The 71,326-nt window shown below is 47.6% G+C and overlaps 1 protein-coding gene and 1 long non-coding RNA gene across 3 annotated transcripts; one reads left to right on the top strand and one right to left on the bottom strand.

The window, feature by feature from the left end:
• The first annotated feature begins 27,130 nt into the window (after window positions 1-27,130).
• LOC120371185 (flavin-containing monooxygenase 5-like) lies at window positions 27,131-52,924 on the top strand. 2 transcript variants are annotated; one of them, XM_039486795.1, is made up of 9 exons: window positions 27,131-27,192; window positions 33,656-33,793; window positions 38,371-38,559; window positions 40,901-41,063; window positions 42,380-42,522; window positions 44,010-44,209; window positions 46,384-46,739; window positions 48,510-48,582; window positions 52,570-52,924. In XM_039486795.1, the coding sequence occupies exons 2-9, from the start codon at window positions 33,662-33,664 to the stop codon at window positions 52,922-52,924; spliced, it is 1,611 nt and encodes a 536-aa protein (XP_039342729.1). In that variant the 5' UTR covers window positions 27,131-27,192; window positions 33,656-33,661. The 2 variants fall into 2 exon arrangements, with proteins under 2 accessions (XP_039342729.1, XP_039342727.1); XM_039486793.1 differs by lacking the exon at window positions 27,131-27,192 and adding an exon at window positions 31,449-31,467 and having other exon boundaries at window positions 33,651-33,793.
• Window positions 39,287-68,034, bottom strand: LOC120371186. Its single transcript, XR_005584187.1, has 4 exons — window positions 67,988-68,034; window positions 43,981-44,132; window positions 43,566-43,728; window positions 39,287-39,539 (listed from the first exon to the last, which is right to left on the bottom strand). It is a non-coding gene; the product is annotated as an uncharacterized LOC120371186 (long non-coding RNA).
• Window positions 68,035-71,326: the final 3,292 nt, after the last annotated feature.

The following is a 71,326-nucleotide window of genomic DNA, read 5'->3' as shown; positions in this document are numbered from 1 at the left end:
GCACTGTTGACCACGAAACGCAGGTAGCGTCGATGGGGAGGGTAGATCGCGATGTGGAAGTACGCGTCCTTCATGTCGAGGGCGGCAAACCAGTCTCCTGGATCCAGGGAGGGAATGATGGTCCCCAGGGTTACCATGCGAAATTTGAGCTTGACCAGGTACCTGTTGAGCTCCCGGAGGTCCAGTATAGGCCGGAGACCTCCTTTCGCATTGGGGATGAGAAAATAACGGGAATAGAATCCCCTGCCCCGCATATCGTGCGGCACCTCCTCTATGGCACCCAAGCTCAACAGAGTCTCGACCTCTTGTAGGAGGAATTGCTCGTGAGAGGGGTCCCTGAAGAGGGACGGGGAGGGTGGGGGCGAAATAAACTGAAGGCGGTACCCGTACTGGATAGTATGAAGTACCCAGTTGTCCGTCGTTATTTGGGACCACGCTGGGAGGAAGTGAGAAAGGCGGTTGCAAAATAAACGGGAAGGATCCGGGGAAGAGACTGATGAGCCGTCCTCAGGCGTCCCGTCAAAACGCCTGCTTGGGCCCTTGCGGGGCCTTGGACGACGCCTGGGCCTGGTTGCGCCTGTTGCCGGATGGCCTACGGCGGTTTAGGCTGTTTCGCCGACTATTATATGGCCGCGACCTGGCCTGGGTAAAAGGCTGGTAGGGCTGCTGCTGCCGGATTGACCTCCTCTGGGTAGCCGGTGTGTGCATACCCAAAGTACGAATAGCGATACAACCATCCTTGAGGGTCTGAATCCTGGAGTCCGTTTTCTCCGAGAACAGGCCGTGAGTCTCAAAGGGGAGGTCCTGAAGAGTATATTGCACCTCCAGCGGCAAGGTGGAGGATTGCAGCCAGGAGATGCGCTGCATGGTCACTCCTGAGGCCAAAGTTCTGGCCCCTGAGTCTGCCGAGTCCAGAGCAGCCTGGATGGAGGACCGGGAGGCTTTCCTGCCCTCTTCGATGAGAGCGGAGAACTCCTGTCGGGACGCCGTCGGGATCAGCTCCGAGAACTTAGTCAGAGACACGAAAATGTCGAAGGTGTAACGAGCTAGGAGGGCCAACTGGTTGGCAATCCGGAGCTGGAGACCCCCTGCCAAATACACCTTTCGGCCCAACAGGTCCGTGCTCCTGGCGTCCTTGGACTTTGGCGCCGGGGCTGGCTGTCCATGCCTCTCGCGGTCATTAACAGACTGCACTAGGAGGGAGTCTGGAGTGGGGTGGGTGTACAAATACTCATAGCCGGTGGGGAGAACCGAGTATTTTCGTTCAACACCCCGTGCGGTAGGAGGGACGGATGCCGGTGACTGCCAGATGGTAGTGGCATTCTTCTGGATAGTCCGGATGAACAGGAGGGCCACCCACAGCAGGGCCTCAGCTCCGATCATGTTGGTCACCGGGTCGTCGTCCTCCGGGACCTCCGCCACCGGGAGGTCAATAGCCTTTGTCACCCTGCGAAGAAGGTCCTGGTGGGCCCGCAAGTCAATCGGAGGGGGGTCCGCCGTAGAAGCCCCCGCCACCACCTCATCCGGTGAGGAAGATGAGGATAGAGTCTGGACCACCACATCTGCCGGTGGCTGCTCCGGAGGGTGGGAAGCCGTGTCGTGCCCCGGATGCTCTGCGGGACCAGGTGGCGACAGGGCCTCACCCGGTGGTGATGGGGGAGGCCTGCTCACTGTGGCTTCTGGCACCCTGTGTTCAGCACCCGCGGGACGCGGGGGGAAAGGGAGCCCTTGGGGCTCGTGGTAGGCCCAAGGGACCCAAAAACCCCACTGCTGTGGTCCAAGGTCCTGGTTCTGGGTGCCAGCCCGGCGATCTCTCCCGCTGCCCGCCTGAGAGGCGACTGACGGCTGACGCGAAAGCCACGGGGGGGCAGAGGCGCTGATGGAGTGCACCGTGGAAGGTGGCAGTTTGTCCCCGGACAGTGCCGAGGATCGGTGCCGACCGTCGCGGTGCCAGGATGGAGATCGGGACCGTCGATTGCCTCGGTATCGGGAGCATGACCGCGATCTCGATCGACGGTGACGGGAGCGGCTTCAGGAGTCGCGGTGCCGAGAACGGTACCGGGAGCCAGATCTCCTACGGTACCGGCGGTCCGGTGACTGGGACCAGGAGCGTCGCCGGGAGTGCGACCGGTACCGCAATGCTGAGCGGTACCGGGACTGCAACCGGTGCCGAGACGGAGAGCGGTACCGAGACGTTGATCGGTGCCGGGATCGGGATCGGCGTGACGGCGACCGTTTCCTGGATCGGGACCGGGACTGAGACTTGGAGCGCCGTCTATCCCGTCTGTCAGGGGTTGGGGGCCGCATCATCGCCGGCTTGCCCACCGATGGAACAGCCCGCACCGGTGGTGCTGGGGGCCAGAGGCTCGGTGCCTCTGTGAGCTCTATGAGCTCTCTCGCCGTCAAGAAGGTCTCGGGCGTGGACGGGAGATGCAGCTCAACCGCGGTTGGCACTGGGGAGCAGGGAGGTACAGGACTCAACGGCTCTTGAGGTGCCGGAGTCAACGGAACCGTGCACGGCTTGTGCACTACCACAGCCGGTGCCGGGGGTGCCGGTGATGGCTGGGTAAGCTGTCCCGGAGCATGAGGCTTAGAAGCCGAGAGCGCCGTCTTCCGCTTCCTCGGTGGAGAGAGGGAACGGTGCCGGGACGTCGGTGCCGGCTGCGAAGTACGAGCAGTGTCGGTGCCGGGGCGGCTCGGTGCTGCTGGTGCGCTGCGCGCCGAGGACGATTTCGGTGCCGCTGGGGACGGCGCGGGAGGTTGAAGTGCCACCTCCATAAGGAGCTGCTTCAGGCGAGAGTCCTTTCTGGTGCGCGGCTTAAACGCCGTGCAGATCGGGCACTTATCTGTTCTGTGGGATTCCCCAAGGCAGCGCAGGCAGGAGTTGTGCGGGTCCCCAGTGGGCATGTGCCGCTGGCAAGCCGCACAGGGCTTAAACCCCAGTGCCTTGGGCATGAGCCCACACCGGTTGTGGAAGAAGAGGGGCTAAACCCCCCTAATTCCCTTACTATACTATATCTAACTAAACTTATTCAACTAATCTAACAACTAAACTAAGTTAACCAACTATGTACACTGAAGAAATGGAGAAACGCTAGGGCTGTGGAGGTAAGGGAGCACTCCACTGTTCCAACTGGCCGTCACGGGCGGTAAGAAGGAACTGAGGAGCGGACGGGCTGGCTGGGGTATATATTCAGCGCCATGGCGGCGCCACTCCAGGGGCGCCCAGCCGGCCCGCCGGAGTTGCTAGGGTAAAAATGTTCTGAAGAGCCGTGCACGCACGGCGCGCACACCTAACTGGAATGCATAGGAGCAATCACTCGAAGAAGAACCTCAGGTGATTCCGCTCCCCCCCTCCCCTCCCGAAGTATCACAGAGGATCAGATCACATCCAAGGTCCTATAAACACAGTCCACTCACCTCGTAGGAACAACTGTCCTCACCCATCTGACGGTCACTTTGCTACCCTCGTTTAGCAAGTGATGTTAAACTTGGGGTGATGGCCTGTGACACTTCCCACGGCTGTAGGGCACCTCGCCACCATGTGCACCGACCATGAGGGAGTCTTGTCTGTGCCTGCTGCAGGTCAGCTCCCTGAAACCACCAGCCTCTGGCAACAGAAGTCTGACAGGCCTCCCCAGGCCTCATGCTCTCCATACAGGCTAGCTATAGGCACATGCCAGCCCGAGTCCTCCGAGCATCAGCAGGAGTGCCCAGCCCCTGACCCGCGGAACACTCCCAGAGCTCTCTGATCCACTGTTCCCAAAGGAATAGCACACACACCAGCTTACGTGATTCAGCTCGGGATCGCTGCTTCGCTTACCCTGCAGTACTTATAGGTACCGTGAAAACAATGTTTGTTCTCAAAGGACAGAGATTCAAATAAATAAGAATATTGGAAACAAAAGGTTACATATAAAACATCATAATATGCTTTCTAGAGCCTTAACCCAACTCACAAGACATTTCCCTATCTCCTACAGGCTTGCTTATCCAAGTCCTTTTCCCAGTGTTTACAACCACACTGGCTAAGATTCCACCCCTCTCACCCTCCATCATAAACTCCAACCCCCTGGTAGCTTGTCCTCACAGATTGAATGATACTTGAGGGGTTCTGCTGCACCCCAGATGTACCAGACTAGCCTTTTGATCCTCATGGCCTAGACAGCATAGCTCTTAGTGTGTATATACACCCAGCTCCTCACAAACTTTCTGTACATGCATCTCACAAGGACTATGTTGACCAGTCTCATGCGGGCTTTAGGCGGAGATGTTACATGACATTCTTTTAGTAAAACCAGGAGATCCCAAAGCCCCTGTGTCCTGTGCCAGTTGGCATCAAGAGGTCTGTGGATCATACTCTGTCAGTCAGCGTATATTAAACACAGGTCAGCTTCTTGGTAGTCATATAATGTTGTGATAACATTCATTACCCCTGCATCCAGGACTTAAGTGAATTTTAACCAAAAACAGCCAAAATCTATCACTTCGGCAAAGCAGGCCTGTCTGCTGATCATCTAGGCAAAGTAGGAGTGTCTCTGCAAATAGCCAGTCCCTGAGGTCTTTTCGCTCAGTTTATCAATAGACGGTCAGTGAGAGCTCTTTCAGACGGTTGGCTCACACCAGCATTAAGCACTGCTGTTTTCCACTCTCCATCTGTACTTTAATCCATGTTCATTCTTGGTCCAATCCTATCGACTGATTGATGATTCTCTGCCGGGAGGTGCTTATGTCCTCCAGCTCTTTAGATTTTTAGCTGATCCCATAACCTCTGAAGATGGCCGAGGGCTTTCAGCTCCTTTCATTCCTTTTCCAATTGGCCATTGGTCCTCTCTTGCCTTACAGTGTTGTTCTGCTCTTCCCTGTATCAGGGCTTGGAAACCCAGTCAGTCTCTCCCCGAGATCACTGGCCATGGCAGACTCTTGACTATCCCAGCATATAGCTGAGTTCTCTGGCCTTGGACTCCCAGCTCAACCTCTGCTGTGGGGTAGCTGTGTGTCTCCCCATCAGGAACAGCGCTATGCAAGCCACCTCCAATGCATTCCTCCCACTCTGCTGCTGTAATAATTATCTTGAAGGTATGGAGGAAGGCCACACCACGCCAAGTTCAAGCTCCCCTCTCCGTCACCAACTGCTGTAAGACAATTTGTGAGCAGCTTGGGGTGGGGGGAAGTTACTACAGCAAGGCATTGTGAGGCACCCAAGGTTGCAGGGCAGGGGTGACACAGCCCCCTACAAGTCTGGATTGTGCCCTAGGATGCCACAGGGTGGGTGGGGGTAGGTGTTCCTATCTGGTGGTGTTAACTCTGTTTAAAAGGGATGATAGGGTATGTTCTCCAGGCTGACCCTGAAGGGTTAATGAAGGTCAGAAGGGCCAATTAAACTATTAGGCTGCAAGCTGGGGGAATTAAGGCTGAGAGGAAAGCCCCAGTTAGGGGAAGCTCACCTATGCAGGAACAAGTGTGGTTTCTATAAAGCCAGGGAGCTGAGAGCAGAATAGGGCTGCAGGGAAGCAGTCTGCAGTGAATCCCTGGGGGAAGGGAAGTGTGTTTGGGGCTTGAGAAATTAGTCCTCAGTTACTCCCTGGGAGGCGGGAGTTTGGGCTGGCAAAGCCGGAGGTGGGGGGACGGGAATGTGCTGAAAAGGCTGAGAGAAAAGACAGCAAGCTTCAGGGTGATGCAGACCTTTGCTGCTGATTAGAGGGTCCCGGAGGTGGAACCCAGTGTAGAGAGTGGGGCTTGGTTCCCCTACCAGCCACTGGGGAAGTGAGGCAGTGAGTGAAAAGACTAAGACTGCTGCTAAAGGAAGTCTTTGATTCCCTGAAAGGGGGAAACACACATAGTGACCTGACAGGAAGGCCAAGTCACAAAGAAGGAGCGCCCTGGTTTGGACTGAGAGTGTGGGAGTAGGGCATGCTGTGAGCAGCTGAAGGAGCTTTCAGACCTGGAAAGTGCTGATTTCCACAAAGCAGCCAGGAGGAGGTGCCACCTAGGATGAGTGGACCCTTGACGAAGGGTCTCAGATGCCACTTCTGATCATCAATTCCCAATTCTTTAGTATCTAACTTTTATAACACTTCCAAGGATACACTTGTCTTTAAGGCACTTTTAAGATTAGAAAAGCCATCCCCTGTATTATCCCCAAATAGGATCTACCTAGGAAGCAAAGACGATAAGGAAAATGGTTCCCATCATGTGAGTTCAGCAATGGTCCAGAGTTCCTATCCCTGAGAATATAAACTAAAATGGCTAAATGAGTATTGTTAACTACCAACCCAGAATCTATGCTGCATTTTAAAAGCTGTGGCAGCTCGTCTCAGAGCCCACAGCTACAGACTCAGGCTCATGCTATGGTGCTAAAAACAGCAGTGTAAACGTTGCTGCTCAGCATCAGAAATCCATCTCCCTTCTTGGATTTCACAGCCTGGGATCCAGCCCAAGCCCAATATCTGATCAGCTATTTTCAGTGCTGTGGATCTACAGACTCCGAGATTTGCTGTTGTGGGTTTTAAACCAGTGTAGGCATATCCCAAGTTAGCAAACAAGGGTGACAGCCTGCTTTCCAATGCAAAGTAACCCATTATGTAACCTGCACAGAGAGGAAGTAAATTGATTTTTATTTACCAGTTGTGTGTTACAGAAGATGTTTATCTGACTAGCACAGAGCATGCATTCACATCCGCCTGAGAGGCTACAACTAGATTTTCTGCAGGACCTCTCTCAAGTTAAAAAATGGAACTTATAATATGATTCACTTTCTTTTCTTAGGAATCCTTTACCATACAATAGTTACTTACACACACACACAACTTGCAGTGTGAAATTTCTTTTAACTGAATAACACTCCAAAGGCAACTCATTACAACATGGCCTAGCTAGATTAACATCACTAACTAAAGAGTTGTTGTTTTCCCTTGAAACAAACAATATAACACAGGGCCTAAACCTTAACTAATATCCATATTTAAATCTCACAAAATAAGTACAGGGATCAGGACTTCTGACAATCGGAGATCATCAGCTTTCACCTAAGTTCACCCTTGGTATTGGCAATAAAACATTGAGTTGTAAAGCATAACCAATTATTTCAGTGTCCACAATGTAAAGTACATACTCAACTTCAAATAAGAGAAACTGACAATGACTGTGGCTGTTAAGCTTGTACAGTGCCTTTGGCTCACTGAATACAACTCACAGAGAGATGTTTGGGCTCCAGTCTACGATTCCTCCACTATGGTGTTTTCCTACTCTCCATCCCATTGACCTCTGTAAAATTACTGGTATTGAGATCCAACCCACAGATATAGTGTGGGTTACACCTGGCAGCTCTATCTTCTCCCTGCAGAGCTGGATCTGAGTCGGAGTAGTGCTCAAAACAGCCACCACACCAGTTTTGGACCCCGATAGAACCCCTTGTTCATTAGTCAGGAGCGTCCAGCTTCTAAGTAAGGGGGAATGTGCCCATGGAGGACTGTCTGCCCTTAATGAAGCCTTTCACACCAGCTTCGAAACAGATGCTGCACATAGTTAACAACTTCCTGCACTGCCTCCAGTGTGCTAAAATAGCAGCTACTTGTTTGCAATCACCATCCTGCCACCTTCCATATCAACCCTAGAGCAGTGGTTTTAAACCTGTGGTCCACGGACACCTGGGCTTCCCTAGACTCTCTAAGATTTCCAAATGGGGCTGCACCTCCATTTGAAACTTTTTAGGAGTCCGCAAATGAAAAGTTGCTCTAGAGGAAGTTGAAACAGCAGGTGTAATTATAGCAATAAGGCTTTTGGCTGAGCACCGGACAAAAAGAAAAGGGGGGTTGCAATTGCACATTGTAAGTGGATCTAGAGATGGGTAGGAAAGCTGCAAGTTAGTCCAACTAGATATCACTGCCTGTAAGATGGAAAGTCAAATGGGGGCAAACTATCTTTTACCCCTAGAAATCCAAACCACGTTTTCACTCCAAATCATAAACTATACACTGTTTTCCTTGTAAATCAAATATACCATGGATAATCTTTCACCCCAAATTAGAATCTGCACATTTGTTTCCCTGAGTCACATATACTGCTTTCTATATGTGGATAATGTCTCTTGTCCTATTGTAAGTCCTGAATAATATGAAATGCTTATGTACAATCAAAGAATGTACGCAGTATGTCCTCCAGATTTAGAAGATTATAAAGGATTTTGTTGGTTCTCCTCTCTTGGTTTTCACACCTCAGCTGCTAGAAGAGGGCCTCATCCTCCCTGATTGAACTAACCTCGTTATCTCTAGCCTGCTTCTTGCTTGCTTATATATACCTGCCCCTGGAAATTTCCACTACATGCATCTGATGAAGTGGGTATTGACCCACGAAAGCTCATGCTCCAAAACGTCTGTTAGTCTATAAGGTGCCACAGGACACTCTGCTGCTTTTACAGATCCACCTAACTTCCTCCTCCTCAGGGCTTCGAGGTTTCTGCAAGTAGAGTCTCAAGTTCTCCCTTATGTTCACTGACCAGAGGATCAGGCAACCTCTCTTCCTGTGTGGCCTGCTGTTCTGCAGCCAGATCCTTCTTTCTCACTGAATCAGCTGTATCTTGCATTTTCCGGCCACTAATCACTCTGGTAGTTCCCCAGTGCTCATAATGGAATGCCTGAAACAGGTGTCCTTCATTTCTCCTCCCACAGAGGACCACTGCTTTTGCCCCTTGCCTCCTATCTGAGCCCAGGCCTCCTGGTGAAGTAGTGTCTGGGTCCACATTGCACTTTGATCTGTCTGCCATCATTCTCTGGTCCCAGGGCTCTTTCTCTACCTGGAGCCAGAATCCCTTTTTGACCGGGTGTTCCATACCAAAACTGGACACTGGTCCTCCTAGCCAGGTGGTGTCAGCATCAAAGGTGAGGTTCAGTATTAAGGGGTTCCTCTTAACAATATAATATAAAAGTGGCTCGTGTGCCCACCCAGCAAACTGGGGAAACTAAAACCCACCACTGTACACGTCTAAGAGGCAATACTTCCCCATTCACATGTGGTGAGCCTGTGTATAACAAGAGAGCTTTTATTAAGAGGAAAGTGGACACAGTGACTTTGGTTCTGCTGATGGCTGAGCAGAAACAAGGATTCTCAGTTGTGTCCAATCATCTGCCTTTAAACACTGGACAAGGAGGGTGCAACACAGACATGCCTTGGCAGGGATATCCATGTCCAACCACTTTCTCAATATTCCACCAAAGGGGGTTGTGCAAAAGCTAGGGTCTAGCTAATAGTGATGGCTATTGTGAGATGTTCATAGCATGTAGGAGGACCTTGGGTTCCAGAATTGTTATGAGTGAAACCTACCTCGTGAGGAGGACAAGATGGAGCACTGACACAATCAGCATAAGAACAACAAACACCCATAGAGACAGCCTTCGTTTACTGTTGGAGTAGATGCAGGCTGGAGACTTACAAGAACAAAAGGACCCTATGAGTGTTCTCGGAAGAAGGGGCCTCTGGGCCAGGAAACAATAGTGGAGGATTGTATACAAAAGGTCGGTCCAAGTGATTTATCTGTTACGGACGGGGACTATGTCAGCTGGGGTGTCTCATGAAAAGTGGATCCCACCACAAGAAACTTCTGGAAAATACCTGACTAGACAAAGCATAGGTTGTAGGCTGTCCGTATGCTTTTCATTTACGTGTAACCTGATGTTTCCACATCCTTCTACTTGCTTTGATTAAAATCTTTACCTCACTCTCTGTTCAATAAACTTCAATTCCATTTTACTATAAACCTGACTCAGTGCTTGGTGCTAAGGAGAGTGATGCCTAGAGGTGCAGCCAATGAACTGGGGTGCACTGTCTCTGCAGAGGCAGCAGCGTTGTGGATGCCCAGAAGAGAGGGGACTGGCTGAGTGTAACAAAATGGGGTGTGCTAATTACTAGCCAGCTTTGGAGCCCAGAGCAGAGGTTGTGTTGCCAAGCAGCTGGTGGCTGGGGAGAGTTTCACCAGGTGGGCACAGAGGGCTCCCTCCCATGGCCAGCAGGGGGTGGCAATTCACCCACAGACACCTCAGGTAACACCCCCCCCAAAAGTGCCACAGAGGGTCAGATCGCATCTAAGACCCTTTAAACACAGTCCACACCACCACATGGGAACAACTGTCTTCACCCATCTGATTGTCACTTGGATATAACCCGTTTGGCAAGTGAGGTTAAACTTGGGGTGACGGCCTGTGATACTTCCCAGAGCTGTGACACTTCCCAGAGCTGTACGGCACCTTGACACCATCTGCGCTGAGTGTGTCTTGTCTGTGCCTGCTGTGGGTCAGCTCCCTGAAACCACCAGCTTCTGGCAACACAAGTCTGACAGGCCTCGCGCTCTCCATACAGACTAGCTATAGGCACATGCCAACCCGAGTCCTCCAACCGTTATCAGGAGTGCCCAGTCCCTGATCCGCTGAACACTCCCAGAGCTTTCAGATCCACTTTTCCCAAAGGAATAGCACACACACCAGCTTACATGATTCAGCATGGGATCGCTGCTCCACTTAACCTGCAGTACTTTTAGGTACAGTGAAAAAAATGTTTGTTCTCAAAGAACAGAGATTCAAATAAGTAAGAATATTGGAAACAAATGGTTACATATAAAACATCATAATATGCTTGCTAGAGCCTTAACTCAACTGAGAAGTCATTTCCCCATCTCCTACAGGCTTGCTTATCCAAGTCCTTTCCCCACTGTTTTTAACCAGACCGGCTAAGATTCCTTTATAAACTCCAACCTGCTGGTAGCTTGTCCTCATAGATTGAATGATATCTGAGGGGTTCTACACCCCCGATATACCAGACTAGCCCTTTGATGCTCAACTGAAAATCATGTTCCCTGCTCACTGTTTATCTCTTCCTGTTCATTTCCTTCTGAAGACGCTGTAAGCTCTTTGTTAGCATTTGACTCGGTATGCTAATAGACTTCTATTGCAAGACACACAATAGTCACCAGAATATCAAGTGTCTCCCACCTCCTGTTTGGAGAAGTTAGTCCCAAGATACACTGCCTTTGAGTGACCTGTCTTTAACCACATGACCTAGACAATATAGCTCTTAGTGTGTATATATACCCAACTCCTCACAAACTTTCTGTACATAGCTCTTACAAGGTCTGTGTTGATCAGTCTGACAGATGCTTTCAGCAGAGATGTTACGTGACATTCTTTTGGTGAAAGCAGGGGATCACAGTGCCAGTTGGGTCACACACTTTGGGTCTGGGCATATCAAAAACAGGCCATATGCTTTGCAGTCATACAATGAGGTATTAACATTTCATTGCCCCTGCTTCCGGGAGTTAAGGGAATTTTAACCCAAAACAGCCAAAATCTATCACTTTGGCAAAGCAGGTCTGTCTGCTGATCATCTAAGTGAAGTAGGGGTGTCTCTGGAAATAGCCTGTCCCTGAGGTCTTTTCCACCAGGTTATGAATAGATGGTCAGTGAGAGCTATTTCAGACTGTAGGTTCACACCAGCATTAAACACTGCTGTTTTCTACTCTCCACTTGCACTTTAATCAATGTTAATTCTTGTTCCCATCCTATAAATCAGTTGATTCTCTTCTTCTGGGTGGAGCTTATGTCCTCTAGCTCTTGTTGATACCTTTTTGCTGATCCCATAAGCTCTGAAGATGGTTGAGGGCTTTCAGCAACCTCCATTCCTTTTCCAATTGGCCATTGGTCCTCTCCTGCCTTAGGCAGCTGTTCTATTCTTCCCTGCATCAGGGCTTGGAAACTCAGCCAGTCTCTACCCAAGATCACTGTCCGTGGCAGATTCTTGACTACCCCAGCATGTAGCTGAGTTCTCTGACCTCAGACTTTCAGCTCAACCTCTGCCATGGGGTAGACATGCATCTCCCCATCAGAAACAGCAGGGCACCCAAGTAGATTCCTCCTATGCTACTGCTCATACCACTATCTTGAAGGTATAGAGGAAGGCCACACCAGGCCAGGGACTAGCCAGCTTGGGTTTCCCTCTCCATCACCAGCTGTTTTCCCCTGAGACCATTGGCCACAGCTTCTGCAGGCCCACCTGCTGCTGGAAGGGGGCATCTTGCCACCACTGTTGAGTAGAGAATTGTGCCTATTGTGGCTTTCCATCAACTGCAGGAGCATAGCCTGGTTCTGTAGCTGTGCTACTGCAGTGGCAGGAATAGAAGCAGTCTGCTGCTGAGTGGCCGTCTGCTGCTGCTGCACCATCGCCAATGGGCATATCGCCTCCTCCATCTTTCTTAATCCCCTGACCTTGGCGAGGTCAGTCATTATTTGGGCTTTATCCTTCTTTTTCCTTGGCACCAATGATCCTCCTCGGTCTCCCTTTGCATCAGCAGCCAGATGTCATGCCCACATTTGCCACCACATGGCACAAGGCAGGGTTTCTCCCCAGCTTGCTAAGGACTCATGGCCAAGCCTACAGTCTCTTATAGGCAGGTTTATTGCCCAGACTTAAATGAGCACAAACAGTTCCTCTGCTCACCCTTTACATTCTAGAGTCTCATTATCTCCCCTCCCAGGAGATTCTTACAATCCAGCTTCCCACAGCTTCCTAGGTCTCTGCCAGTTCCCTCTGCCTGGGCTCTCTGACTCTTTAAAGCCCTGGGTGCAGCCCCATCCCCATACGTCTCCCAACTAGGCCAATTGTTCTGGGCCTGGCCCAAGGGAGCTGGGCCTACATCAGTTACAAGTGCTGGCCACCCTGTGACAGGGAGGTCTTGGCAGCTAGGGACTGTTGGGGTTTTGATGGCTGGACAAATGTGAGAGGTGGCTTATGATTGTGGGATGATGAAGACATTAAATCAGAGCAGCTCTCAGCCTGAGAATCGGGGAGCCACAGCTGCAAAGGAGAATCGAAAAAACATTTCCTGCTAACAGCCCTCACAAGAAACTGTCTGACAGCTAGGAATATCAGGAGCATGGTAATACCCCACACCTCCTCCCACTGCCACCATGTCCCCTGGTAAGAGCTGAGGTACACAGATGCAGAGGAAGCCATTAGCCATTCATCAGACCAAGTTTTATTGGTCCTACAAAACCAGGACAATACTATGTATTCTTGCACACCATCCTACTCATACTTTATCCATTATTTACATCTATGTACAGACATCAGTTATAATCACAATCCAGAGAACTTTAATAATGGAAATATGGGGTCAAATTCTGCTGTTGGTTACACTGGGGCAACTTCAGTTATTTACTCCATTTGTCCATATCCTCAGCTAATATAAATGACTTGGCTCCTGTGAAATCATTGGAACTATGTAGATTGACTCCAGCTAAGGATCTGACCCATTATGGTTCTATGTAGTATGTGCCGTCCCAGAAAGCAATTGCATCTAGCTCTTTGAGTTAGATTGTATAACACACAGTAAGAATGCCTTATAATTTATGTACAGCAGAGAGGCAAACAGAAGGAGTTTGCCTGGGATCCCTCTGAGCAGAGGTACGCTAAGTGCTGCAGTAGGGGGACTGCGCTGGTGAGTATCTGAGTGCCTGTTGGGGGGGGCAGTTTGGCAGTTTGACTGTGTGCTTGATTGTTTGATTGCTTGTTTGACCAGTTTGATTTGGGAGTGCTTTGTTCCAGCTGGGCCTGACTGTTATAAAAAGGCAGTCAGCTGTGAACCAGCTGAGCAGCGAACAGCAGAGAGGCAAACAGAAGGAGTTTGCCTGGGAGTTCGCCTGGAGAAAGCCTACTGAGGCTCCCCCCTCGCAGGTTTCTCAGAGTAGCTTCTGCCACAGGTAAGGAAGCTCTTAGAAGGAAGAGACTATGGATGCTGAGCGATCTGCTGTTGTGACCTGCACAGGATGCGCCATGTTTGTCTTCCTTCCACAGGATAGAAGCGACTTTGTCTGTACAAAGTGCAAGCTGATCTCCATATTGGAAGAGAAGACTCAAGGTCTGGAGAAACGAGTATCAACCCTGCATTCCATAAAAGAAAATGAGGATTTCCTGGATAGACGTCAGGATCAGCTTCAGCGGGCACAATGTTCTGAAGATTCAGAGCAGGCTACGCAGCGGGGACAGAAGGGCCAGCGAGGATAATTGGCGGCATGTGACTTCCAGAAGAGGAAAGAGTACCAGAAACGTCCATGTACCAGAAACACAGATGCAGGTGAGCAACCATTTTCGTGTTCTCTCCAGAGGTACTAGTGCAGAGATTGGAGTGGATGATACATCTGAGGGAACAGATCAGAAGGAGACTCCACTGATTGGAAGGCATGAGATGCACCATCCTAGGGATGGGGGTTCCACGACCACCACTCCCAAGAGAAGGAGGAGGAGGGTGGTGGTGGTCGGGGACTCTCTCCTCGGGGGGACTGAGTCATCTATCTGCCGCCCTGACCGGGAAAACCGAGAGGTGTGCTGCTTGCCAGGGGCTAGGATTCACGATGTGACGGAGAGACTGCCGAGACTCATCAAGCCCTCAGATCGCTACCCCTTCCTGCTTCTCCACATGGGCACCAATGATACTGCCAAGAATGACCTTGAGCGTATCACTGCAGACTACGTGGCTCTGGGAAGAAGGATAAAGGAGTTTGAGGCGCAAGTGGTGTTCTCGTTTATCCTCCCTCTGGCAGGAAAAGGCCAGGGTAGAGACCGTCGAATCGTGGAAATCAACGAATGGCTATGCAGATGGTGTCGGAGAGAAGGGTTTGGATTCTTTGACCATGGGATGGTCTTCCAAGAAGAAGGATTGCTAGGCAGAGATGGGCTCCACCTCACGAAGAGAGGGAAGAGCATCTTTGCAAGCAGGCTGGCTAACCTAGTGAGGAGGGCTTTAAACTAGGTTCACCGGGGGAAGGAGACCAAAGCCCCGAGGTAAGTGGGGAAGTGGGATACCGGGAGGAAGCACAAGCAGGAGACTGCAAGAGGGGAGGACTCCTGTCTCAGACCGAGAAAGCAGGACAATCAGCGAGTTATCTTAAGTGCCTATACACAAATGCAAGAAGCCTGGGGAACAAGCAGGGAGAACTAGAAGTCCTGGCACAGTCTGGGAATTATGATGTAATTGGAATAACAGAGACTTGGTGGGATAAGTCACATGATTGGAGTACTGTCATGGATGGATATAAACTGTTCAGGAAGGATAGGCAGGGCAGAAAAGGTGGGGGAGTTGCATTGTATGTAAGAGAGCAGTATGACTGCTCAGAGCTCCAGTATGAAACTGCAGAAAAACCTGAGTGTCTCTGGATTAAATTTAGAAGTATGAACAACAAGGGTAATGTCGTGGTGGGAGTCTGCTACAGACCACCAGACCAGGGGGATGAGGTGGATGATGCTTTCTTCCAGCAACTAACAGAAGTTGCTAGATCACAGGTCCTGGTTCTCATGGGTGACTTTAATCACCCCGATATCTGCTGGGAGAGCAATACAGCAGTGCACAGACAATCTAGGAAGTTTCTGGAAAGTGTAGGGGACAATTTCCTGGTGCAAGTGCTGGAGGAACCAACTAGGGGAAAAGCTCTTCTTGACCTGCTGCTCACAAACAGGGAAGAAATAGTAGAGGAAGCAATAGTGGATGGGAACCTGGGAGGCAGTGACCATGAGATGGTTGAGTTCAGGATCCTGACACAAGTTAAAAAGGAGAGCAGTAGAACAGAGACCCTGGACTTCAGAAAAGCAGACTTCGACTCCCTCAGGGAACTGATGGGCAAGGTCCCCTGGGAGAATAACATGACGGGGAAAGGAGTCGAGGAAAGCTGGCTGTATTTTAAAGAAACCTTATTGAGGTTGCAGGAACAAACCATCCCGATGTGTAGGAAGAAAAGTAAATATGGCAGGCGACCAGCTTGGCTTAACAGTGAAATCCTTGCTCGTCTTAAACACAAAAAAGTAGCTTACAAGAAGTGGAAGATTGGACAAATAACCAGGGAGGAGTATAAAAGTATTGCTCAGGCATGCAGGTGTGAAATTAGGAAGGCCAAATCACACTTGGAGTTGCAGCTAGCCGGAGATGTTAGGAGTAACAACAAGGGTTTCTTCAGGTATGTTAGCAACAGGAAGAAAGTCAAGGAAAGTGTGGGCCCCTTGCTGAATGAGGGAGGGAACGTAGTGACAGAGGATGTGGAGAAAGCTAGTGTACTCAATGCTTTTTTTGCCTCTGTCTTCACAGACAAGGTCAGCTCCCAGACAGCTGCACTCTGCAGCACGATATGGGGAGGAGGTGACCAGCTCTCTGTGGAGAAAGAAGTAGTTCAGGACTATTTAGAAAAGCTGGACGAGCACAAGTCCATGGGGCCGAGGGTGCTAAAGGAGTTGGCCGATGAGATTGCAGAGCCATTGGCCATTTGAAAAATCATGGCGATCGGGGGAGGTCCCGGATGACTGGAAAAAAGCTAATGTAGTGCCCATCTTTAAAAAAGGGAAGAAGGAAGATCCAGGGAACTACAGGCCAGTCAGTCTCACCTCAGTCCCTGGAAAAATCATGGAACAGGTCCTCAAGGAATCAATCCTGAACCACTTAAAGGAGGGGAAAGTGATCAGGAACTGTCAGCATGGATTCACCAAGGGCAAGTCATGCCTGACTAACCTAATTGCCTTCTATGATGAGATAACCGGCTCTGTGGATGAGGGGAAAGCAGTGGATGTGCTATTTCTGGACTTTAGCAAAGCTTTTGATACAGTCTCCCACAGTATTCTTGCCAGCAAGTTAAAGAAGTATGGGCTGGATGAATGGACAGTAAGGTGGATAGAAAACTGGCTAGATGGTCGGGCTCAACGGGTAGTGATCAATGGTTCCATGTCTAGTTGGCAGCCGGTATCAAGTGGAGTGCCCCAAGGGTCGGTGCTGGGGCTGGTTTTATTCAATATCTTCATTAACGATCTGGAGGATGGTGTGGACTGCACCCTTAGCAAGTTTGCAGATGACACTAAACTGGGAGGAGTGGTTGATACGCTGGAGGGTAGGGATAGGATACAGAGGGACCTAGACAAATTAGAGGATTGGGCTAAAAGAAATATGATGAGGTTCAACAAGGACAAGTGCAGAGTCCTGCACTTAGGACGGAAGAATCCCATGCACTGCTACAGACTAGGGACCGAATGGCTGGGCAGCAGTTCTGCAGAAAAGGACCTAGGGGTTACAGTGGACGAAAAGCTGAATATGAGTCAACAGTGTGCCCTTGTTGCCAAGAAGGCTAATGGCATTTTGGGTTGTATAAGTAGGGGCATTTCCAGCAGATCGAGGGATATGATCATTCCCCTCTACTCAGCACTGGTGAGGCCTCATTTGGAGTACTGTGTCCAGTTTTGGGCCCCACACTACAAGAAGGATGTGGATAAATTGGAGAGAGTCCAGCGGAGGGCAACAAAGATGATTAGGGGGCTGGAGCACATGACTTATGAGGAGAGGCTGAGGGAACTGGGATTGTTTAGTCTGCAGAAGAGAAGAATGAGGGGGGATTTGATAGCTGCTTTCAACTACCTGAAAGGGGGTTCCAAAGAGGATGGATCTAGACTGTTCTCAGTGGTAGAAGATGACAGAACAAGGAGTAATGGTCTCAAGTTGCAGAGGGGGAGGTTTAGGTTGGACATTAGGAAAAACTTTTTCACTAGTAGGGTGGTGAAGAACTGGAATGGGTTACCTAGGGAGGTGGTGGAATCTCCTTCCTTAGAGGTTTTTAAGGTCAGGCTTGACAAAGCCCTGGCTGGGATGATTTAGTTGGGTTTGGTCCTGCTTTGAGCAGGGGGTTGGACTAGATGACATCCTGAGGTCCCTTCCAACTCTGAGATTCTATGATTCTATTATTCTATGAGATTTTAGTGGAAATACATTGCCAAAATGGCTTAAAATAAGTGTCAGAAATATTTTAAATTGAGAGGTCTGATCCACTAAAAGTATTTGATTTTGCTGTATGATGTAAAACTTGTTAAAGCAACACAGATGCTGTATGCGATCAAGGCTGAAAGCAAGTAGTAAAAGCTGGACAACAATTCTCTCTTACACACCTGTCTGAATCCGGCCCAGGTTGATACCAAAAGTTGAGTGCTGTATGGAGGCCTAGGTGAAATGAATTCTCTCTCCAGATTCTAATGGTGAATTATCCCTGTCATAAGAAAGAGGATTGTATAATTAGCTATAATGGAGACCTGTAGGACATACAGACCAATAGTAATGTATACATCGCATACAAACTTTAAATTGCCAAATTTTAATAAGTTTGTTAATGGATTTAACAAGTAGTTTGGAAGCAGCTTGGGGCTGAATTTTGATAAAGTGAAAGAACCTTTCATGCACTTCCCCAATTTTTCAAACGGGGTGACAGTTCTGTAATTTTTAACTGTGGTCATGAGGTATCATAGACCCTGAGAAAACGTGAACATGAAAAGTGAGAATGGATAGGGAACAATCTTTCTAAGTCACAGGACAATGGGTCATAAGTTATGACCTGGAAAAGTACCAGGCCCTAGTAGTCAAGAAGCCATTTAGGAGCCTTGACTGTTCACCCAAATAAGGAGGGTTGAGATTGTTTTGGTGGAGTCATGACCTCCTGTTATTCCCCTAATATTGCTTGCTTGGGAAAAAATCATGGACTTGTGAACGTGACAAAGAACCAGTACCCTAGGAAGGAGGGCCCTATGAGTGGACCAAAAGTCAGACTGACCTCACTTGATCAGGATTGGATGATTCAGTTGGGATGCAGAACCTGTGATCTCCTGATTTGGTGAGAAGGTCACCAGGGAGGTCTTGTGGAATGATACCAGCCTGAGTTTCATCCATAAAAGACCAGGTAAACGAGGAAGAAAGTGTGCTCTTCCTGAGGTCGCCTGGACGACAGCCAGATGGCTGATACTCCTACTTTCCCTCCCACAGAAAGTAGAGACAAAGACATTGTAGACTGGCCAGTTGACTGGAGGATGATGCCCTCTAGCGTGATGGTACCTCAGCCAGAAGACATCGCCTGGTTCCCGAGAATGCAGTTCCTGACCAACTCTGAGGTTCCAAAGGCCAAGCAAGCTGAAGAGCAGAACCTTTTTCTCTTTCTAATTAACTTATTTTTGTTTCCTTGATGGGATATTTGCATACCTGTGTAGGGATGCTGTTCAGGAAAGACTTGTCCTAGCCTTTTGTGGGGAGGGGATGCACGTGTGCATGTGTATGTAGTACCAATAATAGCATCTGCACATAAGCCCATATATAGGTTGCCAGTTGGCATTAGTCTAGGTTCTAAGCAAACCTTGCCACAGCTCACTAAAGGTCCAATTCTTAACCCCTTGTTTCCACAAGGGAAAGTATAAGCTGCTAAGTAAGGTGCATAGAGATAGAAAGACTAAGTAAGCCATTCAATCATTTGTGATTTGATCATGGGGGACTTTAACTTCCCGGATATAGATTGGGAAACAAATGCTAGTAATAATAATAGGGTTCAGCTTTTCCTAGACGTGATAGCTGATGAATTCCTTCATCAAGTAGTTGCTGAACCGACGAGGGAGGATGCCATTTTAGATCTGATTTTGGTGAGTAACGAGGACCTTGTTGAGGAAATAGTTTTAGGGGACAACCTTGGCTCGAGTGATCATGAGCTAATTCGTTTCAAAATAAATGGGAGGATAATCAAAATTGCATCTGAGACTAAGGTATACAATTTCAAAAGGGCTAACTTTACTAACTTTAATTTAGTAAAGTTAGCCCAATTTCAAAAGGGCTAACTTTACTAAATTAAGGACTAGTTAGGGAAGTGGATTGGACTAACATATTTAGGGATCTAAAGGCAGATGACGCCTGGGGTTACTTCAGGTTGAAGTTGCAGGAGTTGTCAGAGGCATGTATCCCGAGAAAGGGAAAACGGCTCGTAGGTAGCAGTTTTAGACCGAGCTGGATGAGCAAGCGTCTTAGAGGGGTGATTAAGAAAAAACAGAAAGCGTACAAGGAGTGGAAAATGGGAGGGATCAGCAAAGAAACCTACCTTATTGAGGTCAGAGGGTGTAGGGAAGCAGTGAGAAAGGCAAAGAGCCGGGTGGAGATGGACCTAGCGAAGGGGATTAAAACCAATAGCAAAAGGTTTTTTAGCCATATAAATAGGAAGAAAACCAAGAAGGAAGAAGTGGGACCGCTTAAAACTTTAAACGGAGTGGATATTAGGGATAATCTTGGAATGGCACAATATCTGAACGAATATTTTGCCTCGGTCTTTAATGAGGCTAATGAAGGGCTAAGGAATAGTGATAGAGGGACTGATGGGAATGAAGATATGGGGGTAGACATTACGGTATCTGAGGTAGAAGCCAAACTTGAACAGCTAAATGGAAGTAAATCGGGGGGCCCGGATAATCTACATCCTAGAATATTAAGGGAATTGGCGAGTGAAATTGCAAGCCCGTTAGCGATGATTTTTAATAAATCTCTAAACTCGGGGGTTGTACCGTTTGACTGGAGATTAGCTAATATAGTTCCTATATTCAAGAAGGGGAAAAAAAGTGACCCAGGTAACTACAGGCCTGTTAGTTTAACATCTGTAGTATGCAAAGTCATGGAAAAATTTTTAAAGGAGAGAGTGGTTACGGAGCATGAGGCCGATGGCAACTGGGGCAAATTACAGCATGGATTTACGAAAGGTAGATCGTGCCAAACCAACCTGATCTCCTTCTTTGAGAAAGTAACAGATTTTTTAGACAAGGGAAATGCGGTGGATCTAATATATCTTGATTTCAGTAAGGCGTTTGATACGGTACCGCATGAGGAATTACCGGTTAAATTGGAAAAGATGGGGATCGAAATGAAAATCCAGAGGTGGATAAGGAGCTGGTTAAAGGGGAGACTGCAGAGGGTCGTATTGAAGGGGGAACTGTCAGGTTGGAGGGGGGTTACCAGTGGAATTCCTCAAGGTTCGGTTTTGGGTCCAATTTTATTCAATCTATTTATCGCTGACCTGGGAACCAAGAGTAGGAGTGGGCTGATAAAGTTTGCGAATGACACCAAGTTGGGAGGTATTGCAAATTCGGAAAAGGATTGGGATATCCTCCAGGGAGATTTGGATGACCTTGTAAACTGGAGTATTAGTAACAGGATGAAATTCAATAGTGAGAAGTGTAAGGTTATGCATTTAGGGATGACTAACAAGAACTTTAGTTATAAGCTGGGGACACACCAGTTGGAAGTAACGGAGGAGGAGAAGGACCTAGGAGTCCTGGTTGATCGTAGGATGACTATGAGTAGGCAATGTGATGTGGCCGTTAAAAAAGCTAATGCAGTCTTGGGATGCATTAGGCGAGATATTTCTAGTAGGGATAAGGAGGTGCTAGTCCCGATATATAAGGCATTGGTAAGACCTCATTTGGAGTATTGTGTGCAGTTTTGGTCTCCCATGTTTAAGAAGGATGAATTCAAACTGGAACGGGTACAAAGAGGGGCCACTAGAATGATCCGAGGAATGGAAAGCCTGTCGTATGAAAGGAGACTTGAGGAGCTCGGTTTGTTTTCCTTAACCAAAAGAAGGATAAGAGGAGATATGATTGCATTCTTTAAATATATCAGAGGGATAAATACCAGGGAAGGAGAGGAATTATTTCAGCTCAGTGCTAATGTGGACACGAGGACAAACGGATATAAATTGTCAGTCAGGAAATTTAGGCTTGAAATTAGACGAAGGTTTCTAGCCATCAGAGGAGTGCAATTCTGGAACAGCCTTCCGAAGTAAACAGTGGGGGCGAAGGACCTCCATGACTTTAAGATTAAGCTAGATAAGTTTATGGAAGAAATAGTATGATAGGATAACGGGCTTAGTCAATAGGTCAATTAAGTGCCACACTGGTAATTAGTACAATGGGTCAATGATAGGATATTGTTAGCCTTTTTCCAGAGGGTATGGCTGGAGAGTCTTGCCCGCATGCTCGGGGTTCAGCTGACCACCATATTTGGGGTCGGGAAGGAATTTTCCTCCAGGGTAGATTGGCAGTGGCCCTGGAGGTTTTTCGCCTTCCTCCAAAGCATGGGGCAGGGGTCGCTTGCTTAAGGAGTGGGTGGATCGGCTTATGTGGCCTGCATCTTGCAGGAGGTCAGACTAGATGATCATAATGGTCCCTTCTGATCTTGAATTCTATGATTCTATGATACTGATACTGCTCATACAATGGTTTGACAAATTGTTGGTCTCAAATGGTTCTCCTCGTAGCTGACCAATTCTAATTTGTATTATTGTTAACTCCTTGAATTGAGAAGCTTGATTTACCTTGTAATTTCAATTGAATTTTCATCTTGTTTAGCACTTAATGGAAATGTAAGAAAATAGTTAACTTTCTAGTTGTTTATGCTCTTGAATAAAAGTTATAAAAATAACCCAAATTGGTTTTCTCTGCTCAAATGATGACAAGGTAAAAACAACCTTAATTAAAGAGACTTTTTAGTTAACTAATAATAAAGCATTTGACTCAAGTCCTGAAACTCTTATTACTATTACAGAGCCTTGTTGGCAATCTTGCGTAAGGCGGTATGAAGGATGGGCATGGATGATGATTGCAGAGGATGAACTACAGGAAATAAAATCCCGAACAACTTTAAAAGTGCTGAGTTCTCTGGGAGTCTCTTAGTGAGTTCTCAGAAATTGTTCAGCTACTTCCTAGCCCATTGCAGAAAAATACGCCGTAGAGTTGGGGGCAAGAACAGGAAGAAGCAGTGAAGGAGTTTAAAAGAAAAGCATACCCCAGGTTTGCTTGGCATGTCCCAAGAGAGGGAAACCCTTTCCTAGTGAAGTGGATCACACCAACTGCTGTGTCAGTGCTGTACAGTACCTAAAGCATGAAACTGAAGAGAAAGTGATTGCTTATGTCAGCAAGAACTTCTGTGTAGTCGAGAGGAAGTATCTGGATTATGAGCTGTTTGCTGCTGCCTGGACTGTTCAACTTATTCAGGGATATTTTCAAGGGCATCATTTCAGAAAAATTCAGGAGAGAGGGGGCAAAAATGCATTGGCATCTCCACTTCTTTTTCTCCAGTGAGGCTGTAGCTGCTCATGGCAGGTTAGTAGGCCAGGCCAAACCCAGAGGAGAGCTGGGGAAGTGGCAGGTCAGTCCTTTTCAGGGACGTGGAGATGGAGGGCCACGGATGTGCGTCTCTCATTGGTGGCTGGTTGAGGACAGAGATTGGAGCCTGGCTTACTCCACACTCAGCTCTGGCCCAGGCTGCCGCCACTGATCCCTGGCTGGCTGGCAGGGATAGGGGCACAGCACTGACAATGCAACAATTAGGAACCCTGGCTTCACAGCCCTGGGAAGACCCTTCAGAACCAGCTGGCAAGGAGCTATTAAAGTCTGGGGGAGGCAAACCAAAGTCTAGGGGGAGGCAACTAACCCCCCCATCCCATAGCAAATGATGCCTCTGGGTATGATGGAGGAGAAAGAGTTGTAGTAGAAACCTGCCACTAGCCTACTAGTAGTCTGGGTAGTGATAAAATAGAGTGGAAAGGTTTCCAGAAGTTGTATTGGAACCTGGACGTTAGCCCTTAGAGATCCACTTCACCAGAAGCAAGAAACTGCAAGTGGCATAGGATGGAGCTGAAGTTTGATTGCTGATGGCACAGGGGTTAACTGAAGTTCATGGCTGCAGAGCAGACCCTCAGAGGCGAGGAAATAACCCTCATGTCTGAACTGCCTGCAACACTGACCAGATACTTCTATTATGATACGGAATCTGTGAGAAATTTCCTATACCTTATATAGACAGTTGTTCATACCTGCCTGGTGGTAAACCAGTTGCAGGAGTAGGCCTGGTATGGGCGAATCAGGGCACAATCCCTGACTCTCAGTACACACTGGGCCAGCATGCAGAGATGGCTGGAGTTCTGATTCCACTACAGTTTATTGCATGTCACTTCCTTAACAGCCTAGTTGTCTGTTCCAATTCCACCTACATGACACATTTTAGCATAATTAGCTGAATGGAAAAAGTGTGACATGAAAAAGGCTCATGGCAAGGAAATTATGCGCATTGAGTTAATAGAGGTTTAATGCAAGAAGCAAACCTAACAATGACCTGGGAAAGGTCATTCTAAGGAGCAGGATCCTGTTGCACTAGGAAATAATCCAGCTGACCAATTGTACAGGCAACTGGCCCTGCAGACTCCGACTGATGCTGCCAGCCTGATTCTTTACTGGACAAGCTGGTGTCAACTTCCCTTGCAAATATGGCAAAGTTGACTAGAGGGTGCACAGATCGTGCTTGGTGGCAGCTTGTTTTAAACTGGTCATCAGAGTTGACCTCCAGTATTCCTTATCTTTCCTACACAATGTCTTGATGATGTTGCAAAGTCAAACCCATTCAGTCTTTGCTTTTTCTCTTGACAATCGTGTCTTTTTACCATCAGATGAGAGAAAATTAACACCGTCATATAATTACATTGCTAATAGTGTTGTCAGTTGCGTAATTGTTACTAATAACTTTATAATTAAGTGTTAGACTAACTATTAGTTTAAGAATGAGACATTAATCATGTAATTTGAAATACTAATGTGTTGCGTTTGAACTTTATCCTGTCTGATGTAATGAGAAATTCTCAAAGTAGCCTCCTTATTCCATCAGTGAAGACCTATGGTAATATAAACATTAAGTATACATTTTTTCACATTTTAAGACGTTTATGTTAATAGATTTTACAAGTGTTTTTGAAGCAGCTTGGCTTTGAGCTGTGATAGAGTGAAACAACATTTCATGCAGTTCCCACAGTTTTCCGGACAGGGTGATAGTTCCGTAATTTGTCACTGTGGTCATGAATTCTCATAGGCCTTGAGGAAATGTGAATGTGAGATGTGTGAATGGGTAGGGAACAACCTCTCTAAGTAAAAGGACAATGGGTCATAAGTTTATGACCAGGAAAGCAACACACCCTAACAGTCAAGAAGCCATGTGGAAGCATTGAGTGTTCGCCAACATAAGAGGGGAATGAGGTTACTTTGGTGGAGTCATGACCTCCTCTTATTCCCCTAATATTGCTTGCTTGACAAAAAACACATGGATTGTGGATGTGACAAAGAAACAGTACACTAGGAAGGAGGGTCCTAAGAGTGGACCAAAAGTCAGACTAACATCATTTGATCATGATTGGATTACGCAGTTTGGGTGTGAAACCTGTGAGCCCCTGATTTGATGAGCAGATCACCAGAGGGGTCTTGTGGGATGATACCACTCTGAGTTTCATCAATAAAAGACCAGTCAAATGAGGAAGAAAGTGTGCTTCTCCCGAGGTCACCACGACAACGGCCAGGTGATTGATACACCTACTTCTCTTTCAGGGAAAGACATCGCAGACCAGCCGGTTGACCAGAGGACAGCACCCACTTGTGTGACGGTACCTCAGGCAGAAGACATCAGTCGGTTCCTACACTGCAGTTCCTGACCGACTCTGTGGCTCCACAGATCAAGCAAGCTGAAAAACCGATCTGCTTTCTCTTTCTAAGTAAATTTCTTCTTTTGGTTTCCTTAGCAGGTTATTTGAATTCCTGTGCAGAGACACCTGAGAGGAAAGACTTGTCTGAGCCTTTTTAAGGTGGGTGGGTGGGTGGACAGAAATAGCACATTCACATAAGCCCATAGTATAAATTGCATTGGGCATTAATTAACTTAGGTTCAAAGCAAACCTTGCCACAGATCACTAAAGTTCACTGAGGGATTGTAAAGATCCAAACCTTAACCTATTGTTTCCACAAGGGAAGGTAGAATTAGATAAGAAAATGGCATAGACATAGACTGAGTGTAGGTCCACACTTACAGTGGCATATAGAATACAGATACTGCATGCCCACCCTCCCCTGCATGGGTATACATAGCAGTGTAGACACTGAGGCACTGCTTTGGTGAATAGAGTAGAGATATGCCAAAATCCTAAGGTGCCACCCACATCTACATGGCTACATTTAGCAGTGTAGTGTCCTGCTGCCTCCCCGCTGCAGGAGCCTTTCCCTGCTGCTGGAGCCTTTCCCCACTGCTGGAGCCTTTCACTGCAGCATGTAGCTGCATGTATCCTACATGCCACTGCAAGTTTGCACAAGGCCTAATTAGCCATTCTATCATTGGTGCATGTTAACTTTGTGATTTAATTATTGAGTGTGCTCATGGGCTGACGCTAGGGGCCCATTATTGGGAGGGCAAGTGGGTATTCTGGGGGCCCTGGATTTTAGTATTTAAAAAATAAACAACCTCCCAGGTGTCCATGGACTAGTTGGACCCTTGGAAAATCTTGGATTGTAAGAGTTTTTAAAAAGTCAGTATTTTGCTGTGATTTATAATTTATATAAAGGATGCACATAATGTCCGCCTTTTGGCCTTTCTGACAATAATTTGGGGCCTTCTGAGATCATTTGGGGGGTGGGCATATTTCCCCTTTTCCACTCCTCAGTGGAGCTCCAGGTCTCTACTCACGGAATGATTTGACCAATTGCTGTTGTCAATTTGTTTTCTTTTTAGTTAACCAGTCCTAATTTGTATAATTAATGCCTTGATTGGACTAACTTGATTTATATTGTAACTTCTATCTATGGTAATTTTCATATTGTTTAGTACTTCAGGGAAGTATAAGAAATTAGCTAACCTTCTAGTTGTTTATGTTCTCAAATACGTTATCAAACCACCCCAAATTGGATTTCTCTGTTCAAATGGTGATAAGGCAAAAACCACTTTAGTTAAAGGAATTTTAATGAAATATTAATAAAGCATTTGACTCAAGTTGCAAAAACCCTATTATTACAAATTGTCATTGTTGACAGGCTACTGAATCAGTCATTAGGAGAGACATCCTTTCAAGGTGCGTAAAGGTGTCTTTGATCAGTGTACCTGTGACCCCTCTCTCTAAGATAAACAGTTTGGTAAAGAGTTAATAAGCTCCAAGCTGAAAGTTGGTCAGTGAGTGAGAAAAGAAGAAGTTGCTTTCTGATCACTGTGTTCCTAAAGCTCACTCTGTGAGGAAGTGAAACTCCCTGGTGAGAGTGCCGAAAGAGGGAAGAGGGGGCAGGGGCACACACTTCAATCAAACCAGACACAGAAGTCTGGAATAGAATATTCCCTAAGAGTTTTGATAAAGTTGTGGAGATGAAAAACTTCCCTTTGTATTTTTTGCATTCGCCTGCAGGAAAGCTATTGTTTCAGGTTACAGAGAAGCTGAAATTTCTCCCTCCCACCCCCTTCCTCAGAGGAAGACCTGTCGCCTGAAGCCACGCCAGAAGAAGGACTGTGGTTACCACACTTGGAAGAATCAAACAGTGAGTGAAGTTTTTCAGTTGTCCTTCCACCTAGTGTCCTACATCCAACACCACATTGTGATAAAGTGAATTAATTCCAGTCCCTAAAGGTGAGTCCACCAATTCATATGGAACATGAAGCCGAGGTAACTTCCTCTCTTCTAGGCCATCTAGCTAGGGAGATGAGTGGGGAGAGAGGTTGGCAAGTCACAATGGGAAAGACAAGATTTCAATCAGTTTGCAAGAGACCCTCAGCTGAATCCTGAAAGATGCATTGGCAGGCATTGTATCCTAGGAAGATAGGTCCTAGTATATTGCTTATGGTTCCACCCTACTGAACAGAGAGTTGGAGAATTTGTCAAAGGAAAGAGACATGTTAAACTCTGAGAAGTAAAAAGCTCGAGGCCTAGCAAAAGATGTGGGCAGCCTATAGGTAGAAATAGATAAAGTGGCCAAGACTCTCAGAGGGATAAATGAAGGTTAGATAGTCAAACTGTGGAATGCAGAAGAGTGGGTGATGAAAATCATGAGTTGTTTTCAGAAAGAGTTACTCTTAAGTGGAGGTTAGGAAGATTCTTGGCAGCACCTAGACTCCCCAGTGCCCCAGAGGTTCCTGAGGTAGAGAGAACTCTTCCTGAGGATGGTCGCCCTGGACCTTAAGGTCTGGATAAATAAGAATCAAAGAAGCTAAATAGACTTTGAGAATCTTGCACCCATACGAAGGGAGCTCGACTTCATGAGCATATTACTATAGTTAAAACTTCCCTAGCAAATGTTGAAGGAGTTTCAGAAAATGATACAATGAGGTTTCCAAAGAGGACTTTAACTACAAACCCCAGAGTCTTGTTGGAAACGTTATCCCCAGACATCAACCAGAATTTTGAAAAATTATGCCTTGAGCTCATCAATTATTATGCACAGGTGATGAGCTCCACCACTTTGGTTTACAAGCCTAGGCTGCATAAGGATGACAACCCCAAGTCCTTTTATCCAGTGATGAGAGAGGTTTGCTTCAAATCTAGTGGTGCTGTGGGTGTGGACCAGCACTCGCATCTGAGAAAATTTTATATCTGGTATAGTTACCAGCCTATATCAGAGAAAGAATAGAGTAGATTATAGAGCCAGATAAAACCACCATGAGGCAAATTGTCATGCTAGCCCAGAAGGTGTGGGTGACAAAAGGCATGTCCCAGCGAGGCAGAGAAAAGACCTCTGATTTGCCAAAAAGGACAGAGGCCATGGAGTGAACAGGCTTGTTTTAATCCCTTTTAGCAATTGCTTTCACTGGGTTGAGACCCTGAGGATATCCTTTCCTGAAAATTCAGTCCAGGGCCGTTACCTCCTGGTGACCAGTTTCACCCTACAGAGATATGTCTCTCTGCTCACAGTGAAATTGGCCATCTAATTGTTGTTTTTGAGCTCAACATTCCTATGATTGGGGTGTTGCCAGAAGCGATGTTACAGGGTAGAAACCTGGGAGAGACAGTGCAGAAGTACCCCTCCATGATCCCATTCCTCTGAAACCCCTTTGGGAAGATACTACCATAAAGTAACTAGTATTGATGTGGGGAAGGATGGCATGATGCTTTCAGGAAAATATTTCTTAGTCACACACACACACACATACCTGAAAATCAATGCAATGCAAAAAGACCTCAGTCACCCATCCTTGGCCTTTGAACAATAAGTAGAGGGAAAGGTACAATTGGCATATGCTGTAGAGCAGGGGTGGCCAGCCTGTGGCTCTGGAGCCACATGCAGCTCTTCAGAAGTTAATATGCGGCTCCTTGTATAGGAACCGACTCCGGGGCTGGAGCTACAGGCGCCAACTTTCCAATGTGCCGGGGGGTGCTCACTGCTCAACTCCTGGCTCTGCCACAGGCCCTGCCCCCATTCTACCTCTTCCCTCCCCTGAGCCTGAGCCTGCCATGCCCTCACTCCTGCTCCCCCCCCCCCCTGAGCCTCCTGCACTCCATGAAACAGCTGATCGGGAGGGAGGGGGAGGCACTGATCGGCAGGGCTGCCGGTGGATCGAAGGCACTGGGACCGGGGTGGGGGAGCTTGTGGGGGGCTGCTGACATGTTACTGTAGCTCTTTGGCAATGTACATTGTTAAATTCTGGCTCCTTCTCAGGCTCAGGTTGGCCACCCTTGCTCTAGAGAATGATTGGCAGAGGGAAGAATTGACATAGGTATCGACAGAATTCTGTGAAATCTCTTCAAAGGACTCTTGTGACTGGAGAAACTAGCCTACAGGAAATTAAGATCTCCAAAGAACCAGGAGCTGTTTTCATAAGGCAGTATAGAATACATTGGCCATTTATGAGTGTATGCAAAAGACATTAGATACACCCATATATTGTTTTCCTTTCTAAGAGTATAATTCCTCCTTTAATAGCCCAGTCTGGCCTATTGTAAAGCCCAGTGGGACCTGGTAGACTCTAGACAGCTTAATAAATGAGTACCATTATCCCAGTGACCAATGGGGTACACAGATCAGAGGAAAGCTCTCGTGTCCGAGACAAAAATCTTCTCTGCTCTGGATATAGCAAATGAGTTTTGGACGCTAAAAACAGATTCAGGTGATCAACATAAATTGGCCTTTTCATTCAATCACCAAGAGTTCACCTGGAAAAGGTGCATCTTCGGATACTTTAATGCCCCTGCAGAATATACAGTAACTCCTCGCTTAACATTGTACTTATGTTCCTGCAAAAAGCTATTTTAAGCTAAATGATGTCAAGCAAATCCAATTTCCCCATAATAATTAATGTAAATGGGGAGATTAGGTTCCAGGGACATTTTTTTTGTCAGACAAAAGCCATTATATACATATACCGTATAAGTTTTAAATAAATTTAAACCAACTACTTAATACTGTACTCACCAATGATGATTATGAAGCTTGGTTGAGGCGGGGCATAGTGGGGTCAGGGCACGGGGGCTTGCCCCACTCCACCCATCCAGCGTGCCTGCTGGGGGCAGGGTCGGGGGCTTGCCCGCTCCACAGCTGGAATGCTGGGTGGGTGGAATGGGACAAGCTCCCACTCCACGACCCTGCTCCCCAGCTGGAATGCCAGGTGGGGAGAATGGGGCAAGCCCCTGCCCCCCAACCCCACTCCCCAGCAGGAGTGCTGGGCGGGCGGCGTGGGGTGAGCCAAACAACCTTATAATGGAACGTTGCACGACTTTAAACAAGTATGTTCTCTAATAGCTCTAATAATGAAACAATGTGAACCGGGATGACTTTAAGTGAGGAATTACTGTAACTTGCTTCTGCACAAAGCTGTGCCATGTGATATATGTGGATGGCAGGCTGATTAAGACCCTTTCCTGGGAAAAACATTGCAAAGAAAGAAGATACATGTTGTTTCAGGACAGAGTGGAGCTAAGATTTTGTTGCCTAGAGGGCATTGATGCAGGAAAAGGCTGTAATACCTAAGAATAAAGTCCGGAAGAGAGAGGCCACAAGTCAACAGGGTACAGACAATTCAGGAAACAAAATCCCCAGCAATTTTCATAGAATTAAAGATTTCTGGGCATCTGTAATTATTCTAGGCAGTTGATTAGTGAGTACTCGGAAATTGTTCAGTCTCTTCTTAGCCTGTTCCAGAAAGATACAGAGATTCTCAAACTGTGGTCTGCAGACCACCAGTGGTCTGCAAGCTCCATTCAGATGGTTCGCGGATAGTTCCCTCTAAGGTATGTGCCTGGGCAGCTGCACACAAGACAATGAAGGGCCACCCACCTAATTAGTGGAGGCGCGCAGGGATGGCTCCACTAATTAGGTGCCTGGACCCTGGAGAAGATGCACATATAAGGTGAGGTGGTGGCCTGAGGGGGGGAATAGAGGGTAGGTGGGAAGGGACAGTGAAATGATCAGAGGGGATGGGGGGAATTTGAGATGTGCAGGGCTATGGTGGCCAGAGAAAGAGGAGACTTTCCCCAGCTCCAGGGCTGCAGCTGCAGGGAGAGATGGCCCTCCTTCCTACCCTCAGATCTGTGGTGGGGGAGAGAACCTCCTCCTTCCAGCCGCAGCTCAGGGGCTGCTGCGGTGGGGGAGAGAGGGAGAGACACCCCACCTCCTTCCCAGCCCCAGGGCTGCCATGGTGGGTTAGAAAGGTAAGACTAATGATATTAAAATATCATATTAATATTAAAATGTCATATTAATATATTGAAATATATTAATATTTGGAAAGATAATTAAGTGATCAGCAATTTTCAAGTGGTCTGTGAAAACAAAGGTTTGAGAACCACTGAGATACACACTTGGGAATGAGAACAGGAAGAAGCAGTTGAAGGAGTTCAAGAAGAGGATATCCCAGGCTCCACGCCTAGCTTATCCCAAGAGAGAGGAAACATTGAAGTGGGTCCCACTGACTAGTGTGGCAGTGCTGTACTGCATCAAAAGCATGATATTGATGACAGAGTGACAGTTAAAGCCAGGAAAAACTTCAGTGGAGTAAGAGGAAGTAATCAGATCCTGAGGTGGCGTTGCTTGCTACTGTTTGTGCTGTCCAAAATTTTCAGGAACATGTTGGTGGAGAAAGAGTTGTGTTAGCAAATTTCTACCAGCCAACTAGATTTCTGGTTAGTGATAAGATAGAGTGGAATGGTTTCCAAAACTTGCATTGTAACCTGGACATTAGCTCTGTAGGGAATACCCTGAGAGAGCTACTGCACCAGAAACAAGAAACTGCTAAGTGCACAGTTCATGGCTGCAGAGCAGACCCTCAGAGGAGAGGAAATAACCTTCATGTCTGAACTGCCTGCAACATGGACCAGACACTTCTGTTATGATAAGGAATGTGTGAGAAGTTCTCCCTGGCTTATACAGCTGGCTGTTCATATCAGCCTGGTAGTAAACCAGTTTCAGGAGTAGTCCTAATATGGGCGAATCAGGGCACTACATGTTGGACCGACAGACCAGTCAGCATGCAGAGATGGCTGGAGTCCTGATTCTGCTACAGTTCATTGCAAATCACCTTAACAACCTTATTTTCTGTACCGATTCCCCCTGCATAAGGCAGATTTTTTTTAACAGTAAGAGCATATGCACATAAGCACATAATATAAGTTACCCTAGGTCAGTGTTTCTCAAATGCGGCCACCAGTGGCTTTTCTTGCAACCACAGTCTCCTTGGCTGTGATTGTGGGATGGGGGACAAAGCAGCAGCCCCTCCCGCTCCCTGTTGCTCCTGGATGCACCGCCTTGGTGTTGGCTGCTGGCGCTGCAAGTAGGGGTTGGGCCCTGGAGATAGCTGGGGCACAACGCTGGAGGAGCAGGCAGCGAGTGAGTTTCCCATCTTCCCAGGGGTGGTGGGGCTTCACCGCTGGAATGGTGGGACAGCAGGCTCAGACTGCACAGCTTCAGGCTCCATCCCTGTTCCCTGGCTACGGGGCTGCAGATTCTGGCCCCCCACTATCTCCCCTGCCCCCCACAACTCCATTGCCCTTGGCCCCTACTGCCTACCCTGACCCCCCATCCAGGGCTTAATTTGTCCCCAGGCTTGCCGGGGCTGAGTAAGTCTTTGGTGAAAAGTGATACTTTGATGTTTGTTAATATCGCTTTTTACAACAGATTTACTAGCTAGCAATAAATAAATTACAATGATTTGGACGTGTATATTTATTTGTTTTTCTTAAAGCTAATTAAGTATTTTAGGGAAAAGTGTGAGAGTGGCCACCAGCAAGAGTTGGAGGCTGCACTCTGAGGTCACCAAAAAATTTGTCCTGAGAACCCCTGCCCTAGGTTCAAAGCAAACCTTGCCACAGACCCTGGGATGACTTTTCATGATATGGAAAGCTCCAAACCTTAACTGATTTTTTTCCAACAAGCCATTTCAATCACTGATGTATGTTAACTTTATCATTTGATTACTGATTGTTCTCATGCAATGGTTTGACCAATTGCTGTTCTCCTATTATTCTCCCTTTAGTTAACCACTCGTAGTTTGTATTATTGTCAACTCCTGGAATTGGCTAGCTTGATTTATGTTAGAGAGACAAGGTGGGTGAGCTAATATACTTTATTGGACCAACTTCTGTTGGCTGAGAGAGACAAGCTTTCAAGCTACACTGAGCTCTACTTCAAGTCTGGAAAAGGTGCTGAAAGTGTCGCAGCTAAATACCAGATTGAACATTGTAATTTCAATCTAATTTTCATGTTGTTTAGTACTTTAGGCAAGCGTAAAAAATAAGTTAACCTTCTAGCTGTTTATGCTCTTTAATAAAAGCTATAAAACCATCCCACATTGGTTTTCTCTGCTCAAATGGTGATGAGGTAAAAACAACCTTAATTAGAGGGACTTTAATTAAGTATTAATTAAAATATTTGACTGAAGTCCTGAAAAGCCTATTGTTGCTACAGCTGCCCATTTGCAAACTCAGGTAAGGCAGCGTGAAGACTGGGCTTGGATGATGAGAATGGAGGCTGAACTACTCAGGGGTGGATTGACTCTGCTTTATCCTCCCCAGCACAGAAGGCTATGGCAAAAAGAGTTGCAGTTATTGGAGCAGGGGCCAGTGGCCTAACAGCCCTTAAATGCTGTTTAGATGAAGGACTCCAGCCAACATGTTTTGAGAGAAGTGAAGACATCGGGGGACTGTGGCGGTTCCAGGTAAGTTGAGTTTGTCTCCAGGGTCTTGCATTATAGACAGCATAGTAAGCCAAGGGGTTCAGAATACTCCAGTACTTTCTGCACAACTAGACATGTCCCTTCTCAAATAGAAATGAGCAGAGAGATTGCTGACTGCACTGGAAAATGCCTGTTCTCCATGGGGCAATACACAGCAATGTTGTTCCTCAAATCAGAGTGGGCTTCCCAGACAAAGGAGACTGCTTGCTGCATGATTTTTCTCTGCATATACCTTTTTAATATCATAAATGGAGGAGGGAAGAGAGGATTCTGAGGATAAGAGAGATCCACCAATGCCTAAGAACCATGCCATTATGGGAAGTGAATTGAGTAAGGTACGCCTACTAGGGCTGGTCAAACATTTTCTATCAATATGGTTTTAAATTGGGGTTTTGACTGTGGTGGTGATCAACAGCAAGGATGAAGCAGTGAGATGGAGCTCAGAGGGATTTTAACAAAATACCAAGGTTGATTTTAAATTAAAAAGGGCAGGGGGAGGGAGCACCAACTAGGAATACCTTCCATAACACAACTCCAGCAGGCCCAGCTTCATCCAGATGACACTTCCCACTGCAACTCTGACTCCCAGCTGGAAGGCAGGGAGTTTTATAGAGGGCTTCATCACCCAGAATCCTTTGCAGGCACTGGCAAGCCCCCGCCTGGTCTCTCTGGGTGACTGACAGCCCATCCAGCGAATCAGCACTTTCCCTCACTCCTTGCTCTCTAGGCGCGTCACCCCATCACATTCACTAAATGATTTGTTGTGAAAATGTCATGGGGAGCAGGGAGGATAAAAAGCACTGTCCAGCAAGGTCTAATGCATACCCTATTGGCATTAACTTAGGAGGGTCATGTGGCTAGAGCATAGGCATGGGAATCAGGATGTTGGAGTTTTGATCCCTGCTCTCCCGCACATTTCCTGTGTGATCATGTTTTGCCTCCGTTTCCCCACCAACTGCAATCATAGAATCATAGAAATGTTGGGTTGGAAGGAACCTTAAGAAGTCATCAAGTCCAGCCCCTTTTGCTGAGGCAGGTTCAAGTAAACCTAGATCGTCCCCAATAGGTGTTTGTCCAACACTTTCTTAAAAACCTCCAATGACAGGGATTCCACAACCTCCATTGAAAGCCTATTCCAGTGCTTAAGTATCCTTATAGTTAGAAAGTTTTTCCTACTATCTAACCTAAATTTCTCTTGCAGCAGATCTAAGTCCATTACAACTTGTCCTACCTTCAGTGGACATGGAGAACAATTGCTCTGTGTCTTCTTTATAACAGCCCTTAACATAGTTGAAGGCTGTTATTAGGTTCCCCCCTCAGTCATCTTTTCTCAAGACTAAACATGGCCAGTTTTTTAAATCTTTCCTCATAGGTCAGGTTTTCTAAACCAGTGATCATTTTTGTTTCCTCTCCTCTGGATTCTCTTCCATTTGGGCATATTTTTCATAACGTGCGGTGCCCAGAATTGGACACACTACCCCAACTGAGGCCTCACCAATCCCAAGTACAGTAAGACAATTACCTCTCATGTCTTACTTATGGCACTCCTTTAATACATCCCAGAATATTAGATTTTTTTTCACAGCTGCATCACATTGTTGACTCATATTCAATTTGTGAACCCTAGATCCTTTTCAGCAGTATTACCATCTAGCAAGCTATTCTCCACTTTGTAGTTGGGCATTTGGTATTTCCTTCCTAAATGAAGTACTTTGTACTTGTCTTTATTGAATTTCATCTTGTTAATTTCAGACCAATTCTCCAGTTTGTCAAGATCATGTTGAATTCTACTCATGTCCTTCAAAGTGCTTTCATCCCTCCCAGTTTGGTGACATCTGCAAATTTTATAAGCATTGTATACACTCTGTTATTCAAGTCATTAATGAAAATATTGAATAATAGCAGAGCCAGGAATGACCCCTGAAAGATCCCAGTAGATAGCCCCCCCAGTTTGACAGCACACCATTGATAACTTCTCCTTGAGTGTGGTCTTTAAACCAGTTCAGCACCCACTTCATAGCAATTTAATTTAGATCACATTTCCCTAGGTTGCTTATGAGAATGTCATGTGGGACTGAGTCAAAAGCCTTACTAAAATCATGTTAAAGACGAAAATTAAGTTGGTTTGGTATGATTTGTTCTTGACAAATCCATGCTGGCTATTCCTTATAACCCTATTGTCCTCTAGATGCTTACAACTTGATTGTTTAAACATTTGTTCCACTATCTTTCTTGATATCAAAGGTAGGCTGACCAGTCTATAATTCCCAAGGTCTTCTTTGTTTCCCTTTTTAAAGATAGGTATTACATTTGCCTTCTCCAGTCCTCTGGGACCTGATCTGTCCTCCATGAGTTCTCAAAGATAATTGCTAATGGTTCTGAGATTGCTTCAGCTAGTTCCTTAAGTACCGTTGACTGAATTCCATTAGACCCTGCTGACTAGACAACATGTAACTTTATTGAAATATTCTTTAACCTGTTCTTTCCCTGTTTTGGCTTGCATTCCTTCCCCCTTGATGATGATAATTGTTTTGAATATCTGGTCACCATTAACCTTTTTAGCAAAGACTGAAGCAAAATAGGCATTGAACACCTCAACCATTTTGACGTCATCAGTTATTAGCAATCTTTCCCCACTAAGTAGAGAATCTACATTTTCCTTCATCTTTCTCTTGCCCCTATTGTATTTAAAGAATCTCTTCTTATTTCCTTTTATGTCACTTGCTAACTCCTTTTGTGCCTTTTCTGATTTTGTCCCTTCATGCAGGGCCGGCTCCAGGCACCAGCTGAGCAAGTTCGTGCTTGGGGCGGCAGATTGCAAGGGGTGGCATTCGCTGCTTCGGCCGCCCCCGCAGGTTTTTTTCTTTTTTCTGTTTGGTTCGCTGCTCCTGCCGCCCTGTAGGGGGCAGCAGTGCAGAGGAGAGGCGCACCCTGCTGGGAGCGGTGCCAGGTCTGTAGCAAGCATGGCAGGGCAGCCCGCATCCTTCCCTGCCGGCCGACCCGAGCGGCACGGAGCCCTCCTGGCAGCGCCCCACTGAAGGAAGCCCTGGCTTCCCCCCTTCTCTCTCCCCCCCACCCCCACTGCCCGGGGCACATCTGCAGGGCAGGGAGTCCTCCTGCACCCGCGCTCCATCTGCCCTGCAGGTTTGTTTGTCCCCCCCCCCACTTCGCTGCTCCAGCTGGCCTGCAGGTTTGTTTCCCCCCCTCCCCCCAGCAGCTCTGGCCGGCCCACAGGTTTATTCGTCCTCCCCCCCTCCCCACTTCGGTTTGTCCCCGCCCTTTGCTGCTCCGGCCGGCCCACAGGTGTTTTTTTGCTTGGGGCGGCAAAAATGCCAGAGCCGGCCCTGCCTTCATGCTTGTACTATTCTTTTGTACTCCTCTTTAACAATGAGGATAATATTTCCCTACCTTCCAGGAGTGAGATGAGGTTTTATTTTTCGATGGTCAGGAAACACTGAGATCCTTGAATGAAAGTGAAAATTGCAAGTATCCATGTCCTGTCAGTATGCTCCAGGGGACATTCCTTCTCAGCTCCAAACATGGAGATCAGTTCACCTCTTAAAACGTGAACAATAACTAGGCATATTGTTTATATCCAGATATACTGATTTCTACTAAATAATGGGCCCTTTCTCTGTTTTCCTGTGCTTTGGAGAGCTGCAAATGACTTTTACAATCTAGAAAACTCTAGCTAAAACAAAACATCTGTCTTGATTTCATTCTAAAGGTGATCATTATAAGTATATTCTACGTGAAATATAGTAGATACCACCTGGTTGAATAAGATTTCTGAGACAATAATGTAGCACAGCCAAATTGTTTGGAATATTTAGTATCTATCAACTGGAAGCTGTAGTGAACAATACTGCTCTTTACTTTCAGGAAGGCATAATTTTGAGGGGAATTTCAAATCCCACAGCATACATGTGGGCTTGAAAATTCCTGACCTTCACCTGTTGTGGTTTAAGTCATGTTGAGTACTACCCCTGTAAGATTGGCTTGAGTGGACGGGGAGCTGAATGACTATTTTTGTCAAGAATGATATAAGGAGTTTTCAGAATTCATATATAAGGGGGGGCATAAATTCCTGTTCGCTATTGACAAATTCTGCCAATGACTCCAATTTTTCCCTCTGTTGTAAAAATATGGTGTCCACAATCTTGACTGAAATCTTCAGGTTTCACTCCATTTCCAAGGGTAGTATTCATAGCGAAAGGTGAACAGTGTCCATTGAACCAAAACTCCCATTCCCGCGAAAACATTACACAAATCCCATCCAAGCCAGACAGGTTTAGAAATGTTTGCTCGTTCTTTTTTTGCATTGCTTCTTTCCTTCTGGGTTCCAGCTGGGGTTGGAATTGGAAGTGGTGAAATAGTGTAAGCATATCTGTCCTCATAAAATTTCCAGCCTAGATTTTCAGCCTCGTGAATGAAGTTGAGTTAAACATCCCAACTTTGGGATGTTTTTATGTCACGCAAACTTGAATGGTGAAATTTTTTGTATTGCCTCTGGACTACATTATTTGAAAATCCTGTTCTGGTTTGGTTGTTTCCTGCAGGAGTGTGATACGGATTGGAAAGCCAGTATTTATAAATCTGTGACCATTAATACTTCCAAGGAAATGATGGGTTACAGCGATTTCCCCATCCCAGAGGACTACCCCAACTACATGCACAACAGCAAAGTCATGGACTACTTCAGAATGTACACCAAACATTTTGATCTTCTCCAGTACATACGCTTTCAGGTAAGAAATGACATCTCTTTGGAGGTGTGGAAGTAAAGTGCAGCTCTGGGGGCTAACTGCTCCCCCAATGCAATAAATTTGATGACATTGCATGGGATGCTGCGATATTATCACACATGACATTATGTGACACGGACACCAAACAATGTCTTGTGTGGTGATATTTCAGCAAAGCTGAATTAGATCAGCTCTCCTGGAAGGCTGGATAGTAGCAATAGATAGGACATCTAGAGCTACTCAAAAAGATTTTCCTGCCCTGCTCCTCTGTCAAGTTGTCCTGCAGTAGTTCATGAGCATGAGTACCAACCTCAGAGCAACTGTTAAGTAGCAAGGCACAAACCCCAAACTGGCTGTGAGTTCTATACTTAGATTTCATCAACCATGTATCAAGTGTAAACTCCTCAGGCATTTTAACAGCCTTAACATGAAGCCACAGACAGTCCCCTTGGGTACTCCAATCTATCTTGCCACCTCGGCAAGCTTGCCTTTTGCCTTCCACCAAAAATCACAAAAATATTCAGGTAACTCCCTGGATCAGTCACTTACCCAGATCAGTTGCACCTTTGATCTCACACCAAAGCCAACATTTGTAGCCAATCCTATAATAAACCATCTAAAGATTTATTACAAGGTTAAAGCAGGTAAACATAAACACACAAATGAGTTCCAATCTTAAGTTTCAAAAAGTAATAGCAGCTTTTATGATAAACAAGCTTGATATGTCCTTTAGGGTTAACCCAGGCCTGGGGATCTTTTGCTCATGTGTAGTAATCCTTGCCCTTCAAAGCAAGAGAAGCATAAAAGATACAGTTCCTCCTTGTTAGGACTTTTTATTCCTTCCCTCATCTGTGTTGAGTTGCAAATTCAACTGTTGGGAGGAATTCAATTGCACATCTCTTCATTAGGGAGGGTAATTAACACAGTCTTTTGTCCTCTGATGTTCCACAATGGTTTGTCTGGTGTTGATGAATAAATATTACCTTAGGACATGGAATACAGATGTTATAAGTGAGATGAATGCAGGCAGCAACTTGCAATCATTCAATAAAATCCAAGCACTAAACACATTCTTATAACTCTGATATCTATTTTAACAATACTAACACACAGGTGAGCCAGACTGGTTTCCAGTTATGCATTTGTCAGTGTTCAGTTGGCCTTAGGGCCTTGGCATGAGCGGGCACCTTGCCTGCCAGCGTCACACCCCCAAGCAAAACGTCAGTGACAAATAACTTTTCTGATGAGAAGTGAAAACCAAGCCCCAGACCAACTGTGGTTATCAGCAATTCCATGACACAGTTCTCAAGAGCAAGTGGTTAGCTTTGATGTCCTGAATTACTCACATTGTCCTTACCCTCAGACAGATATTTACAACCACATGCAGTATCTTGGGGGACTGTTGTATTAACTTCCTGAATGTTATCTGTACATATTATCTTGATCTCTGTGAGCCAAGGATTGTCATCTGGCTGGTTGGGCAGGTCTACCAAACTCTGGCCAGGAACTAGAATCAAGGAGGGGGTGGGTAATTATGAAATCCCAGGAGCTGTAAATAGCTCCAGCAAAGAACTAGCCGCTTGGGTGGTTTTCATACACTGGTTCGAGTCAGGCTCAAGAGAGCCAGGAGTCAGAGCTTGGGATATAGAAGGCCAGCTTGACTTGATAGACAAGCCTTCATTTTAATCCAGCAAATGGATGTAACCTTATGTACAGGGGGGGGGGGGGACCAAACCCATAGGAAGGGCTGGAAGGACTGGAATCTGCCAGGACTGATGGGGAAACTGGCAAGCTTAAATATGCATTTAGACTCTTTCAGTTCTTTTATATGTACTCTGTAATGCTTTTATCCTAAAATAAATGTACTCTGCTTTGAAAGAGCTATCCAGTTACTGGTAACCGCTGGCATATGCTGGTCATAGCCCCTGGAGAGGGAGCAAAGCACAAGGGCTGGACTTTAGTCTGACCTGCTGAGCGAAACACAGAGAAGTGCAGACGGGCTGTAGCCTAAAGTTCATGGTCAGAAGGAGGGACACGGGTCTCTGCCCAGAGGGAGGTGACATGGGGTATTCCTGGAGCAGACCATGAAGGGGGGTGTCAAAGGTGCAGCTACCCCAAAACTGTGATGGCTGGTTCCCGGTATATTAGTATGTATACTGGTTTCCCTGTACTTTTCTCCATGCCTCCAAATACACCTGCATACTCTGTCATTCAGTCAGTTCTCCTTTGCCTGACTGGCTTTGGGTGTGTGGCTTCTTGGCTTTCTCAGACCGCATGCTTCAGCATGAATAGAGGAACAAAATAAAGCCAAGCCAAAGTAAGGGGCTGTCTGCTTTTCTTCTAGACAAGCGTGCTCAGTATAAGAAAATGCTCCGATTTTTCCACCACTGGCCAGTGGGATGTTGTCACAGAGACAGACGGGAAGCAGAATTCGGCCATCTTCGATGCCATTTTGGTTTGCACTGGCCACCACATAGATCCTTACTTACCCCTGGAATGCTTCCCAGGTCAGTGGGATACTAAGTATCAAGACTATTAGTGATTGGGATGTGACCCGCTCTAACTGGGAATGAACAGACTGGAGTGGTTCAGATAAGAGGGCTATTAAGGGTGGCTAAGCAGCCCTAGAGCTTGTGAATCTTTTCAAAGGAATTCAGCTCATGGACTCAGACTTTAAGGCCAGAAGGGAGCGTCATGGTCTTCTAGTTTGACCTCTTGCACATTGCAAGCTACAAAACCTCACCCACCCACTCCTGTAATAGACCCCTAACCTCTGGCTGAGTTACTGAAGTCCTCAAATCATGATGTAAAGACTTCAAGTTACAGAGAATTCACCATTTACACTAGTTTAAACCTGCAAGTGACCCATGCCCAATGCAGCAGAGGAAGGCGAACCCCTCTACGCCCAGGGTCTCTGCCAATCCCAACCCCAAATATGGTGATTAGTTAGACCCTGAGCATGTGGGCAAGACCCACCAGGAAGATACCTGGGAAAGAATTCTCTGTAGTAACTCAGAGTCCTCCCCATCTAGTGTCCCGTCTCCAGCAGTTGGGGATTTTTGCTACTGGCAATCACCAATGGGCCAGATGTCACTGTAAGCTGTCTCATCATATCATCCCCTCCATATACTTATCAAGCTCAGTCTTGAAGCCAGATAGATTTTTTGCCCCCATTGAAACCCTTGGTTCAATGCTAACAGACGTCTGTTAGTCTATAAGGTGCCACAAGATTCTTTGCTGCTTTTACAGATCCAGACTAACACAGCTACCCCTCTGATACTCAAACTATAGAGGGAGGCAGGGTCAACAGAAGCACACTCTGCTCATGTATATTGCCCCTCCCTAGGTCTTGTCCCATTTTGTGCTGAGGGCAAAAATCTTTGAGTCCTTAACCCAAAAGCAACATCCAGTTAGAAGGACTCTGCTCCTGGAAACTGAGGGAGCTGGGGGCGGGAAGGTGGGGGGGTGGGATGGATTACAAGCCTTTGAACCAGAAGCAAAGTTTTGGGCGCCCACATCTCTGGGCAACATTCAGCTATAGTTAGGTCTGAGAGGCGTTTCAGTTATGGCCTGATGCTCTCCTCCCTTAGGGCATGTAGACCTGCTGTGTGTGGATCTAAAAACCATACACACACCCTCGTAGTGACCCTACAGACACTGTTCTCCTGCATGAAGATATTCCCTTATCCAGAGCCTCTCCATGGACTTTCTCACACCCTCTCCAGGCACTAGAGATGCATCTTGGCCAGGTGTAGAAGTGCTCCTTTTTATATAATGACTTCCTGGCTGAGGTTTCACCTTCTGGTTTCTTCTCCCCTTGCAGGTGTAGAGAAGTTTAAAGGAAAAATAATGCACAGCCGGGAATACAAGTATCCAGAAGAATTTCGGGACAAGAGAATGGTTGTGGTTGGCTTGGGAAATTCTGGAGTAGATATTAGTTTGGATCTTAGTCACACAACCAAACAGGTACTGTTGGCTATCACCTTCCAGCAATTTCAGCCTCAGAGGCTGGATGGTGCTGAGTTGTTTAGCTACTGGGTATGAATAAGACTTGTTATTATCCGAGTCTCTGCTGAAGACTTTCCTTCCTATGCTGACTCTGATATGACTGCACAAGTTCCATTCACAATGAGTCTTCATCTTGCAGCATGTAAGGATAGTACTGACAGTAATGGCCCAATAATATAATTGCAAGCTGTAGAGCTAAATTTATTCCTGATGTACACCACTTGTGCCCAGCCCAGCCCCATGCTAACAGTGCATGCAACTCAGTATGGACCCACTGCCATGCAAATGGTAAGAAGGCAGAAATTGTAACTGATCTCACTTTACAAATACATCTTAGCCTTAGAGACACTTTAGAGCATAACACAGCTTGGACGCAACCTGAGTCCCATTGAAGTCAGTGGAAAGGCTCCCACTGACTTCAATGAGCTTCGGATCAGGGTCTACTGTAAGAGGCAGTGTTTTGGACCATCACTGTAGGATACCAAATGACCTCTGAAGGTCTTCAGAATGCAATTTGTGTCCAGGAAGCTGTAAATAAAACAAAAGGGGCAGTGTCTTAAACTGAAGTGATTTCAGATACTCAGCATGGCTTATTGTCCACTTGTTTGATTCCCAGAACTACCACAGACATTCACTGGGGTTCCCCTGGACTGGGAGAGGGAAGCAGAGAGCCTAAGGAATTGCTAGGCATTTATCTGGGAAAACTGATTTAGTTACAGCCACACTTAAAAGGGAGAGTAACAAATTGAGGCAAACGTCTACTGTTGGGTCAACTCAGTGGATCTCCTCTCTGCTGCTCTGCTCACCCTAATTTTGTAGGAAATCCTTGGTGAGAATTACTGGGTGAATCTGAGAAGAATTTTGTCCTTAGTCTTTTAAAATGGGCCCCAATCCTGCAGTTTCCTAATCTTTACTTAGCCATCTCAACGAGAGTTTTCCATAAGCAAGTGGCAAGCAGAAATTACAGTCTGATACTCAAAACCTGTTCATCTTACCGTTACCTTATCCCACCTCCCCTCATTTCCACATGTCTCGTCACTGATCGTGTGTTGTCCTCATTCTAAACTGCAAGCTCTCTGGAGTGAAAACTGTCTTCATCACTTTTGTTTGTACAGCACCTAGCGCAAGAGAGCCCAGATCCTTGAGTTGGGCCCCAAGGCAGCACTGGAATACAAATGATGATAATAAATTAATTCAGTGGGATTTTTGCCTGAGGAAGGATTGTAGGATTGGATCCATTTTGTCTTTTTTTTATGTAAAACATATTCATTTTTATTCGCATAAAAGAGAGGCCAAGCCATCCCACCATGATATCCCCAAATGATACTACTTGCTTAGCAATGAAACTAACCCCAAGCAACCTGCACCTTGCAAGCAGACAGGTACAGGCACAGAACAAAGAGCAAAAGCCCTGACCTGTTGCATTTCTGCATCTCTTCCGGCAGGTATTTCTCAGCACCAGGACAGGCGCCTGGGTGGTGAATCGTGTCTCTGACGACGGCTTCCCCCTCGACGTGGTACACTTCACACGCTTTAAAAATATGCTGCGCCACATCATCCCTTTGTACCTGATGAACCGGTGGGGGGAGAACAAGCTGAATGCCAGGTTTAACCATGAAAACTATGGACTGAAACCTCAGTTCAGGTAACGCCTCTATTTCAGGACTCTCACAGCCCTGGGCATTTTATGGGTAAAATTTTCCAAAAATCCTAAGTGACTTAGTTTCTTAAGTCCCATTTTCAAAAGTGACTTAGGTACTTCGGCGCCAAAGTCTCACTGAAAGTCAATGGGATTTTAGGCTTTAGGGTGCAGTTGGGTCACATTTTCCAGCTTTTCCTCATACCATGAGGGCTAGAGATATACTTTTTCTTAAGGAAAGCTGAGGTTCCCACCTGATCACTTAACTCCTGCAGCTGTGGCTTGTAGAAAAACCTCTAATATCGTGAGACTTGCAATAAAATCATGAGAGCTGGTGACACTGTAACATGTGACTTTGCACTTCAGGCTGGGGAGGTAATTCCCAGCTCAGGTAGATGTACCCGTGCTAGCTCTGGTCAAATTACAATGCTAAAAATAGAGTGTCACCTCAGCAATGGGAGGGGCTGGCCACGTGAGCATGTCCATAGTGTCTTGGACTTGTACTGGGCGTGGTTGAATGAGGCCTCACAAACTTCCTGTGAGGGAAGTGAGTGGTGACGTTCCCATTTCACAGGCTGGTAAAATGATGCCCACAAGGTGGAGATCCACAGCCCAGGACAGGAATGCTCACAGACTCAAGATCCAGGGCTGAACTTTGCAGCTCAAGTCTGTCCCTCACAGACTTTTAAGTTGCTTGCCCAAGGTCACAAATCAAGTCACTGGCCAAGCCAGGAACAGAAATCAGGAGTCCTCTCTCTAAATTCCCTGCACTAAGCACTAGACAACTATCATGTCTACAAGAACTTAGGCAGAGAAGCCCCACCAGGGGGCTCAGACACTCTACCCCCTTGGCACAGGGTGTGCCACAGGGTGGCCAGCCCCTGTAAGTGAAGTGGGTCCGCTCCCCTGATGACTGAGGCTGAGCCCTAATGAGGGGCACGGAGACACTGGAGTTAAGAGCAAGAAGAAAGCTGCAGGGAGGGAAGAATGCGGCAAATGAGCAGCTCCAGAAAGGGGCTAGGATAGGCCCTGGGGCAAGGCTAGGCTCCTGGGAGGTGGCCCACGGCTTGTGTCTCCGGAAATAAAGAACCAGAAGTAGCAGGAGGAAGCTGCTTGGAACCCACTGGAAAGAAGGTAGCGCCAAGGAGGGGCAGGTATGGACTGGGAAAGACTGTGATTACCCTGGGATGGGAGCTATCATTTTAGTTGACTTTCATTGGCAAAGGAGCAATGAGGGTCTTTGCCCAGGAAGAGGGAGTTGAGTCCCTGAAGAACTCGGTGCAGAGAAGTGGTACATTAAGGTTTGCTTGAAGATTGTGGACAGTTATTTGGAAGACTAGTAAATAAACTTACACATGGGTGCTTTCTGTGCTCAAATAGTGTCGGAGTACTAAGTACTGGGACCCTCAACCAGTAGACGGTGCTCAGGGACCGCTGCCCCCTGTGACAGGGTGCCTAATAAATCTAGGTATCTTTGACAATTTTACCCTTAGCACATGCCTACATTGAAAGTGCAGGTTTGGCTGTAGCCCAGGTAGGCATACCCGCACTAGCTTTAATTTAGCAGGCAGATGTAACAACGGTAGTGAAGATATGGCAGACAAGGCTTCAGGACAGGCTGGCTGGCAACCTGAGTAAGCACCCAAGGTAAGTAAGGGTGCAATCCTGCGCCACCCTGCTTTCACTGCTATTGTTACTTGTTCTATGTCTACACTGCCATTGGGAGGTGTGATTGCAGCTTAGGCGGGCAGATCTGAGCTAGCTTTGCTCTAGCTAGATCACCACAAGCAATGGTAGAATGTGGCAAAAGGACAGGTAGCAATAGCAATGTTGCCATGACAGCGGGGGCAGTGAAGGGGCTAGCCTTCTGAGTACAATCCCCACCCCAGAACCCCAGGTACATACCTGAACAGGTTGCCCATACTGCTACCCCGCATTGCTGAAGCCATCCCGGTATTATTACGTTAGTGAGCTTTGAACTTGCTAGAGCAAAGCTAGCTCAGGTATCTCTACTTGTGCTGCAGTCACACATCTCAACTGCAGCATAGACATACCACTAGATTAAAGCTAGGACAGGTATAGCTACTCACACTGCAATCGTACCCTCTCTTGAGTCTCCACCATTCTAACCCAGCACAGCCTATTCACACTCAGTTCTCTGCTCCTTCCTGACCTTACAGGTTTCTCAGCAAGTACCCGATCGTAGGGGATGACCTGCCCAATGCCATCATTTCTGGCCGGGTGCTGATGAAGCCCAACGTGAAGGAGTTCACCGACACGGCTGTGATTTTTGAGGATGGGAGCCGGGAGGAGAACATCGACATCGTGCTCTTTGCTACAGGATACAACTTCTCCTTCCCCTTCTTGGAGGAGAATGTCCTCAGAGTCAACAACAACCGTGTCCCCCTGTATAAGTTCGTCTTCCCTCCACACCTGGAGAAGCCCACACTGGCTATCATCGGGCTCCTCCAGCCACTGGGGGCCATCATGCCCATTGCGGAGCTTCAAGCTCGCTGGGCCACCAGGGTCTTTAAGGGTAAGAAAAATGAGCACCAGAGGCTCTCTGCTTGCCACTCTGCTAACACTTCCCAGCAGCATTCCAGACATTTCTCAGCATCTCCCATACTTATGGTGACAACCCAGTCTGAGAACCTATATAGACCAGCATAGACCCAATACAAGAGCTAAGCAGGGATGCAAGGCTGATTTGAAGAAGGCTGAAATCCATGCTTGATAGTGCCCAATGGGCCAGGGTATCAAATCAAGAGAGGCAGTGTGGCCTAGTGGCTAGAGTGGTGGCCGGGGACTCAGGAATGCTGGATTCCATCACAGCCCTGTCAGTGACCTGGGGCACATCATTTTGTCTCTCTGGGGCGGAGTTTCCCCCTTTGCAGAATATAACGATGAAAAGTGCTGCGTAAGAGTGACTGTTGTTGTTACAGATATCAGTGTGGGGTCATCGAGGGGTAAATACAGCCTTTACTTACTAACTTAATGTTCAGTTATATGCTCAGTGCCTTATTGCCATGTTCATCACTCAGTCAATCTACTTCCTCGTAGGCCACTGCTACTCCTGTTCCTTGTTTCTCTTCCTGCCTCATCCTCCATTAGCTATTTCTCTCCCCTTTCATGTCTCTCTTCTGTTCTTCCATCTGCACCTCCTTCCCTGCAACTAATCTCAATTCCCACCCTGCTTGGCTTCTCACCGCCTTTTGCCCCTTCCATTTCCTCAATGAGCGGCCATGCAATAGTTAATGTTGACTCTGAAGGGTCATCACTGGGTTTTATAGCTGGCATGACAAGGTGATTAGCAGGGGAGTTTACCCCTCTCAGTCATTGTTTCAGACTGGCTGCAGATATCGCTGCACTGGTTACATTCGGATTACGATTGGAAAGTACCTCTGCAGTCACAAGGGTTAGAAACTTATTTCATTTAAAGTTGAGATTCAAGCAATCTGGATATATCACGTCAGCCTAATCAATACCAGCTACAGGCCATATACTTAGCAGGCTACTCTCTAGCCTAGGGGAACCATCTGAACTGGATAGGAAGCTAGGCTGTAGCTAAGCTACTATCTTGGCAGGCTCTGAGCACAATGGGGGCAAGAGGAGGCACGGCCAGGCCGCTTTTATACTCTGGGGATTTGTGCATTCTGCTAAAGCTACTGACGCAGGGTCAGTAGGGTCTCAGCAGCTCCCAAACAGGGCAAATATAAGCCACTTGCCATCTGCCCCTGCATTGGCAGTTTCAAAACTTAACAAAGGAACCGTATTATAAAGCAGATGATGCACCTGAGTTGAACTATGTGGTGAAAGGAAGGGAACAAACAAAAAGTTTCCCAGTCTTGGGAAGTGGGGGAAGATTCTTGTTCAGTGGTGCCCTATTAGAAGGGAAGTGTGGTCCTGTGAGCAGAGCAGTATAGTGGAAGTCAGGATCCCTCGCTTTTTTTCCCAGCTCCACCTGTCTGTCTTGCTTATATTTTTGTGCTTCCACCCATCACCCTAGTAGCTGGGTGTATAAAATAGATGAGCGATAACATGGTTCCTAGTCAACGCCATGGAATCTCTCGTTCATCTCCCTGTTCAGGTTATAGGAAGCTCAGTTTAAGGACAACTGTGCCACTGCTTCGATGTGTCACCTTGAGAAAGTCACTTAACTGCTCTCCACTTCATTTTACCAATCTGTAAAGGGCAAGTAAAAATAGACACCATGGTATTGTGAAGCATCCCTTATCTGAAGCTGTAAAATGCTCGGAGATCCAGAAAGAATCACCCTGTCTAAACACAAAATATCCTGCTTTCTCAGGTCTGCTTCAGTTACCTTCACTAGATGACATGATGGCCGACATTGCCAAGAAGATAAAGGAGAATGAGAAACGGTAGGAGACTATTATATAGAATGATAAAATGTTGATCATGGTGAGCAGTGGTGACAAGGCAACCGTAGCTTCTTTCTGTAATGCAGCCGTGTATCTCTGCCTCCCCCTAGTGGCTGGACTGTCTAAAGGGGTTTGAGTTTCTTCCCACCTACAAGCTAAGGCTTGCGGTCCTTTGGCTCAAGTAATAGAGCCTTTTGTTTTAGGTTCCCTGGTTCAATCCCTACAGATGGACCTGCCCAGGCGTATTGTGTGTCTCTCACTAGTGCTGCTCTTTTCCAGCACCCGTGCGGAATCCCTACAACTTCCGCAGTGTCAGAATTTGGGTTTTGTATTGCCCATGACTGACTGGTGCTATTATTAGCTATCAAGTACCAAACAAATAAAAATGTGCTTCAGCTTGGTCATACACTAGGAAAAAAAGGAGGAGGAGGAAGATACCCAGATCTCTATTTCTGTGTGCCCTAGGAAGGAAATTTGGATATGCTGTGATGGCATATGTTAATCTTCTGAGGACTCAGGGCCCAGAGACTGGTTGATAGAGGTTTAAAGCCTGATTCTCATCTTGCTTACGCTGCTTTTACTCCAGTGTCACTCCATTGACTCAATGGGGTTACTCCTGATTCACACCAGAGAAAATTAGAAGAAAATTAGGCCCAATCTGTTAAGTGTTAAGTGCTGATGTACAGAGATGCACAGAGGAAGCTATTTCCAGTGCTCAGTATGTTTTATTGAGCCTACAAAACACAGGACCTATGCTACATATTCTTGAGTGCCACCTAGTGGCACCTCATCTATTAACTGACTATTTACTAGAGTTGGCCAGAAATATTTCCACAAAACAGATTTTCATTGGAAAATTCAGATTCATCAAAATCGAAACTTCACCAAAATGTAGCAGTTTCAATGAAAAGTTCATCAGGAAGTTTTCTCAGCTCCAGGATGGCACTTATGGTGAAGAAAGCCCAGGATAGCCACAGGGGCGGCTCTAGAAATCGGGCTGCCCCAAGCAGCGCGGAGCGCTGCGCCGCCCTTCCCCGGTCCCGCGGCGGGTCCCCTCTTCCCGCGGCTCCAGTTGAGCTCCTGCCGGCATGCCTGCGGCAGGTCCACCGGAGCCCGGGACGAGCGGACCTGCCGCAGTCATGCCTGCGGGAGCTCAACCGGAGCCGCGGGAAGACGGGACCCGCCGCAGTCATGCCTGCGGCAGGTCCGCTCATCCCGGGCTCCGGTGGACCTGCCGCAGGCATGCCGGCGGGAGCTCCACCGGAGCCAAATGCCGCCCCCCCGGGAAACGGCCGCCCCAAGCGCCTGCTTGGCGCGCTGGTGTCTAGAGCCGCCCCTGGATAGCCAATAGCCCTTTGGTCTCCTAACCTGAGATGCAGGAGACTCAGATTTGGAGCAGGGACATGAACATGGCTTACTATAACCTCTTTATTCCATGCGGAACATAGGATCTTCACCACTGCCTTCCATCTTTGCAATCTCCTGCTGCAGTCTTAGTGTCTTGCTATGCCATTCTGATGACTTTCAGTTCTGCTCCTGTTGTGTGTTTCCAAGTTGTCCTTAGATACCTCTTTGTTTCTTGCCTGGAGATCTCAGTTCAGTGCCTATCTTGTTATTTTATTCAGTTCCTTCCCCATATGTGTCCTAACTAGCTCCATTTTGTACCATGATTTCCTGTCCTATCAGTCTCTGTTTCATCCTCTTCCAAAGCTCTTTATCTGATAATTTTTTTTCTGGCCATCTGATATTAAGGATTTGTTTAAGGCAGCTGTTTATACACATTTGGAGTTCAGCTAGTAGAGTCTTGATCAGTCTCCAAGTTTCAGCACAGTACACTAAAAGACAGGCTTTACTGTGGTGTTAAGTATTCAGAGTTTAGTTTGGAAAGCAACATTTCTGTTTCTTCAGATCGGCTTTAAGGTTGTGAAGGCATGACCGACTTTTGCTGTTTTAGCTTTAATGGTTTAATGTCCTTATCTGTTCCACCTGTTTTGCATACAATGCTGCCAAGATATGTGAATTGTTGGACATCCCCTCTCAATCCCGGAAAGTGTCATTGCTGTTGTGTATCGATTCTTGTGATTTTCGTTTTCTCTGTATTGATTTTCAGTCCTACTAACTACACATAGGCCAAAGAGCATGTGTTAAAGCTTGCATATCTCTGTGGACGTGGGACCACACTTTGATATTGCCTGCAAAAATCAAGAAAATTGTTCCTCCAACAAGCAGGTCATTCATTCCACAAAATCAGCAAACACCTCACCATTTTCATTCATTTCACCAAGGCCTTGTTTCCCCATCAATATTATTCTCCATCCAGAGATCTGAACCAAATCTCCCACATTCCAAGCAAGTGTTCTCACCACTGAGCTAGTGGCTATTCTGGGTGGGGAATGGGAGTTCTCATTTTTTGGTAAAACCTGTAGAAAGGACCAGTTTTTCATTCTATTGCAGAACACAAACAAATGTTGAAAGCTCTGATTTCTTTTTCATAAGAAGGAAATTTTGTTTTCCGGCCAGCCCTACTATTCACGTGTATATGGCTATCGCACAACTCTCAAACAAGCAACACTTTCTCCTATCCGTTCAGTGGGCTGGAAAAGCAAACGTCCCAAGGTTTAACAAAGTAGCTTTTCCCTCCTCCTCATAACTACATTAGATAACCAAGCTCATTAAAAACAAAATGCTCAGCTGTAGGCAGTTTGGTCTTTCTTGCTATTTACTTAGTTAACGGCCGACTAATAATTATGGCTTTCTGACATCCACATTTGGGCTGAGATAAAAAGCTGAGGTCCTGCCCATCTGTAGTTGTTAAAATCATATGGCACTTTTCACAACAATGGGGGTATCAGTTTAGGGGTCCTGCCTAGACGTGAAAGGATAACAGATTAGGCCTTGCTTATGTGAAGTATGCTGGAAGATGCCTGCTTTATGGGTAACTAATTGTTTAGAAGCTGGTTGTTCTAAGTAACTGAACTGTTTAGTACTGTTTTTGCTAAGGGTTTGATTGTCTTCAATTAAAGGAACCCAATTAACTTGAAAATGACATCTCTAGCCACATTTATATCCACTCTTACATGTAACACCTCAGAGCAGTGGCTGAAAGAAAGGGGAGAAAACTAGTTTGTTCTTCGGTTTTTGCATTTCACATCATGATATGTCTGTCAGTTTCACTGCTTCCATTGCATAGTCAGTTAGGACCTGATCCTGCAAAGGTTTCTTGTTTAATACCATGCCTGCTCAGAGAAGCTACACAGAGTAAAGAAACAGCATGGCAAGTGTACATGAGCTCACCAACTGAAACAAGTGGCTGGTTGGTGTCTTTTAGGACTGATGAGCTACATGTGCCTCTGTAAAGGCTCATTGACTGAGATTTCCTGTAGTATAGGTTCTGATCCAAAGCCCACTGAAGTCAGTGTGTGTATATATTTCCATTAATTTCTGTGGGCTTTGGATCAAGCCCATAATGCATCCAGTCAGGTGCAAGATGATGCTTGCAGAATATTTGTTTGATTATTTTGATTGGAACTAGAGAAGAGCCAAATCAGTTCTGGATCTTGTTAAGTTGCACAGCACACAGAGAAGTTAGATAAAAACATAAAATATTCCTGCTGGAAGGTAGCAATGTAACAAAACTTTATTTTTAAGAATCTAGCACCATAACACATGAAGCCAAAAGCAGAGTGAGACAAAGCAGGCTGTTGAGCAGAGAGGCTCAACTCACCTGCCTTGTTCTAGTCTGGCTCTTTGCAGACTAATTCTGATCACTTGCTTCCCTCAGAACTCCCAGCTTGCAAGCAGGACCAGGAAATGCTCCCTGACATTTAAAGTAGTAGAACATAGTTTTCAACATGCCACAGATCTCAACATTTTTACCTCAGGGGAAGGTCAGAGCTGGATCTCATCCTAATAGTCTCAGACATGTCTAAGTAAACATTCAGCCTCAAACCGATGCCGGTCTATATGGCTTTTCTCCTTTGTCCCAAGGTACATTCCGAGCCAGCACATTACCCTGCAGGTGCAGTACGTTGATCATGTGGATGAACTCGCCTCCCTATTGAGTGTGAAACCCAACCTGCTGTTTCTCTTCCTGACGGATCCGAAGTTGGCCCTGGAAGTCTTCTTTGGCCCATGCACACCAGCCCAGTTCCGTCTGACTGGACCGGGGAAGTGGGATGGTGCTAGGAAGAGCATCCTGACCCAGAGACAGCGCATCATAAGGGCCACAAAAACTCGGGCTCTGAAAACCCACTCTGAGAACGACAGCTGCCTGGTCTCCTCTCTGTGCATTAAAATAATGGGCCTGTTCGTTTTTATTGCTGCCATTTGTGCTTATTTTTAAGAGTCCATGTGTCGGTCTCCAAGGCCACTATGCAGCTGCAGAGTGAGAAGAGCCGTAATGTTAAACTGGCCTTTGCTTTGCATCACTATCTCGCTTGCTCTCCATGGCTTGTTGTTTGCTTCCTGCTCAAAGCTGCCCGGCCTAGAGGTGTCATGGTAATGTTAGAGGTGAGTACGCTACAAATAGGAGATTTGCAAGAGTCACTGGATCCATCTTTGGGAACCAGGGAGTGCTAGACTAACTCCTCACCACTGTGTGCCATACTAACCTGGTCTTGTTCTCTGTACACCTGGACTTTGGAAACAGTCATCTCTACCTTCTCTCCTCTGCACCGCAGCTGCTAAAGAGGAGGCAAAGACCCAAATCCTGATCTCTGTGCAATGGGCTGTGCTCAGTGGAGTCCTTGGGGGTCACAGTAGCCCAGAGACTACTGTGTCCTCCCCTCCTCCACAGGTGGACTTAGCAACTGGATCCACACTGATCCACCAGCCGTGCCCACTGCAAGTCAGGTCTGATAGGATCCTCTCAGAGCATGCAGCTAGCTTTAACATCATGCTTTCCATCCATCCCTAACATGCCCACTGAGGAGAAGAAGATATAGGGGCTGGCTATGCAGGTTCTTCATGCACTCTAGACTCCCCAATGCCAGGAGAACCCCTCAGCAGGAGACCTGTGGGTGGTTTGCACTCATTTTCCATGCTGGGGTGGTTCAAAGGGAGCAGAGCAGTGCAAGCAATCTGCCCCCAAGTATTGATTGTGGCTCCTTCACCTTCTTGAAATAAAATGTTCAGCCCTCTGGCTAGACACCACTGCTCTAGGCGCTACGCCAGTATGAGCAACAAGAATGACTGATTGCAGTGTAGTAGCCATGTTGGTCCCAGGGTCTCACTGAAACAAAGGTAGGTGAGGTAATCCGATAAAAGATATGACCGTGCCGACCTTGCCTCTCTAATAATGATGGTCTCATTGCAAAATCAAGGGAGATCATGGACTCCGCTAGAAGCAACTATCTTTTCCCCTTAAGCCAAGGGGCTGTGCTACCTTTCATAAAATAGTGGCAGGATCTGCCCTCAGGCTAACAAAAAGTCCCTTGAAAAATAAAAGTTCCTTAGAGAATACATCAGACAGAGCTGTGACAGGACCCTGGGCTTTAAATTCTACTCCCTTGTTTCTTTAGTTTGGAGGGCTGTGGAATTCTCTAAATCACCCACCCCCCACCCCCACACAGACTCAATATTCTGGAATTGCTTGCTCTCAGTCAATCAACTAAATCTGTCTGTAAATGGAGAATTAAGTTCCCTCTGCTTTGGGTTTTTATGAGCTAAAAGGAGCTGATGCAAGGAGCCTATTTTTCTGCCTAGTGGCCTAATTCGATCTCAACACTGCAAAATATTTGTTTGAAATGTTTGCTCTTCAGCCTATTGGTGAAGATGTTGGCGTGAGACTATTGTCTTGGTGTCAAAGACAGTTAATCTGCTGCACCCAGGAGTACTGGAGCAATTTGTATAGCGTGGCTGCTGAGAGACATTGAACCAAACTGTAAACCCTGTATATGATGGAAACCACCTCAAGCCAGGAGGTGCAGCAGCACCCACAGCACCCCTAGTTCCAGCACTTATGGCTCCACCTGGCAGCACCCAGACTGGCACTCTTTACTTCCATTGGCTTCGGAGGCAGTTTGGTGAGGGTAAGAAGTGCCAGATGTGGGCTGTAATACTGGGGTCTAATTTCAGTTGTTGGGCTTAGAGTGAAGGTATTGGGTGGTATTGATGGCCTGTGAGACACAGGAGGTCAGACTGGATGATCTAGTGGTCCCTTCTGGCCTACAACTCTATAACTCTGATTGGGTCCTTGCCATTGCTTAGGAAACTATTGTGATGTCACAAAAGATCATGATGTCAGATGGAGAATAAGCAGCAGTACCGGCTGGATTCTTACAAAAATTCTGCTTCCATTTACCAACATGTAACCCTATTGATGTCAATGTGGTAATCATTGGGGGCAGGACTTTGCCACCTGTTTTTATGCAAGTATCTGTTGCCTTGTAGATTGAGATTGAAAAGCCAGAATGAACCACTGTGATCATCTAGTATGACCTCCTACATAACACAGACCAGAGAACTTCCCTGATATAATTCCCAGAGCATAACTTGAACTAGAGCATAATTTACATATCCACTTTTGATTTAACTCTTGTAAAATAGGACGCCATAGCTTACAACTGCAGAATTGTTTCCAAACTGATTATTTTTTCCAAGTTTTCCATATTACCTCAGTAGCTGTTTGTGTCTCTATGCACTTTTGTTATCATAAGTAAAAAGCTCAGTTCTTTATAACAGCTGTATGTATTCCTGGCTGAAATCTGATGTACAATGTCCTGATAATGAAAGCAATAACTGAGTAGTTTCATCTTGAGCTGGCTATTGTGAACAGCATGCAAAACCATGTGTGACCAACCATTATCGACTTCCTGTGCCATCTGTACCAACCTACAAAGTATATCTGTATTAAGCTGGCAGCATGCCAGCAGGCTCACATTGTATTTCTGAAAATAAATATCTCCCAAAACAAATATTTACTTTTTAGCAATTATTTTAAAACCCTACGTAAGTGCAACATGAATAATAAGCAGAGAAGTCACTAAATCAGGTGCCTTTTTTTAAGCTGAAAATGATTTATGAATATAATTCTATTTTGCTTGGTGGGCCCCACTCTTGTGTACATCAGTTAGCCTGACTTAGGGAAAAGGAAGCTCTATGAATTTCAGTGTCTTTTTTTAATAGAATCATAGATTAGGGTTGGAAGGGACCTCAGGAGGTCATCTAGTCTAACCCCCTGCTCAAAGCAGGACCAATCCCCAGATTTTTACACCACTTCCCCAAGTGGCCCCCTCAAGGATTGAACTCACAACTCTAGGTTTAGCAAGCCAATGCTCAAACCACTGAGCTATCCTTCCCCCCATAGCTGTGTCTAGAGGCCCCAAGATTGGGTACCCCTGTATCAATTCATCTTTCCTCCACATCTAGCTAGCCCACGCTGGCTATGACTGGCCTCCTCCAGCCACTGGAGCCATCATTTCCATCTCAGAGGTTGAAGCCGCTGGGCCAACTGGGGTCTTTAAGGGTCTGTCTACAGTGCAGACTTGCGCTAGCGGTGCTGACGTAGTGCATTAAAAATAGTACTATGGGCACTCTGGATCTTGAGCCCACCGGATCTTTGCCACCGGCAAAGCGGGGGCCGGGCGGGCGGGCGGCGAGCGGGGGCCGGGCGGGTGGCCGGCGAAGCGGGGGCCGGGCGGGCGGCGGCCGGCCGGCGAAGCGGGGGCCGGGCAGCCGGCGGCCGGGAAGCGAGGCGGGCGGGTGGCAGCCGGCGAAGCGGGGCAGGCGGCGGCGCGGCGGGCGGCCGTCGAAGCAGGGGCCGGGCGGGCGGCAGCGGCGAGGCAGGCGGCGGCGGCGGCGGCGGCGCAGGCGGGCGGCGAAGCGGCCAGCCGGCAAAGCGGGGCCGGCGCGGCGAGCGGCGGGCGGCCAGCCCGGCCGCGAGGCAGGCGGGCGGCGGCGGCGCCAGCCGCAAAGCGGGGCCGGCGGGCGGCAGCGGGCGGCCAGCGGCGAGGCGGGCGGCGGCGAGCCGGCGAAGCGGCGGGCGAGGCAGGCGGGCGGCGGGCGGCGGCGTCGAAGCGAGGCGGGCGGGCGGCGGCGGCAGCCAGCGGCGGGCGGGCGGCGAGCGCGGGCGGGCGGCGGAAAGCGGAGTGGGCGCGGCGCGGCGGCGCGGCGCCGGGCGGGCGGCGAGCGGGCGGGCGGCCGTCGAAGCGGGGGCCGGGCGGGCGGCGAGCGGGCGGGCGGCCGTCGAAGCGGGGGCCGGGCGGGCGGCGAGCGGGCCCAGGTCGCCCGGGTCTTTTCAAGTGGCCATGAAAAGACACACTATACTGCTGTGCTTTCATGCTGTGCAGATGGTACTAAACTGCCTCCTATGCTTATTTTTAAGAGGAAAACATATCCTAAAGAGACCATACCACCTGGCATTATTGTGCAAGTTCAGGAGAAGGGATGGATGAATGAAGACATTATGGCCATTTGGTTTGCAAAGGTTTGGGCCAGAAGACCTGGAGGGCTTTTAAAGAAGCCAGCTCTACTTGTCTTTGATCAGTTCCGAGCACATTTAACAGAAAAGACAAAAAGGGTTGCATCGGATTTGCGAACACAGCTAGCAGTTATTCCTGGTGGACTTACAGGTCAGCTACAGCCACTAGATGTTTCAATCAACAAGCCATTTAAAGCCCTGATGAGAGAAGAATGGAGTAGATGGATTCAAAAAGCAGGTGGTAACTTGACACCGACAGGAAGAGTGAAAAAACCAACCATTACTGAGGTTAGCAATTGGGTTCTAAACTCATGGTATGGCGTCAGACAAAAGGTGATTGTGAAGTCCTTCAAGAAATGTGGAATCAGCAATGCCATGGATGGAACTGAGGATGATCTCGTATATATAGACAGTGACTCAGTAGACAGCAGTGATGCAATAGAAGTTGAAGAAACTGATATGTTTGAAACTAATAGTGATGAAGAAGAAGCAGTGATGCAATAGAGGCTGAATAAAGTGATTTGCTTAAAGCTAAGTGTGATGCATAATATCATAGTACTGGTATATAAATGTTGCCTAATTACCGTACTAAATAAAAATGTGTTCTATGTTTAAAATATTGATTTCTGAATTTTGGGTTAGAAAAGTGGGGGGCGTCTTATACACGGGAGCGTCTTATACACGGAAAAATACGGTAACTTCCAGCCTCTTATCGGCACGTTCATCACTCAGTGAACAATCTGAGTCCTCCTAGGCCACTGCTACTCCTGCCTGTTGTTCCTCTTCCTTCCTCATCCTCCTTTAGCTGGTTCTTTCCTTTCCCCATTTCTCCTCTGCTGTTCCCTCTGCACAACCACTTAAAGGAGGGGAAAGTGATCAGGAACAGTCAGCATGGATTCACCAAGGGCAAGTCATGCCTGACTAACCTAATTGCCTTCTATGATGAGATAACCGGCTCTGTGGATGAGGGGAAAGCAGTGGATGTGCTATTTCTGGACTTTAGCAAAGCTTTTGATACAGTCTCCCACAGTATTCTTGCCAGCAAGTTAAAGAAGTATGGGCTGGATGAATGGACGGTAAGGTGGATAGAAAACTGGCTAGATGGTCGGGCTCAACGGGTAGTGATCAATGGTTCCATGTCTAGTTGGCAGCCGGTATCAAGTGGAGTGCCCCAAGGGTCGGTGCTGGGGCCGGTTTTATTCAATATCTTCATTAACGATCTGGAGGATGGTGTGGACTGCACCCTTAGCAAGTTTGCAGATGACACTAAACTGGGAGGAGTGGTTGATACGCTGGAGGGTAGGGATAGGATACAGAGGGACCTAGACAAATTAGAGGATTGGGCCAAAAGAAATATGATGAGGTTCAACAAGGACAAGTGCAGAGTCCTGCACTTAGGACGGAAGAATCCCATGCACTGTTACAGACTAGGGACCGAATGGCTGGGCAGCAATTCTGCAGAAAAGGACCTAGGGGTTACGGTGGACGAAAAGCTGAATATGAGTCAACAGTGTGCCCTTGTTGCCAAGAAGGCTAATGGCATTTTGGGTTGTATAAGTAGGGGCATTTCCAGCAGCTCGAGGGATGTGATCATTCCCCTCTACTCAGCACTGGTGAGGCCTCATTTGGAGTACTGTGTTCAGTTTTGGGCCCCACACTACAAGAAGGATGTGGATAAATTGGAGAGAGTCCAGCGGAGGGCAAAAAAAATGATTAGGGGGCTGGAGCACATGACTTATGAGGAGAGGCTGAGGGAACTGGGATTGTTTAGTCTGCAGAAGAGAAGAATGAGGGGGGATTTGATAGCTGCTTTCAACTACCTGAAAGGGGGTTCCAAAGAGGATGGATCTAGACTGTTCTCAGTGGTAGAAGATGACAGAACAAGGAGTAATGGTCTCAAGTTGCAGAGGGGGAGGTTTAGGTTGGACATTAGGAGAAACTTTTTCACTAGTAGGGTGGTGAAGAACTGGAATGGGTTACCTAGGGAGGTAGTGGAATCTCCTTCCTTAGAGGTTTTTAAGGTCAGGCTTGACAAACTAGATGACCTCCTGAGGTCCCTTCCAACCCTGAGATTCTATGATTCTATGAAGCAAATCCTAAGCCCCACCCTGCCTGGCTTTTCACCCAGTCCCTTTTGCCCAGGCTAGTTCCTAAAATGAGGGCAGTGCAGGGTCGCCATCGGGTTTTAGAGCTGTCATGTCAATGAGATAATTAGGGGAGAGGGCCGTTCACTCCTCTAAGTCCACCTGCCTGCAGACTCAGGCGGATATTCAGGTTATGGTTGGAAAGTATCTCTGCAGCCACAAGGGTTAGAAAGTTACTTTTTATTTTGTAGTTAAAGTTGAGATTCAAGCAACCTGGATATATCATGTCAGCCACAAAAATACCCCCTGCAGGCCAGATACGGGACACCTCTCTGCTACATGAATTGGATACGACGATAGGGCTTTAGCTGAGCTACTATCTTGGCAGGCTCTGAGCATATAAGGGGCAGGAGGAGGCATGGCCAGGTCGTTTCTATACCCTGGGGATTTCATCACCCCTGCTAAAGGCATTGATGCAGGGTCACTGGGGTCTCAGCAGCTCCCAAACGAGGCAGATATAAGCCACTTGCCATCTGCCCCTGCACTGGCCCAGAGCAGTTTCAAAATGTAAAGAAGGAACCGCATTATAAAGCAGATGATGCACCTGAGCTGAGCTATGCGGCGAAAAGAAGGGAACAAACAAAAAGCCTCCCCGTCTTGTGACATGGGGGAAGATTTCTTGTTCAACGGTGCCCTATTAGAAGGGAAGTGTGGTCTTGTGAGCAGAGCAGCAAAATGGAAGTCAGGATCCCTGGCTTTTTTTCCTCAACTCTGCCTGTCTAGCTTATATTTTTGTGCAGCCACCCATCACCCTGAGGCTGAGCACCTCCTATATAAAATAGATGGGTGGTTGCATAGTTCCTAGTCGACTCCATGGAATCTGTGGTTCGTCTTTTTGTTCAGGTTATAGAAAGCTCAGTCTAGGGACAGCTGTGCCACTGCTTTGCTGTGAGACCATGAGAAGGTCACTTAACCATGCGCTGCTTGTTTTTCCCAGCTGTAAAGCACATGTAAAAATTTCCACAAGAGCATTCTAAAGCATCACTCATTACCAGCTGCAAAATGCTTTCAGAGCCCCAAAGAATCATTTTGTGTAAATACAAAATATTCTCACCTCTTGGGTCTGGTTAAGTTACGTCCAGCAACTGTCATGATTGCTGACATTGCAAGAAGATGGAGACTATTATACAGACTTATAAAATGTTGACCAGTGTGGACAATGGTCAAAGACCAAACCTTTGCTGCTTTGTGTAATACACTGGCCAAGTGTCTGTCTCCCCTAGGGGCTGGACTACCTAAAGAGGTTTGAGTTTGCTGCTGCCTCTAAGCTAAGGCAAGTGGTCCTTTAGCTCAAGGAGTAGAGGCTTTTGTTTTCAGATTCACATGTTCCCAGGTTCAATCCCTGCAGATGGACCTGCCCAGCCATATCGTGTTTGTCTCAATATTACTATTCTTTGTCATCACCCAGGTAGAACCCTATAACTTTGCACAGTGTCAGAGTCAGGCCTTTATTATCCATGATTGACATTAGATTTCAAAGTGCTAACAGGATAAGGATTTCCCTCAGCCCATCGATATGCTAGGAAAGAGAAGAAGGAGGCTATGCAAACACCTATTTCTATGATCACCTAGGAAGAAATCTGAATATGCTGTGGCCTATGGTAACTTCCCAAGGCCCTGGGGCCTGGCTATTGACTGACAGACGTACACAGCCTGCTTCTGATCTGACTTACTCCAGTGTCATTCAATTGATTTCATGGGAGTACTCCTAACTCACAGCCTAGCAAACAAGGGGAAGCAGCCCCATACTGCATACAGTGCTGGAAGCTATTGTACAGAGCTGCACAGAGGAAGCCATTTACAAGAGCTCCAGATTTTATCTCTCCTATACAACCCAGGAACTAAGCTACCTTTTCTTGAGCACAATCTACTGCCACTTTTATCTATTAACTATTTACTCCTAGGTAGCTATCATACATTCTCATAACACACAGCACTGCCTCTTATACACCGGTGTATAGTGCTGCCGGAGCAGTGTCACCTGAAATCCAGGATGGCGCTACGCTCCGGCACTTCAGAAAGCTGCAGTCCAGCAGCTCTGCCTTGTCATTTCTGAGCCTCAGGCTACACTGCAGCTGGGAGGTGTTTCCCAGTGCAGGGAGATGAATGCGTGTTAGGGCCAGTCGAGCATACCAAAAAAAAAAAGTAATTACTTTTAGTAACATCTTTAAAATGTGTGTATGAGCAAGATGACTAATAAGCAGAGGTCACTAAATGTGGGTGGCTTTTTGAAGTCCCCAAAATCAAAAAGAAATCGTTGTTGAAAACGGTTTATTACTAGGAGTTGATTATGCTCAGAGGGCCCCATTCTGTGTTATGTCATCTAACCCCTACTTAGAGGAAGTTCTATTATTTGACTCTTTATTTGCATCATGGGAGTGTCTGGGCCTTCTGAGACTGGCACATACTAAAGAGCAAGCCCCTAATATGAAGAGTTTACAAGCTACATACACAAGACAGATGAAGACTAATTGTTTCCAGCCATGTAGAGTCAATAGCTCCATGTTAGTGATCCACGGCTCCATGTCTAGTTGGCAGCCGGTTTCAAGTGTAGTGCCCCAAAACTGGGGCCAGTTTTGTTGAATATCTTAATTAACGATCTGGAGGATGGCGTGGACTGCACCCTCAGCAAGTTTGCAGATGACACTAAACTGGGAGGAGTAGTAGATACGCTGGAGGGTAGGGATAGCAGACACAGGGACCTAGACAAATTAGAGGATTGGGCCAAAAGAAATCTGATGAGGTTCACCAAGGACAAGTGCAGAGTCCTGCACTTAGGACGGAAGAACCCCATGTACTGCTACTGACTAGGAACCAAATGACTAGGCAGCAGTTCTGCAGAAAAGGACCTAGGGGTTACAGGGGACAAGAAGCTGGATATGACTCAACAGTGTGCCCTTGTTGCCAAGAAAACTAAAGGCATTTTGGGCTGGATAAGTAGGGGCATTGCCAGCAGATCGAGGTACGTGATCATTCCCCTCTGTTCGACATTGGTGAGGCCTCATCTGGAGTACTGTGTCCAGTTTTGGGCCCCACACTACAAGAAGGATGTGGATAAATTGGAAAGAGTCCAGCAGAGGGCAACAAAAATGATTAGGGGGCTGGAACACATGACTTATGAGGAGAGGCTGAGGGAACTGGGATTGTTTAGTCAGCAGAAGAGAAGAACGAGGAGGGATTTGATAGCTGCTTTCAATTACCTGAAAGGGGGTTCCAAAGAGGATGGATATAGACTGTTCTCAGTGGTAGCAGATGACAGAACAAGGAGTAATGGTCTCAAGTTGCAGTGGGGAAGGTTTAGGTTGGATATTAGGGAAAAAAATTTCACTAGGAGGGTGGTGAAACACTGGAATGGGTTACCTAAGGAGGTGGTGGAATCTCCTTCCTTAGAGGTTTTTAAGGTCAGGCTTGACAAAGCCCTGGCTGGGATGATTTAGTTGGGGATTGGTCCTGCACTGAGCAGGGGGTTGGACTAGATGACCTCCTGAGGACCCTTCCAACCCAGATATTCTATGAAGGTGGAGATGATGAAACAGAGGTGAAGTGACTTGCCCAAGGTCATATATCAGGTCAGTGGCAGAGCCAGGAATAGACTTTAGGTCTCCTGAGTCCCAGTCCAATGCTCTAGTTTCCTAGAAATTCAACTGGAAGGCCAGGATTTATTCTTTCCCCCTTCCCACAGAAAAGGCCAGAGATTCCATCCTTCTGAACTGGAGCAAGGGGGGGCCTTCCAGTCAGGGGCAGCTCCAGGCACCAGCACGCCAAACGTGTGCCTGTGGCGGCAAGCCACGGGGGGCGCTCTGCCGGTCGCTGCGAGGGCGGCAGGCAGGGTGCCTTCGGCGGCATGCCTGCGGAGGATCCGCTGGTCCCGCGGCTTCGGCGGACCTCCCGCAGGCGTGCCCCCGAATCCGTGGGACCGGGGACCTCCCGCAGACAAACCACCGAAGACAGCCTGCCTGCTATGCTTGGGGCGGCAAAATACCTAGAGCCGCCCCTGCTTCCAGTGCATTCTTTTAAACATCTGTGCTATGGTCTGCCTCAGGGAAGCACATTTGCCTAGCTCTCTACATTGAGATGGCTACTAAAGGAGAACCTGCAAGTCTCAACTGTGAGCCCGTAAAAGCATCCGCCCTGGCTGCATCACCTTTCCACAATAGGAAGTTGCCACTAAACAACTTCATCCACAAGGTGGCGATGATGACCCACAGGAGAAAACGTTCTGTTCTCTTCCAGACTCCAGTAACTGCAAGTCACTCACAGTGGATCTGCACTCGGGATACTTCATGTAATACTAATTGTTTCCAACATGTGTCTAAAGATTGGCTCTGTTTCTTGCTAAGAGAGCCAGCAATTTCTTTATAACAAGCGAATGAATTTCAGGGTCATAGAATGCCTTAGAGAGTCAGAATGGGAGCACAGTGCAAAAATAGGCCACAAAATATTGCAGTGGCTTGCCCACGTGCTCTAGAAATGCTGAGTGCCCATGTGGTGCTGTGAGCTGGAACCCCTGCAGCTGCTGCTGAAGGTGGTGGAATTTAAAGCGACACATTTGACACTGAATTTGCTCACGCTGAGGAACTGCCCTGTTGTTTTTACAATGTGAGTCCCACATGACATTTTTTTTGTTCCTTTGGACCCATCTACACTGCAGCCCTCAGCCAATCATAATACTGTTTCAAATGAGTAATGCAATCCCTTTGCCTCACCACTGCAGTGTTCAGTGGGGAGCAGGCTGGAATAGTTCACTTGTTCCAGTTACAATCAGGGGCGGCTCTAGGATTTGCGCCGCCCCAAGCAGGGCGGCACACCGTGGGAGGCGCTCTGGCGATCGCTGGTCCCGCGGCTCCGGTGGACCTCCTGCAGACGTGCCTGCGGAGTGTCCGCTGGTCCCGCGGCTCCAGTGGACCTCCCACAGGCACGGCTGTGGATGCTCCATCGGAGCCGCGGGACCAGCGGACCCTCCGCAGACATGCCTGCAGGAGGTCCACCGGAGCCGCCTGACGCCCTCCCGCGGGACGCTGCCCCAAGCGCGCGCTTGGCGCGCTGGGGTCTGGAGCCGGCCCTGGTTACAATCATAGAATCATAGAATCTCAGGGTTGGAAGGGACCTCAGGAGGCCATCTAGTCCAACCCCCTGCTCAAAGCAGGACCAATCCCCAACTAAATCATCCCAGCAAGGGCTTTGTCAAACCGGGCCTTAAAAACAATTAAGGATGGAGATTCCACCATCTCCCTAGGTAATCCATTCCAATGCTTCATCACCTTCCTAGTGAAATAGTGTTTCCTAATATCCAATCTAGACCTCCCCCACTGCAACTTGAGACCATTGCTCCTTGTTCTGTCAACTGCCACCACTGAGAACAGCCTAGCCTAGCTTCAACAGGTAGTTGAAGGCTGCTATCAAGTCCTTCCTCCCTCTTCTTGTCTGCAGAATAAATAAGACCAATTCCCTCAGCCTCTCCTCATAAGTCATGTCCTCCAGCTGCCTAATCATTTTTATTAACCTCTGCTGGACTTTTTCCAGTTTTTCCAGATGAGGCCTCACCAATGCCGAATAGAGGGGAACTGCCCTCCACTAGACACTCTCCAATTTGTCCACATCCTTTCTGTAGTGGGGGGCCCAAAACTGGACGCAATAATCCAGATGTGGCCTCACCAGTGCCAAATAGAGGGTAATAATCACTTCCCTCGATCCACTGGCAGTGCTCCTACTAATGCAGCCCAGTATGCCATTAATCGCTTGGCAATAAGGGCACACTCTTGACTCATACCCAGCTTCTCGTCCAATGTAATACCCAGGTCCTTTTCTGCAGAACTGCCGCTTAGCCAGTCGGTCCCCAGTCTGTAGCAGTGCATGGGATTCTTCTGTCCTAAGTGCAGGACTCTGCACTTGTCCTTGTTGAACCTCAAATTTCTTTTGGCCCAACCTTCCAATTCGTCTAGATCACTCTGGACAACTATCCGTACCCTCTAGTATATCTACCTTTCCCCCCAGCTTAGTGTCATCCATGAACTTGCTGACAGTGCAATCCATCCCATCATCCAGATCATTAATGAAGATGCTGAACAAAACTGGCCCCAGGACAGACCCCTGGGGCACTCCGCTTGATACCACCTGCCAACTAGACATCGAGCCGTTGATCACTACCCATTGAGCCAGACGATCTAGACCACTTATTATCCATTTTATAATCCATTCATCCAATCCATACTTCTTGAACTTGCTGGCAAGAATACTGTGGGAGACCATACAAAAGGTTTGCTAAAGTCAAGGTATACCACGTCCACCTCTTTCCCCATATCCACAGAGACAGTTATCTCAACATAGAAGGCAATTGGGTTGGTCAAGCATGACTTGCCCTTGGTGAATCCATGTTGACTGTTCCTGATCACCTTTCTCTCCTTCAAGTTCTTCAAAATGGATTCCTTGAGCACCTGCTCCATGATTTTTCCAGGGACTGAGGTGAGGCTGATCAGTCTGTAGTTCCCCTGGTTCTCTTTCTTCCCTTTTTTAAAAATGGGCACTATATTTGCCTTTTTCCAATCATCCAGGACCTCCCCTGATCACCATGAGTTTTCAGAAATAATGGCCAATGGCTCTGCAATCATATCAGCCAACTCTCTCAGCACCCTCAGATGCATTGCATCCAGCCCCACTTGTGCATGTCCAGATTTTCTAAGTAGTCCTTAATCTGTTATTTCACCACTGAGGGCTGCTCACCTCCTCCCCATACTGTGCTGCCCAGTGCAGCAGTCTGGGAGCTGACCTTGCCTGTGAAGACTGAGGCAAAAAAAGCATTGAATGCTTCAGCTTTTTCCACCTCTTCTGTCACTAAGTGGCCTCCCCCATTCAGTAAGGGTCCCACATTTTCCCTGATCTTCTTGTTGCTAACATGCCTATAGAAACTCTTCTTGTTACCCTTCACACCCCTGGCTAGCTGCAACTCCAATTGTGCTTTGGCCTTCCTGATTACATCCCGGCATGCTTGAGCAATATTTTTATACTCTTCCCTAGTCATCTGTCCAAGTTTCCACTTCATGGAAGCTTCCTTTTTGTGTTTAAGCTCACCAAAGATTTCCCTGATAAGCCAAATTGGTCGCCTGCCATATTTGCTATTCTTTCTGCACATCGGGATAGTTTGTTCCTGCACCCTTTAAAATACAGCCAGCTCTCCTGGACTCCTTTCCCCCTCATATTAGCCTCCCAGGGGATCCTACCCATCAGTTCCCCAAGGGAGTCAAAGTCTGCTTTTCTGAAGTACAGGGTCCGTATTTTGCTACTCTCCTTTCTTCCCTTTTCAGGATCCTGAACTCAACCATCTCATGGTCACTGCTGCCCAGTTTGCCACCCACTTCTACTTCCCCTACCAATTCTACCCTGTTTGTGAGCAGCAGCTCAAGGGGAGCATGGGCCCTAGTCGGTTCCTCCAGCACTTACACCAGGAAGTTCTCCCCAATATTGTCCAAAAAGTGCCTGGATTGTCTGTGCACTGCTGTATTGCTCTCCCAGCAGATGTCAGGATGAATGAAGTCCCCCATGAGAAACAGGGCCTGTGATCTGGAAACTTGTCTTCAGGGCCGGCTCTAGGTTTTTTGCCGCCCCAAGCAAAAAAATGTTGGCTGCCCCCCATCCCAGCCCTGGGCTCCCCCCCGCATCCCCCTGCTGCCCCACCCCTGGGCTCTCCCCCACCCTGCCGCCCCAGCGCTGGGCTTCCCCCTTTCCCCCCCACCAGTGCCCCCCACACACACTTCCTGCCACCCCAGCCCTGGGATCTCCCCGCCCCCTCACCTGCACCCTCCTTCCGCCGCAGCCCTGGGTCACTGGTAACTCGCTCCCAGGGCAGGTCATTCAGCAGGAATTTTAGATGTGCACAGAACACACACAGGATTGGTTCCCATATGGTTACAGAGCTGTAGTAAAGTGGAACAATTTTCAGCTTGTGTGATTGGAGGATATCTGGATGCATATCATAAGGCTGTCCTCCATAAATGAGGAAAAGTTGAGGTGCCTTTATTATTATTTTGTTCCACTCTTTCTTTCTATGGGGAATTTGCCAATGCAATATCACTGTCTTCCTTTTAAACAAACAAACAAAAAAGGCAATGGCTGTTGAAAATAGCAATTCCAGTCCTAATAACCACTGGGAAGCATTTCTTGCTCAATTTTATCCTACTTTTTCTACAGCAAGTTACAGTGGATCAGTATATTTGATTTGGGAGAAATGAAGTAACAGCTGCCCAAACTGAGCTTGAGCACTCCTGAATTTTGAGGTGTTCAAATCTGGACGGCAGGTGCGGGGTGGGTGGGGGGGGGCGGGGCTGTGGGCTCCGCAGGGGAGCACGGCAGCATGTATGCAGCAGCATGTCTGGAGCTGCACGGAGCCAGACACGCTGGTCTGAGTGGCACAGTAAGGGGCTGGGGGCTGGAGAAGGGGTAGGGGTTCCACGGGCAGTCAAGGGACAGGGAGCGGGGGGGGCGTGGATGGGTCAGAGCTTCGGGGAGGCAGTCAGGGGACAGGCAGCGGTTGGATAGGCATGGGAGTCCCAGGGGTTTGTCAGAGGACAGGTAGGGGGTGGGGTCCTAGGGGGAAGTTGGGGGGGGTCTCAGGAGGGGGCAGTTGGGGACAAGGAGAAGGGAGGCTTAGATAGGGGGTGGGGTCCTGGGGGGCAGTTAGGGGCAGGGGTCCCGGGAGAGGGCGATCAGGGGACAGGGAGTTGGGGGCAGTGTTGGATGGGTTGGGGTTTCTGTGGGGGGCAGTTGGAGGGAGTGGATGGTGGCAGGGTGGGGCTTCCCTCTCCATGGAGTGTCCTGTTTTTTGAATGTTAAAATATGGTCTCCCTACCATTCACAGCACTCACAGCGCGCTGCCGCATGAGGTCCCCCTCCTTCCTTTCTGTTGGTAGTGACCAAGGGAATGCTGGGAAATGTAGTTCTTTCCCTGCTCCAGGGCTGGCTCTATAGGCAGGGAGCTAACCAAGGAACCACAGCTCCCAGGGCCCCCTGTTGGTTCTCAGCTCCCATGCCGCCCCTGCAAATGGGCTGCCCCAAGCAGGTGCTTGCTTTGCTGGTTCCTAGAGCCGCCCCTGCTTCTGTTAGTTGTCCAAAGAAAGCCTTGTCTTGCTCTGGTGGTCTATAGCAGACACCCACCACAACATCACCCTTGTTGCTCTCGTCTCTAATCTTAACCCAAAGACTCTCAACAGGCTTTTCTCCAGTTTCACAATGGAGCTCTGAGCAATCATACTGCTCTCTTACATACAGTGCAACTCCTTTACCTTTTCTCCCCCGCCTGTCCTTCCTGAACAGTTTACACCCATCCATGACAGTGCTCCGGTCATGTGAGTTACCCCACCACATCTCAGTTATTCCAATCACATCATAGTTCCTTGACTGTGCCAGGACTTCCAATTCTTCCTGTTTGTTTCCCAGGCTTCTTGCATTTGTGTACAGGCACCTAAGATAACTAGCTGATTGCCCTACTTTCTCAGTATGAAACCCAAGGCCTCCTCTGTTGCATCCTCCTCCTTGTGTTTCCACCCAGTATCCCACTTCCTCACTTATCTCAGGGCTTAGGTCTCCATCCCCCAGCGAACCTAGTTTAAAGCTCTCCTCACTAGGTTAGCCAGCCTGCCTGTGAAGATGCTCTTCCCTCTCTTTGTTAGGTGGATCCCATCTCTTCCTAGCAATCCTTCTTCCTGGAACAACATCCCATGGTCAAAGAATCCAAAGCCCTCTCTCCTACACCACCTACGTAACCACTCATTTACTTCCACAATTCGATGGTCCCTACCTGGGCCTTCACCTTCAACTGGAAAGATGGATGAGAACATGACTTGAGTCTCAAACTCCTTTATCCTTCTTCCTAGAGCTACATAGTCTGCAATGAACAGCTCAAGGTCACTCTTGGCAGTGTCATTGGTGCCCACGTGGAGAAGCAGGAAGGGGTAGTGGTCAGAGGCTGTGTTCCCTCTAATTTTTTACATCCATGTGCGGAATGAATTTTGTTATGTGCACCAATATGGAGATGATGTGTGATACATCACCTTCATATTGGTGCACATAACAAAATTCATGTGGTGGAGATGGGGCAGAGGGGTTCAGAGTGTAGGAGGGGACTCAGGGCTGGGACAGAGGGTTGAGGTGTGGAGGGGGTGAGGGCTCTGGCTGGGGGTGTGGGCTCTGGGGTGGGGATGGGGATGAGGGGTTCAGGATGCAGGAGGGGACTCAGTGTTGGGACAGAGGGTTGGGTGCAGGGGGTGAGGGCTCCAGCTAGGAGTGATGGCTCTGGGGTGGGACCGGCAATGAGGGGTTCAGAATGTGGGAGACGGCTCAGGGCTGGGGCAGAGGAGGGTGTGGGCTCTGGAGTGGAGCTGGGGATGATGGGTTTGGGGCCCAGGCTGCCCCAGGGCTCTGGTGGGCAGGGAGGACTCCCCCAGACCTCTCTCGCCACAGCAGCTCGAGGCAAGGGGAGAGGTGCTCTCCCCAGCTGCAGCAGCTCCGGTGGGGCTGGGCTGGGCCTAGGGAGGGTCTCCTTTCCCCCAGCTGTGGCAAGTCTGGGGCAGGTCTGTGCTGGGCCCGGCAGGGAGGGGTGCCTCTCCCCACCACGGCAGGTCCATGCTGGGGGAAAGGCATCTCTCCCCATTGCAGCCCTGAGCCTCTGTGTGGGGCTTAATAGGCAGCTGTGCAGCTGCACAGCCACGCAGCTTAGAGGGAACTTAGGTATGAGGGCTTGATCAGTCTCAGCAGATACTGTCACATCCTGAATTCTAGCTCCAGGCAAGCAGCACACTGCCAATATTCTTCCCCTTTCTGCATTGCCCTCTCTGATTCTTCAGCATGCTGTGAATGCAGTACAAAACGCTGAATCCTATCCAGAAAGTCTTCATTTCTCTGATGCAATGCAGGTTTGATACTTGGGTCTCTAGTCCTTTAACCTTCTCTTCCAATATGGAGACCAGCTTGCACATCGTACAGATGAAGTCACTTCTATCTTCTGGGAGAAAGACAAACATGGCACATCCTGTGCAGGTCACAACAGCTGATCGGTCACTATCAATATTGTATTACTTCCAAGAGCCTCTTCAGATGTTGTATTTACTGCTCACAGAAGCCTGAAAGGCAAAAAATTCTGTGGGAACTCCACAGGCAATCTCCCCCCGGGTGAACTCCTTCTGTTTGCTTCCACTCAGTTTGCAACTGGCTACTTTTTTATAAGTCTGCTGGCTTGAAGCAGTTGCCCTGGCTCAAAGCCTTCCCGCCAATCAACCACTCCAGGCCCACCTGGAACAAAGCACTCCAATGAAGTTTGTGGAAATCCTGTCATTGGAGGTTTTTAAGAACAGGTTGGACAAACACCTGTCAGGGATGGTCTAGGTTTACTTGGTCCTGACTCAGCACAGAGGACTGGACATAGTGACCTCTCAGGGTCCCTTCCTGCCTTACATTTTTATGATTCTAAACTCACTTGCTGGGTCTTGATTAATTGCTGCCTACTCCCGGCCCTTCTAGCCATTGGGGGACCATGTCTTATTGGCTTTGCCTGTACCAGAGCCTGAGTGACTTCTTGAGGCAATACTCAAAGGTCTGACTCATGGCCCTCTTTCCCAGGTGACAATATTCCTTTGAGAAGTTGTGGTAGGGTGGTAATTCTTCCAGCAGGGGCAGAGAAGGCCTGACTCGGTCACAGATGTATATCTTTGTCTCTACAAACCCTATTTTGTTTGTAAATACCATTTTGATTGTAAACTTCATTTGTAAATTCACTGTTGCCTTTTAACCTCCAACTTGGACTGGGATTATCAGAGACTCAGTTTGCTCCTAGCAGAGGCTTAACAATAAAGAACAATCAAGGGTCATTAACCTAGATGATCCACCATTCAAATGGAAGCACACTGGAACACTGAGCTGGCTGAAGTCCAGTTCTCCTAGGTAGGCTGTAACTAAGCAATGAATCGCCTGACAAGGAACTTGAAGCAACTCGGGAGTCAGCTGATAGTGGCGATTGAAACTTTCTAAAAAGGACTCTCTCCAGCAAGTGGGGAGGGAGGGGATACCAGAACAAGAGGACAAGGCTGTGGAGAAGGAAAGGAAGAATCCAGGACCCCCTGGAAGGAGAATAAGACCCCCAAGGGCTCTTAGGAGAGATGAAGAAACTGAGGCATGGATTTGCATGCAGGCTTTG

The sequence above is a fragment of the Mauremys reevesii genome, linkage group 8 (genome assembly GCF_016161935.1).
Source record: "Mauremys reevesii isolate NIE-2019 linkage group 8, ASM1616193v1, whole genome shotgun sequence".
Taxonomy (NCBI): domain Eukaryota; kingdom Metazoa; phylum Chordata; order Testudines; family Geoemydidae; genus Mauremys; species Mauremys reevesii.
This window is presented reverse-complemented; position numbering and strand designations above follow the sequence as displayed.

What these genes read in the sequence shown, in the direction of transcription:
- LOC120371185 (XM_039486793.1), top strand. An exon ending in TCCAGTACATACGCTTTCAG is followed by an intron (nt 38,560 to 40,900) that starts GTAAGAAATGAC and finishes CTTTTCTTCTAG; the next exon opens with ACAAGCGTGCTCAGTATAAG. An exon ending in GGCCACCAGGGTCTTTAAGG is followed by an intron (nt 46,740 to 48,509) that starts GTAAGAAAAATG and finishes CTGCTTTCTCAG; the next exon opens with GTCTGCTTCAGTTACCTTCA.